A 53,440-nucleotide genomic window follows, 5' to 3' on the forward strand; every position below is an offset into this window, starting at 1 on the left:
AAACTGGGTCCCTTCCGGATGTTGAATTTTCCTATCTCTTGGCTGCATTTTGGGGTTGCTAATAGAGCATTGTGGAAATTAGAGGGTGAAAGTCATGGTGCTTTGGAAGCAGGGTTGGTTAAATTAGAAGTATACAAACAAGCGTATAACACCTATTGTTGTAATTACACTAAATGAACAAATAAGACACAGAAAGAGTGAAGTAATCTTTTTATGTACATAAAGTAATGTTGAAACCCCTGTATAGTTTTTGTAATTGATAATTGTGCTACAACTCCTCCTCATTCTTACTTATTTGAAGGACTGAATGTTCAGTTAGAACATTATCTCCTGTGGCAGCAGGAATAAAGGATTAAAGAAAGAAAGTTTAAGCCCTGGCACCCAGGCCCTCCACTCTGTGGCTGGGCTGCACCTCTGTAACTCAGGAGATCTGAGACCATCACGGTCAGTGACACTCAAGTATCAGCTTGAAGCAGGCAGTACGATTGTGGTGGACACCAATCTCCCTTTCCCCTTGGATCATGTTGTGCTGGAGGCTGTTGGTTAACCCATTTAACAAGCAAACAATAGATTTCATATACAGTGGAACCTCTACTTACGAATATCTTAACCTACGAATGTTTCGACTTACGAACGGAGCTCCATCCACCATCTTGGATGTGGTTTAGATAGGATTTTTTCTACTTACGAATTTTTAGATAGGGTTGCTTTGACTTACAAATCTTTTCTCCCAATGCATTCCTATGGGATTCAACTTACAAATTTATTCGACTTACGAATGTGCATTCGGAACGCATTAAATTCGTATGTAGAGGTTCCACTGTAATTTAGCACTGAATGAAATGTATGTATTTTTGTAATATCTACAACTATTCTCTGTGATGCAATCTATGTAATGTAAGATTTCTATGCTATGTGGACTTCTGAACTCCTGACTCCCATCCCCTTTGTCAGGAACTGGCCTGGGGGTGAGAAGAACGCTCCGGATTCCGGCACCTCTTGCCCCATCCTGACGAATGATTTACAACCTGAGGCATGCGAGCTCCCAGGCACGTGTTGCAGAGGATAATTACTCAATTAGCACAGCAGTGAACCCTGAGGTGTGCACAAACTACTTTTATTGCTAAACTACAAAGTACAGAGAGTAGTAAAACATGTCTTCTCGTGTCCGAGAGAAGAGCAGGGGGGGGGAAACCGAAAGCAGTAAGCAGGAAACAGAATACAACAGACTTCCGTCTCCCGTGACTCCAACTGTACATCTGTCTGGAAAGTAAACATGCAGTCTTGTGACTGCCCCAAAGGCTGCACCGTGGGATACAGAAACCCAACACCCTTATCATTCTAACAGCTGTTTAAATCGTTTTAGAAATAGCACGTTTATGTGACCGACTGTTCTCACCTTGAGTTTTCCAGGCATAGGAAGCTATGGGAATGGTATGCTAAGTCTTGGTAGACAAACAAAAATTAAGTGAGTGAAACGTTAATCCTAAGATTCGAAGACACCTGGACACCCAAGATAACGGACAGAAAAAGTGTTTTAGCTCCCTGACCTGTGACCATGTATAACTTCTATGAGCTACCGTGTTTCCCACATTTTAAGCCGTAGTCATAAAGTATGCCATAGCAGGATTTTTAAGTGTTTATGAAATATAAGACATACCCCGAAAATAAGCCATACCTCCGCGGAGCGAGACCAAGCGCCCCAGCCACCCAGTGGGACCCAGCACGCCAGCCACGGTAGGAGGTGGAGGAGGCTTGCTGGGTCGGCACCCAGCAGCGTGTGCAGAGCGCCCCGAGCCTCTGCAAACCGGCAGAGAGGCCTCTGTGTCTATGGCGGGCTACGAAGGGTAGAACAGCTGCGGAGGAATCCAGGATGACGGTGCTGAGCGTTCACCACCTCTTTCTCCCCCCGGCCTGCGTCCTCCGCTCCTTCCCTCACCCCACACCCCAGTCTTCCATCTGTGCAGGCAGCATCTCCCTCACCCATCCCACACCCCAGTCTTCTTTCCGTGCAGGCTGCATCACCCATCCCCTCCTCTTCTCCCTAAAAAAAGCTCAACAACTTTGAGCCAAACCCCTAAAAACGGGGGTAGATCACTGCCAGATTTTAATTCTGAAAGTAGATCAGTCTCTTGGGAGTTGGCCACGCCTGACTTACAGTAATAATAATAAAAAAATACACCCACCGAAAATAAGCCACCCTGTGTTTTTTTTTAGGAAAAAAAGTTTTAAGACGGTGTCTTTAAAAATGGGAAACACGGGTAATGCCTCTACATTCCTTTCAAAGCTATTTTAAAATCAACTCCTGATTTGGACGCTATAGCAATAGCTTATCTCAAAATAAACTGGGTCCCTTCCGGACGTTGAGTTTTTCTATCTCTTTGTTGCCTTTTTCTTTGAAGTGTTATTCCCTCCCCTGGACATGAACCGTAGAAAATATGTACAGTGGTACCTCTACTTACGAATAACTACTTATGAATGTTTCGACTTATGAATGGAGCTCCGTCCGCCATATTGGATGCGGTTTAGATAGGATTTTTTCTACTTACGAATTTTTAGATAGGGTTGCTTCGACTTACGGATTTTTTCTCCCAATGCATTCCTATGGGATTCGACTTACAATTTTTTTCTATTTACGAATGTGCGTTCGGAACGCATTAAATTCGTAAGTAGAGGTACCACTGTACTAGAAGCATCGACAATCGGGGAACTCTTATCTGCAAGTGCTCCAATTGGAGAACAGCCTTTAGCAAAGGTGTCATGGACTTTGAAGGTGCTCAAACTCATGACGAAAGGGGGAAGTGTGCTAAGAGGAAGGCACATTTGGTAAACCCTTACTACAACCAACTCCCGCCTGGAAACCTATGTCCCCACCACCGGCGTAGCTAGCCACTACCCGGGGCGGCAGGGTGCACCAGAATCCCAGGGCCTGAGCCCTGTTCTGCCCCTGCACCCTGCAGACCCCAAGTCATTACGTCACTCCCAGGAGAGACACATGGCTTAGTTGTGGTAAGTGGCACTCCCTGCAGTGTGACGCTCAGTTCCCCTCGCCCCCTAGCTACATCTCGGGTCCCCACTGTAGAAGGACATGTGGCTCCAGAATTGGCCTCCACAGTCACCTATGGACACACCGTTAAGACTGTGTTCATGGAAGATAAACATATTCGGCTATGAGGGATCACTAAAGGAGGAGGAGGAAGCAAATTCTTACCATGTATCATTAAGCCTGAAATGAACTGTTTTTAAAGAGGTAGTCAGATTTCCCTCACCCAGTTCCTCCCTGGGCAATACATTTTCTAAAGTGGCTCCTAGATTCTGGAATGAACTTTCACAAAGTAGCCCAAAACTTTTCCTCTCAGAGGCGAGCTCTTGATTTTGTAGATATGTGGGGATTCCCGAATCCTGAGGTTTTCCTCTGAAAGTATTGACCTTTTGTAGGTCTGCTGGTTGTGGTCAGGGACAGAAATTGCCTACAGTTGACCTGTACTGGTTGTCAGGCTGAAGTGTGACTGACAGCAGAGTCAGAGTCTGGCCATTCAGTCCCCCATAAATTTCACCAGAGGGATGGAGCCTCGCTCTGATTGGCCAACAGCACTTTTGGAGGGAAAACAAAAGGGGCCATTTCTGAGGGAGTTTAATTTGAGAGAAGATGGAGAGGGATTTTTGGGAGTTGGGGGGGGGGAATAGGATTTGTCTGAGGGAGAACCTGTTCTGATTTGAGTTGAACACCCACTGTGAGGAGACTGTCAATGGCAAAAGTCCCTCCCATCTTGGATAGGGAGACCCGGTAGGGGGTCTGGGGCAGGAGAAGCAGATCCTGGGGGGATTCAGGCTCCCCCTGGGTCTCCTTCCAGTCTGGAGGGGGCAGTTCCTATAGGGAGAGAAGACCCCCCCAGCCAGTCACAAGGGGGGAGGGGGTCCTCTGGGTCTGTTAGACCAAATTGGAATTACCTCAAGAGTGGGGGGCTGAGGAAAAGTGCCCCTCCGAACCACCTCTCATAAGTAAATAGCAGAAATTGAAGTATAACAACTGGTATTTGAGTAAAGAGAGGCTAAGTAACACTGCGCTTAAGCCTCAGGCACGTTATAGTTATAGTTTAAGTAAATAAGTTGACTTCTGCACAGGAAAACGCATTTCCTAACCCACTTTCTTTCACGAACTTCTTTTTGTTAATAAAACTTCCCTTGTTGTTTGTTTCACTCACTACAAGATGAACTGTGGTAAGTGGGCCTCCCATGCAAGTCCTGGAAAAATCCTCAGTGCAAGATCCCATCCGAGCACAGGGAGGGGCTGCTCTTCCCCTTCGTAGCTCTATGGGGTTGACGTCTCCAGGCAGGCAGGGGGGAGGAGCGTTAGAGGGGGGGGCTCTGCTCTTTCTATTGCAGGAAAAGACTTCGGAAGAGCGAGCAATGGAGGCGGATGGGCCGAGAGGAGAAAGAGGTAAAGATGCAGCGATGGGGAAGGGAGGAGGTGAAATGGGGAGGGGGGAGAAAGGGACAAGTCCTTGCAGGGTTTCTGCTTTGAAGCACCCCGGCCCCGCACATTAGCTCCTGGGGGGGGGGAGGGAATCAATGGAAGGGCGAGAGAGAGGCCTGGATAGAGACCCCCCTTCCTTCCTTCCTTCCTTCCTTCCTTCCTTCCTTCCTTCCTTCCTTCCTTCCTTCCTTCCTTCCTTCCTTCCTTCCTTCCTTCCTTCCTTCCTTCCTTCCTTCCTTCCTTCCTTCTCTCCCCCCCCCCCCTGCTCGCCTTGTGAGGCCCCTCCGGAGGGAGAGGTGTGGGCGCTCGGGGTGAGCGGTGCCAAGGGGGGGTTTCTGAGCGGAGGGCAGGAAAAGTTGGGGGGGGGCTGAGGGATCAATGGAAGCATCTCCGGGGGAGGGGAGCCCTGCCAAACAGAGAGAGAGAGGGGCACGTGGCCTTTGGGAAGAGATTTCTCCATCTTGTGCGCTGGCGGGCGGGCGAATCTCCGGGGGGGGGGCTGCCTTAGCTTTCCCCTTCCTGCCTAGAAATCTGCCTCTGAGAGAGGGATAGGAAGGGATCCCTGAACAGGGGGATCCCATTTCCCCACCCACTTCTTTCCGGGAAGCGGAATCCCCTCCCCCTTAGGTGCTCTGACAAGACGCTGGGGGCTCCAGACGGAGGACTCTTTTTTCTACCAAGTCCAGCCATTGGAGAGAAAAGGTAGGGAGATCCTGGGAGGAAACACCTTCCTTAAGTTACCGGAAACTCCCCCCCCCTCAGGCTTTGAGTTTCACGTTAGTGCAGGAAGGGGGTCCCCATGTGGGTGGTCCTTCCACCTCTGTACTGACAGGAGGTCAGACTTTCAAGAGACAGGTAAGTAGCCCTGTTGGTCTGACGTAGTCGAAAAAAATAAAAGAATTCCTTCCAGTAGCACCTTACAGACCAACTAAGTTTTTATTTTGGTATGAGCTTTTGTGTGCATGGTCCTTGCCCACCTCTGTACTGGCAGGAGGTTAAAGTTTCAAGAGGGTAGCCCTGGTACATAGGATGCTTAGTGTTTAGTCTTATTATAAGTTATTGTAAGTTTAAGTTGAGCCTGCTGCAACTGGATTTCTTATGGACAGTACCAATACTCATGTATTGGATTTGTGACCGTTATGCTGATTGCCGTCAGTAGCAGAAAAACACTGCTGGATGAAAATGAAATGTCCCTGGTCTATTTTCTGGGAATCTGGCAACGTGATTAAGTTTTTACTCTGCTAACTAAAAGTTGGAGATCTGCTCTGGTTCAATATTGGGTAAAATAAATGACAGGGACCCTTAGGAGCTCGCCAGAGTAAAATGTCCCACTGTGGGGCCACTGAATTCCTTTATCCTAAGAAGTTGTCTTCCTTTTTCTTCCTGTTCTGTTGTTTTTCTTGCTATACAGTTACCTGCTTAAGCACAAACTGAACTGGCAAGGTCTTGCCCATCTCAAAAGTTTTACTTCCTTCCAGGGGAGAGGGGGTGTTGACAACTCACACGGGACTCCCCTTCCTCCCTGCAGAGAAGGAACCTACCACGGTAAGTAGCAATGTTCATTTCCCAGTCTGGTGGGCTTCAAGGGTAAAGGACCCAAGATCATGATAGGCAATGCCCATCACTGGAGGGTTTACATGTAGGCATCTGAATAACAATAATAATTCATTTATATGCTGCACATCTGACTGGGTTGCAGGATGAGGATTGCCAGTATAACAAGCAAGGTGGGTCAACTTGCCAATCTTACAAACTGTGATTTTGTCCACCTGTAACTTTTCTTGTGCTGATAATTGTGGTACATCATCGGTACAATTTCTGAAGTAAACCTGCAAAATCTACAAAGAGACAGGTTAATGGGGAAATGAGCTTTCTTGCCTACATCATTGGACTGCTGCCCACAAAAACAAGAGTCATCATATCTTTATTGGACTTTAATTTGCTGCCAGATACTTTTGGCTTTGCTTCTAAAGATTTCTGAATACTTTAACAATCACATAGGACATCAATAGCACTTCTGTTTCATTTATTCCACTTAGGAGAGACTCTGATACACCAGTCTGAGCTCATCTCCATTGAAACAGAAAAATACAGAGACGTTGTCCTGGACCCATTGAGAGGTCTGTACTTCCACTTTTCTGTGAGACTGTATCTTTGTGTGTCTCATTTCAGTGTGTAGGAACATAGAAAGAGCCTTTCCAGATTTGTAGGATATTAAGGAATATTTTTATTTCCCTCATAATTCACTGACTACTTGGGTCCAACACTATTTCCCCAAACTGGCCTCTCAGCAAAGTTCACACACGCAGCAGCATTCAGAGCGCAGGAAACTAAAGCACGAAGAAGAGGTAGAAATCCACATGACATTCCAGGCTTCAAGTAGAATGGTTTACTACTGTCAAATTACATCTGAATGCTTGAAAATATTTCGCTCTCAGTCCTGAAACAGTCACAATCCAGGTGGAAAGTGTGAGTCATTAAAGTCACAGTGCACAGACTCCCCTCTTAATTTCAGTTTCACTTTTTCAATTTCCATGGAAACAGTGCAGGCCAAATGACTTTATTTCTTTGACCTCGCAGGTGGTGGGCAACTCCCTTAAACTCTCCTCATGCAGATAATTAACATAGATAGTTGTTTTCTGAGAACAACTGACCTAGTTTTTATGCCAGTCCCCAACACAGGAGGACCCCTCTTTTCCAGCATCCTGTTCTCAGAGTGAGCAGCCCAGGAGAAACTCACCAGCAGGGCCTGAGGGCAAAAGCTCCCTCCCCACCCGTGATTCCCATCCCCTGAGATTCAGATGAATAATTCCTCTGAAGGTGGATGGAGAAGAACGCTGGTAGCTGGGAAGTAACTGATTATTCTCATACTATATATGTGGTCATTAGAAACCTACTATATTATATGTTTCTCAAAAGTCTAAGTCTATAAGCAATCCATCCAGCCCTTGTGATTGCAGTCATATTGTCAATCCATCTGAAAGCAGCCCTGTTTAGGGAAGTTTTTAATGTTTGATGTTTTGTCATGTTTTTAAAATTCTGTTAGGAGCTGCCCAGAGTGGCTGGGGTATGAATAATTCATCAGTATCAGTCTCTTGGCCACATTTAGGAAACGCATAATCCACTTTTTGTAATCCAGTTGACAGCTTCCATACAATTGGTATATAATTCCAAATGATATTTTCCTCTGAAAGTCTTGACCGTTAGAATTCAGCTTTTTCAGGGTCACACATATTCCCTTTGTCACCAACCCCAAAGTGGAAAGGAAAATGAGAGAGTCCTGGACAGAGAATTTCCACTGGGATAGTTCTGTATCACAAGACAGGCATGAGATCAAATGGCCCATTCTCCGGCCACACTTCCTCAGGGAGACATAAAGAGCAGAGCGGAGAACCTAGGCAATGTTTTAAAAAATAAGATAAAAAAATTCCTTCAGTAGCACCTTAAAGACCAACTTAGTTTTTATTTTGGTATGAGCTTTCGTGTGCATGCACACTTCATCAGATACCTGTAACTAGAACTATGGAAGGCACCACATTGAGCCGCATGATCTGATGAAGTGTGCATGCACACAAAAGCTCATACCAAAATAAAAACTTAGTTGGTCTTTAAGGTGCTACTGAAGGAATTTTTTTATTTTGTTTCGACTCAGACCAACACGGCTACCTACCTGTAACTAAAAAAATAAGGTTAGGCTTGCTTTCTGCTGAAGTTCATTTTTCTTCAGAGTTTAGCTGCAGTTCATCCATTATCAGCTTTGCATTCTTGTTATACAGAAAGCGCAACTAGATATTACGTTGCGCCAATAATCTAATCTAATCTAATCTAAACGTGCCATTTAGATCCTAGCTTTCATATATCAGTTTACATGCCCCCATGTATTTCCCTGTATAATATGCCCCTGTGTATTTTTTGAGCCCAAAATTAAGAAATAAATATTTTCAACATTCTGTGTATAAAACGACCCCCAATTTAAAACTTTTTTGGGGTGGGAAATATAGTCTTATACACGGAAAAATTAACCCAAGTCTCACACAGAAAGGGGGGAACCTCACCTGGGAGCCTTCCTTTCTTCTTGCAGCTCCAAACCATGGGAGATCGTCCCTTTCCTGCCTCTTACACAGGGTCCTTCACAAATCATTCAACACCTTCAGGTGTGGACCCAGCCCACAAAAACATAAGTAATAATATGTTCATTACCCTTTAACTTGCGCTAATAATTGTGGTACATAGAGGGTGCTGTGAAAATGCTTTTGGGATTTATATATCAATTATATATTGAAATGATCTTTATAACTTCTGGTTTTGGTAGAGTGAGTTAAAACCTGCAATACAATCCATTGGCATAAATTGAGAATAGATGCATGCACTTTGCCAGTATAGTGGGCTTCAAGGGTAAAGGACCCAAGATCATGGTAGACAATGCCCATTGCTGGAGGGTTTACATGTAGGCATCTGAATAACAAATATCATTTCAGTTATAGAAAATAAAGTGAGAAAATATAAGTGAGAGAGAAGAGAAAAAAGTGCAAGAATTACTAATCTTATTCTCGTACTGCATATATAGTTATTAGAAACCTACTATATTCTCTGTGAACTCATTACGAACATAAGTATATTTATCCAAACAAAGTCTATGTCTTTAAGCAATCCATTCATCTTTTGGTTACAGGTAGGTAGCCGTGTTGGTCTGGATCGAAGTAAAATAAAAAAATTCCTTCAGTAGCACCTTAAAGACCAACTAAGTTTTTATATTGGTATGAGCTTTCGTGTGCATGCACACTTCTTCAGATACAGTGAAATGGAAGTTTCCAGGCACTTATGTAGAGAAGGGGTGGGGAGGGGTGGGGATGGGGAGGGGGGAATCACTCAGAAGGGTGGTGGAAATGGGTGATTGACTGACTGATAGCTGTGGGTGGGAAAGCTCTGGGAGGAAGACCTTTCATTGCCTACAGACAGCCACCCAATCTTAAACAACTCCTCACCCACAATAATACAACCACCAGACTTAACATGGACACTGGTACCAGAGCCTGCAATAAACCCAGATGCCAACTTTGCTGCCACATACACCCAGACAACACCATTACTGGCCCCAACAACATCCAACATACCATCTCAGGACTATTTAATTGCTCATCCTCTAACATTGTGTATGCCATCAAATGCCAACAGTGCCCTTCAGCTCTCTATATTGGACAAACAGGCCAAACCCTACGCCAAAGGATAAATGGACATAAATCTGACATCAGGAACCAGAAGACAGAAAAACCAGTAGGAGAACACTTCAATCTCCCAGGACATTCTATACAAGATCTCAAAGTAGCTGTCTTACTACAAAAGAATTTCAGAAATAGACTGGAAAGAGAAGTTGCTGAATTGCAACTTATCACCAAGCTCAAAACCATGGAGGGACCTGGTTTGAACAGAGATATCGGGTTCTTATCTCATTATACATGATAAGCGATCTTCAGCCATCTCAGCCCTTGCTTTTTCATGCAAATCCATTTGCAGTCGTTTGCGGTCATCAACAGCTATCAGTCAGTCAATCACCCATTTCCACCACCCTTCTGAGTGATCCCCCCTCCCCATCCCCACCCCTCCCCACCCCTTCTCTACATAAGTGCCTGGAAACTTCCATTTCACTGTATCTGAAGAAGTGTGCATGCACACGAAAGCTCATACCAATATAAAAACTTAGTTGGTCTTTAAGGTGCTACTGAAGGAATTTTTTTATTTTACATTCATCTTTTGTGAGTGTTGACATTTCATCAGTTCATCTGAAGGCAGCCCTATTTAGGGAAGTTTTTAATGTTTGATGTTTTATTGTGTTCTTAATATTCTGTTTGGGAGCCACCCAGAATGGCTGGGGAATTCCAGCCAGATGGGCGGGGTAGAAGAACAACAACAAAAACAACAACAACTATTATTATTAATTAAAGGGGAACTTATCCGTATATAATTCCAAAGGATATTTTCCTCTGAAAGTCTTTACCATTAGAATTCACCTTTTCAGTGTCACACATATTCCTTTAGCCTCCCACCCCAAAGGAGAAAGGAAAGTGAGAGAGTCCTGGACAGAGCAGAGGGAAAAATCTAGGAGATGTTTAATTAAAAAGTTCATTTTTCTTCTTCTTTTAAACGCTAACAAAAAAATTTCCCTCCACTGGCAAACAGGAAACAGAGAAGGCATTCGGAATTCTGAGAGGCCACCTGCAATTTCACTGGGAATAATGAAGAGAATATGAAAATGTGTGTAATATGCTTCAGCTGGTGTATGCACTTAGTTAACATCAATGTTTCAAGCCGTAGAGAAAACATTTGAAACTATGAAGTGCAGAAAGAGCTTGAACTGGAGTGAAACTCCTAAGAAACATCAACAAACTCGCACAGGAGAGAAGTCATTTAAATGTATGCAGTGTGGAAAGAGCTTCAATCAGAGAGGAGCCCTTACAATACATCAACGAACTCACACAGGGGAGAAACCATTTAAATGTTTGGAATGTGGAAAGAGCTTCAGTCAAAGTGGACACTATAAAATACATCAGCGAACTCACACAGGGGAGAAACCATTTAAATGTTGGGAGTGTGGAAAGAGCTTCAGTCAAAGTGGACACTATAAAATACATCAGCAAACTCACACAGGGGATAAATCCTTTAAATGTTGGGAGTGTGGAAAGAGCTTCAGTCAAAGTGGACACTATAAAATGCATCAACGAACTCACACAGGGGAGAAACCATTTAAATGTATGGAGTGTGGAAAGAGCTTTGGTCATAGTGAAACCCTTAAAATGCATCATCGAACTCACACAGGGGAGAAACCATTTAAATGTATGCACTGTGGAAAGAGCTTCAATATAAAGGGAAACCTTAAATTACATCAACGCACTCACACAGGAGAGAAACCACATAAATGTATAGTGTGTGAAAAGAGCTTCACTTCAACCAAAAATCTTAGGCTACACCAAAGACATCACACAGGGGAAAAACCATTTAAATGTATGGAGTGTGGAAAGAGTTTCAGTCAAAGTGGAACCCTTAAAATGCATCATCGAACTCACACAAGGGAGAAACCATTTAAATGTATGGAGTGTGGAAAGAGCTTCGGTCATAATGAAACCCTTAAAATGCATCATCGAACTCATACAGGGGAGAAACCATTTAAGTGTATTGAGTGTGGGAAGAGCTTTTGTTATAGTGTAAGCCTTAGAGTACATCAACGAACTCACACAGGGGAGAAACCATTTAAATGTATGGATTGTGGAAAAAGCTTCAGTGAATGCGGTAAGCTTAGACTACATCAACGAACTCATACAGGGGAGAAACCATTTAAATGTATGGAATGTGGAAAGAGCTTCAGTGATAATGGGAACCTCAAAAGCCATCAGCGAACTCATACAGGGGAGAAACCATTTAGATGTATGGAATGTGGAAAGAGATTCAGTCAAAGCGGACACTATAAAATACACCAGCGAACTCACACAGGGGATAAACCATTTGAATGTATGGAGTGTGGAAAGAATTTCCGTAATAATGGGAACCTCAGAAGCCATCAGCGAACTCACACAGGGGAGAAGCCATTTAAATGTATGGAGTGTGGAAAGAGCTTCAGTCAAGGTGGACATTTTAAAATGCATCAGCGAACTCATACAGGGGAGAAACCCTATAAATGTAAGGAGTGTGGAATGAGCTTCATTAATAATCAGTACCTCAGAAGCCATCAGCGAACTCACACAGGGGAGAAACCATTTAAATGTATGGAGTGTGGAAAGAGCTTCAGTCAAAGTGGAAGCCTTAGAAAGCATCAGCGAACTCACACAGGGGAACAACCATTTAAATGTATGGAGTGTGGAAAGAGCTTCACTGAGAATGGAAGCCTCAGAAGCCACCAGCGAACTCATACAGGGGAGAAACCGTTTAAATGTTTGGAGTGTGGAAAGAACTTCCGTAATAATGGGAACCTCAGAAACCATCAGCGAACTCATACAGGGGAGAAGCCATTTAACTGTATGGAGTGTGGAAAGAGCTTCGGTCAAAGTGGAACCCTTAGAATACATCAGCGTACTCACACAGGGAAGAAATCGTTTAAATGAATTGGGTGTGGAAAGCGCTTCAGTCAGTGGACATTTTAAAATACACACGAACTCATTTATAGAGAGTTGGAAGAGCTGCAGTGAATTTGGACATTTTAAAATACATCAGCGAATACACTCATGGGAGGAGGAAATTAAATGTGTGGGTTGTGTGTGCTAAGAGCTTCCCTAAGAACGTGCATGCACACGAAAGCTCATACCTATGACAAACTTAGTTGGTCTCTAAGGTGCTGCTGGAAGGAAATTTTTTATTTTGTTTCGACTACGTCAGACCAACACGGCTAGCTACCTGTAACTAGAACAGTGGATTCACGCAGGGGAGAAACAATTTACATTTATTGAGTACTAGCTGGCCCGGTCACGCGTTGCTGTGCCTGACTCAGGGTCCTTGTTTCCCGGGAAAGGGTGAGGATGTGTCCCTTCCCCCTTGGGCTATGTGCGCCCCCCCATTGTTGTGCCTCATCCCTGTGATACCTCCCATCCTGTTGCGACCCATGAGGTATCCCGTCCCCTCCTCCCCCTACCCCCGGGTCATCCCTGTGACTCCCCCCACCCTGGCTCAACCCATGACCTATCCAGCCCCCACCCAGGGCTCCACTCAGCCTAGTCTGTAAAGTCTGTAGGCCTCGGCTCAGCCTAGTATGTAAATGCGAGCCAAGGCCTCCGCCCTGTATTGCCATACCTTAGCCCCCACCCTTGGGAAAGGCACTGTGAACTTCTGGGTTCTATTTCCCAGCATCCCCGGCTGTCTGAGTTTTGTGTTCGGAAGCAGTGGGTTTTACCTGCTTTCCTGCCATAGGTGTGACATCTATCTACGCATATTCGCATGTGATGTGTCCAAATTTGAACGCAATCGGTCAAGCAGTTTCGGAGAAAAGTGGAGTCTAACCCACATGCCCAGTTTGCATTTATATATACTGTATATAGATGAAAAGAACTTCAGTGAGATTGAAAACCTCTCAAAAGAATAGTGAACTCGCATGTGAATAAACCATTTTAATGCATGGAGTGTGGAAGGAGCTTGAGTTGGAGGGAAGATCATAATATACATCAACCATTAAATCCATAGAGTATATGTTATTTTCTGGTGTCTGCATGTAAAGTTTTACGCATGTTTTAAAGTAATGAAGGTAATGTCTCACAATAGTAAATGAAATATAATAGGTCATGGACTGTTTGAAGTTTGCAGAGAGCGTGAATCTGCAATGCTGGTGGGAATGTTGATGCTCTTTGAGTCGGCTGAAGTTGGGTCTTCAGTTGAGAGATTTGGAAATGTTGGTGTTTTGGGATTGCTAATAGAGCATTGCGGAAATTAAGAGGGTGAAAGTCATTATGCTTTGGAAGCAGGGTTGGTTAAATTAGTAGTATACAACCGTATAATCGTATAACACCTACTGTTGTAATTACACTAAATGAACAAATAAGACACAGAAAGAGTGAAACAATCTTCTTATGTACATAAAGTAATGTTGAAACCCCTGCATAGTTTTAGGAATTGATAGTTGTGCTACAACTCCTCATTCTTGCTTATTTGAAGGACTGAATGTTCAGCTAGAACATTATCTCCTGTGGCAGCAGGAATAAAGGATTAAAGAAAGAAAGTTTGAGCCCTGGCACCCAGGCCCTCCTCTCTGTGGCTGGGCTGCACCTCTGTACCTCAGGAGATCTGAGACCGTCACGGTCAGTGACACTCAAGTAGCAGCTTGAAGCAGGCAGTACGATTGTGGTGGACACGAATCTCCCTTTCCCATTGGATCATGTGCTGGAGGCTGTTGATTAACCCATTTAACAAGCAAACAGTAGATTTAATATAATTCTGCATTGAATGAAATGTATGTATTTTTTGTAATATCTGCAACTACTCTCTGTGATGGAATCTAACATATGTAATGTAAGAATTTCTATGCTATGTGAACTTCCCGACTCCCATCCCCTTATCATTCTAACAACTGTTTAAATCATTTTAGAAATAGCACCTTTATGTGACCAACTGTTCTCACCTTGAGTTTTCCAGGCGTAGGAAGCTATGGGAATGGTATGCTAAGGATTGGCAGACAGACAAAAAGCGAGTGAAACGTTAATCCTATGATTCCAAGACACCTGGACACCCAAGACACCTGTGACCTTGCCTCTCATGTATAACTTCTATGAGCTAATGCCTGTACATTTCTATCAAAGCTATTTTAAAAAGAACTGCTGGCTTGGAGTCACTGATGCTATAGCAACAGCTTATCTCAAAATAAACTGGGTCCCTTCCGGACGTTGAGCTTTTCTATCCCTTTGTTGCCTTTTTCTTTTAGTGTTATTCCCTCCCCTGGACATGAACCTTAGAAAATATGTACTAGAAGCACTGACAATCGGGGAACTCTGACCTGCGAGTGCTCCAATTGGAGAACAGCCTTTAGCAAAGGTGTCATGGACTTTGAAGGCTCTCAAACTGATGATGAAAGGGGGTAGTGTGCTAAGAGGCAGGCACATTTAGTCAACCCTCACCACAACCAACTCCTGCCTGGAAACCTATGTCCCCACCAGCAGCGTAGGTAGCCACTACCCGGGGCAGCAGGGCAGGGTGCACCAGAATCCCAGTTCCTGAGCCCTCTTCTGCCCCTGCACCCAGCAGACGCCTGCTTATTTTTCGGGCAGCGCAGAGCCTGCATGCGCCCAAGTCACCACGTCACTCCCAGGAGAGACACATGGCTCTGGCACAGTTAAGTGGTACTCCCTGCAGTGTGGCACTCAGTTCCCCCCACCCCCGAGCTACTTCTCAGGTCCTCACTGTGGAAGGACGTATGGCTCCAGAATTGGCCTCCACAATCACCTATGGATACACCGTTAAGACCGTGTTCATGGAAGACAAACATATATTCGGCTATGAGGGATCACCAAAGAAGGAGGAGGAGGAAGCAAATTCTTACCATGTATCATAAAGCCTGAAATGAACTGTTTTTAAAGATGTTTTTAAAGATTTCCCTCGCCCAGTTCCTTCCTGGGTAATGCCTTCTCCAAAGTGATTCCTAGTTTCTGGAATGAACTTTCACAAGTTAGCCCAACACACTTTTCCTCTCAGAGGCAAGCTCTTGATTTTGCCACCTCTGCTCTTATAACTGCTGAAAGTATTGACCTTTAGTAGGTCTGGTGGTTGTGGTCAGTACAGCTGACCTGTACTGGTTGTTGTCAGGCTGAAGTGTGACTGACAGCAGAGCCAGAGTCTGGCCATTCAGTCCCCCAGAAATTCCAGCAGAGGGATGGAGCCTCTCTCTGATTGGCCAACAGCACTTTTGGAGGGAAAACAAAAGGGGCCATTTCTGAGGGAGAGAGTTTGATTTGAGAGAAGATGGAGAGGGATTTTGGGGAGTTGGGGGGGGGAATAGGATTTGTCTGACGGAGAACTGGTTCTGGTTTGAGTTGAACACCCACCCTGAGGAGACTGTTCATACTGAAAGGAAAGACCCTCCCAGCTTGGAGAGGGAGACCCGCTTGGGGGTCTGGGGAAGGTCTACTGACAGGGGTGTCCTGGGAGGGCTGACTCTGAGGCAGGAGAAGCAGATCCTGGGGGGATTCAGGCTCCCCCTGGGTCTCCTTCCAGTCCGGAGGGAGCAGTTCTTCTAGGGAGGGAAGCCCCCCAAGCAGGGTGGATAAAAATAAATTATTATTATTTTAATCAAATAAGTTGAATTTTTTAAAAAATTTAAATCAGATTTTTTTTAATAAAATGCCTTTTGAGGAAAATATATTACCATCCAAAGGTTATTCCATCATGAAATAAAGATTAGTTTTTTTCATTATCCTATATAATAATGTCCAAGTTGTCCCTGCGTCCAAGCTGTCCCGTTTGTCCCTGGGGTACTGCGCATGTACCCCAGAGACACAGGGATTGGACGGAGGGACAACGGCCAACCGCCGCTCCGCCAACCGCCGCTCCGAAGCCCAGTCTCATGCTGGAGGTGCACGGCGAGGCGGCGGGGGAAAGAAGCGCTCCCCCCGGCAGCCTTGCCGCGCACCTCCGGCATGGGACGGCGCTTCCTCGGCGAGGGAAGCTGGCTTTGGCTTGGCGGCGGCGGGAAGAAGAGGAGGAATTCCTCCTCTTTTTCCCGCCGCCGCCAAGCCAGTCCCCAAGCCGAAGTGCGGCGCGGCGGGGGCTTTTCGCCGTTTGCCTTCCCGGAGCGAAGGGGGAGGCAAACGGCGAAAAGCACCCGTCGCGCCGCACTTCGGCTCGGGGACTGGCTTGGCGTGCGTGGCGAGGCGGTGGGGGGGGAGAAGCGCTCCTCCCCCCCCCCGCCGCCTCGGCACGCAGCGCCGGCATGGGACGGAGTTTCGGAGAAGGTCTCCGAAGCCCCGTCTCATGCGGGAGGTGCGCAGCGGGGGGGGCGGGAGAAGTGCTTCTCCCCCCCCCACCGCCTCGCCACGCACCTCCCGCATGAGACGGGGCTTCGGAGACCTCCGAAGCTCGGTCCCATGCCGGCGCTGCAGGACAGCAGCGTTCTAGCGCCCGTTTTTAAACGGGCTGAATTCCACTAGTGTAGAATAAGGTTTTATATGTTTAATTTTTTGGGTAAATAAATTCCATTAATCCATTCACAATGTCATGCTCTTCCAGAGGTTTTTGTAAAATTATTGGGCAGTTTCTCTGCCTACATTACCACAGATGCTTGGTTTACTTTTGCAGTTCTCAAAACTGAATTTGACTCAGCAGAGATCACATGCCTCTTCTTCACAGCAAAAATGTTATAACATGAGCAGAGTTGAGAAAAAGACCTTAATCCTATTGTTCTACAAACCTATGAAAACAGAATCAACCCCTTCACTGCTAAGTTTCAAGAAGTTCAGTGAATAGAATAGAAACAATGTTTTTCTGATTTTTTTGAGTGGACAGTATTTAAGTTTTTCATGTTTAGGCTGGGCTGACAGTCTATGTTTCTTAAAATATACCGGTATATATTTTGTTTTTGTTTAGCCAAATTAGTTAACAAACATGGATGTTTGTTTAAGCAAATAACATAGGCTGTAATGTTATTGTTTCAGTTGAATAAATCTATTTAAATTGTTATTATTAAGGTAATGATTATTTTTCTCCTTCCTAAGTACAACAAAAAAGTTGTCCAAATATGAATGATTAACCTATTAAACTGGGGGTAAAAAACTAATATGAAAAGTAGTTATTCTAAAAATCTTCATCTACTTGCATAGTAAAGGTAGGTAGCTGTTTTGGTCTGAGTCGAAGCAAAATAAAAAAATTCCTTCAGTAGCACCTTAAAGACCAATGGTGTGAGCTTTCGTGTGCATGCACACTTCTTCAGATACACTTGAAACCTTGAAATACACTTGAAATTTCATGAGGCTTTTTCATTCATCTGGCTCAGGCAGGACATTTGCAACCTTTCCGTTCCAACCAAACCAAAGTGTATCTGACGAAGTGTGCATGCACACGAAAGCTCATACCAAAATAAAAACTTAGTTGGTCTTTAAGGTGCTACTGGAGGAATTTTTTTATTTTGCATATTAAAATTATACCAGCAAGAATTAGTCTTTATGTAGAAAACTATGATTTAAATCAGTTTGATTTTAAATCAAATCCGCCCTTCCCCCCCAAGCCAATTACAAGGGGGGAAGGGATCCCCTGGGTCTGCTATGCCATTTTGGAATTACCTCAGGAGTGGGGTTGCTGAGAGAGAGGGGGGGCCTGAGGAAAAATGCCCCTCACTCATGAACCAGGGCGGCATTGATAGGGGAAGTAAGATGTGTTGTATTATTTAACTGAACCACCTCTCATAAGTAAGTAGCAGAAATTGAAGTATAACAACTGATATTTGAAACAAAATAAACAAATTCCTTCCAGCAGCACCTTAGAGACCAACTAAGTTCGTCATTAGTATGAGCTTTCATGTGCATGAACACTTCTTCAGATTGGTATTTGAGTAAAGAGAGGCTAAGTAACACTGCGCTTAAGCCTCAGGCAGGTTATATTTATAGTTTAAGTAAATAAGTTGACTTCTGCACAGGAAAACGCATTTCCTGACCCACTTTCCTTCACAAACTTCTTTTTGTTAATGAAACTTCCCTTTTGTTTGTTTCACTCACTACAAGATAAACTAAAAAAATTCCTTCAGTAGCACCTTAAAGACCAACTAAGTTTATATTTTGGTATGAGCTTTTGTGTGCATGCACACTTCTTCAGATACAGACCAACACGGCTACCTACCTGTTACAAGATACTGTGGTAAGTGGGTGAGATGTTTTGTTTTTTTAGTTCGCGTACTGGGAGGGTCCCTGAGCATCCAGTATATAGGAAGAACTGAATAGGGATGAACTGCCCCCCCTCTCAGTCCTAAAGGAGGTGGGGGGCACCCCCCACCCCCACTCGACCCAGGCGCCTCCCATGCAAGTCCTGGGGAAATCCTCAGTGCAAGTTCTCATCCGAGCACACGAAGGGGCTGCTCTTCCCCTTCGTAGCTCTATGGGCTTGACGTTTCCAGGCAGGCGGGGGGAAAGGAGGAGCTTTAGAAGGGGGGGCTCTGCTCTTCCTATTGCAGGAAAAGACTTCGGAAGAGCGAGCAAGGGAGGCGGATGGGCCGAGAGGTCAAAGAGGTAAAGATGCAGCGATGGGGAAGGGAGGGGGTGGAATGGGGAGGGGGGAGAAAGGGACAAGGCCTTGCAGGGTTTCTGCTTTGAAGCACCCACGCCCCGCACATTAGTTCGGGGGGGGGTAGGGAATCAATGGACGGGCGAGAGGCCTGGATAGAGACCTCCCTCCCCCCCCTGCTCGCCTTGTGAGGCCCCTCCGGAGGGATAGGTGGGGGCGCTCGGGGTGAGCAGTGCCAAGGGGGGTTTCTAGGCGCAGGGGAGGCGGAGGGAGGAGGGCAGGAAAAGTGGGGGGGGGCTGAGGGATCAATGGAAGCATTTCCTGGGGAGGGGAGCCCTGCCAAACACACACAGAGAGAGAGGCACGTGGCCTTTTGGAATAGATTTCTCCATCTTGGGCGCTGGCGGGAGGGGGAATCTCCGGGGGGCTGCCTTAGCTTTCCCCTTCCTGCCTAGAAATCTGCCTCTGAGAAAGGGACAGGAAGGGATCCCTGAACAGGGGGATCCCATTTCCCCACCCACTTCTTTCCGGGAAGCGGAATCCCCTCCCCCTTAGGTGCTCTGACAAGACGCTGGGGGCTCCAGACGGATGACTCTTCTTTCTACCAAGTCCAGCCATTGGAGAGAAAAGGTAGGGAGATCCTGGGAGGAAACCCCTTTTTCCGGAAACCCCCCCCTCAGGCTTTGAGTTTCACGTTAGTGCAGGAAGGGGGTCCCCATGTGGGTGGTCCTTCCACCTCTGTACTGACAGGAGGTCAAACTTTCAAGAGACTGGTAGGTAGCCCTGTTGGTCTGACGTAGTCGAAAAAAATAAAAGAATTCCTTCCAGTAGCACCTTACAGACCAACTAAGTTTTTATTTTGGTATGAGCTTTTGTGTGCATGGTCCTTGCCCACCTCTGTACTGGCAGGAGGTTAAAGTTTCCAGAGGGTAGCCCTGGTACATAGGATGCTTAGTGTTTAGTCTTATTATAAGTTATTGTAAGTTTATTTTGAGCCTGCTGCAACTGGATTTCTTATGGACAGTACCAATACTCAATGTATTGGATTTGTGACCCTTATGCTGATTTGCCTTCAGTAGCAGTAAAGCTCTGCTGGATGAAAAAGAAATGTCTCTGGTCTATTTTCTGGGAATCCCGCAACGTGCTTTAAGTTTTTACTCAGATAACTATACGTTGGAGATCTGTTCTGGTTCAATATTGGGTAGAATATATGACACTTACAGGGACCCATAGGAGCTACCCAGAGTAAAATGCCCAACTGTGGGACCACTTAATTCCTTTATCCTAAGAAGTTGTCTCCCTTTTTCTTCCTGTTCTGTTGTTTATTTCTTGCTATACAGTTACCTGCTTAAGCACAGACTGAACTGGCAAGGGGGTCGTCTTGCCCATCTCAAAAGTTTGACTTCGGGGCCCCCCTTCCTCCCTGCAGAGAAGGAACCTATCACGGTAAGTAGCAATGTTCACTTTCCACTGCACGACTGATCATGGATGCTGTTGTACAGCAGTCTAAAAATATGGGTGGAGGGTGCTATGGAAATGCTTTTGAGATTCATGGATCATTGATCTATTGAAAGCATCACTACTACTTTTTGTTTTTGGTAGAGTGAGTTACAAGCTGTGATACAATGCATCAGCAACAGAAGATAAGAGATGTATGCACTTTCCCAGTCTGGTGGGCATCAAGGGTAAAGGACCCAAGATCATGATAGACAATGCCCATCGCTGGAGGGTTTACGTGTAGGCATCTGAATAACAATAATAGTTCATTTATATGCCGCCCATCTGACTGGGTTGCAGGACGAGGATTGCCAGTATTACAAGCAACTTGCCCATCTTACAAACTGTGATTTTGTCCACCTGTAACTTTTCTTGTGCAAATAATTGTGGTACATCCTTGGTACAGTTTCTGAAGTAAACCTGCAAAATCTACAAAGAGACTCACAGGTTAATGGTGAAATGAGCTTTATTGTCTACATCAATCGGAATGCTGCCCACAAAAACAAGAGTGATCATATCTTTATGGGACTTTAATTGGCTGCCAAATACTTTTGGCTTTGTTTCTAAAGATGAATATTTCTGAATACTTTAACAATCACATAGAACATCAATAGCACTTCTGTTTTATTTATTCCACTTAGGAGAGACTCTGATACACCAGTCTGAGCTCATCTCCATTGAAACAGAAAAATACAGAGACGTTGTCCTGGACCAATTGAGAGGTCTGTACTTCCACTTTTCTGTGAGACTGTATCTTTGTGTGTCTCATTTCAGTGTGTAGGAACATAGAAAGAGCCTTTCCAGATTTGTAGGATATTAAGGAATATTGTTACAGTGGTACCTCTGTTTAAGTACACAATTGGTTCCAGAAGTCTGTACTTAACCTGAAGCGAACTTTCCCATTGAAAGTAATGGAAAGTTGATTGATCTGTTCCAGACAGGTCCATGGAGTACTTAAGCTGAAAGTACTCCAACCGAAGCATACTTAAACCGAGGTATGACTGTATTTCCCTCTTAATTCACTGACTACTTGGGTCCAATACTATTTCCCCAAACTGGCCTCTTAGCAAAGTTCACACACGCATCAGCATTCAGAGCGCAGGAAACTGAAGCATGAAGAAGAGGTAGAAATCCACATGACATTCCAGGCTTCAAGTAGAATGGTTTACTACTGTCAAATTACATCTGAATGCTTGAAAATCTTTCGCTCTCAATCCTGAAACACTCACAATCCAGGTGGAAAGTGTGAGTCATTAAAGTCGCAGTGCACAGACTCCCCTCTTAAATTCAGTTTCACTTTTTCAATTTCCATAGAAACAGTGCAGGCCAAATGACTTTATTTCTTTGACCTCGCAGGTGGTGGGCAACTCCCCAAAACTCTCCTCATGCAGATAATTAACATAGTTGTTTTCTGAGAACAACTGACCTAGTTTTTATGCCAGTCCCCAACGCAGGAGGACCCCTCTTTTCCAGCATCCTATTCTCAGAGTTACCAGCCCAGGAGAAACTCACCAGCAGGGCCTGAGGGCAAAAGCTCCCTCCCCACCCGTGATTCCCATCCCCTGGGATTCAGATGAATAATACCTCTGAAGGTAGATGGAGAAGAATGCAGGTAGCTGGGAAGTAACTGACTGAAATCATTTCAGTTATAGGAAATTAAGTGATAAAAGGGAGAGAAATGGGAAATGTGCAAAAAAATACCATAATATTATTCTCATACTATATATATGGTCATTAGAAACCTGTTATATTCTCTATGAAAAGGGACGCGGGTGGCGCTGTGGTCTAAACCAGTGTTTCTCAACCTTTTTTGGGCCAAGGCACACTTGTTCCATGAAAAAAATCACGAGGCACACCACCATTAAAAAAGTTAAAAAATTTAACTCTGTGCCACCCTATATTGACTATATAATTATGACTGTAAGAAACACTTGCCAATTGCTGTGTTGGTTGCAATCTCCTGTAATAAGGCTTCACAAGCCGCTGATTTCTCTGCCAGCACAATCCTTTGCTCAGCAAGTTTCAGGTTGAGCTCATCCAGCCAGCTTCTTTAAGTTTGTCTAAATTTTAGTTTAGTTTGTCTAAATTTTGCCGCGGCGGGTCAGTGTTGTTTATTGGCGGCCGCCAGGCACGTGACAATGCAAATCGCCCTTCTCGTCACCGCACGTCCCGGCACACCAGCCAGCGTCTCGCGGCACACTAGTGTGCCGCAGAACAGCGGTTGAGAAACGCTGGTTTAGTCGTTTAGTCGTGTCCGTTATATAATTATATAATTATCTTGAAATAAATTAATGTTCTTTGAAGTTAACCAAATTCCCAAATATTTAATTTTTTTGACCACCTCTATATTTGTTTGTTCTTGAATCTTTTCTATCGTTCCTTTGTCCTTGTTTTTAGCTAACATTTTGGTCTTTTTTCTCTTTAGTTTAAAACCTGCAATTTGTCCATATTCTTCAATTTCCTCTAGTACTATCTTAGCACTGTCTAGTGGTTCTTCTATTGTCAGTACCAAGTCATCGGCAAAGGCTTTCACTTTATGTTCCTTTCTTCCGACCGTAATTCCTTTAATTCCTTCTGTCTTCCTGATTGTCTTTAGAAGGACTTCGAGTACCGATATATATAATAATGGTGACAATGGGCACCCTTGTTGTCTTGTACCTTTAGCAATTTCAATGTTTTCGGTCAAGATGTTATTCAGTATAAGTTTCGTTTTTTGCTCCAAATATATCGCTTTTATACTTCTTATAAACCTTTGTCCTAAACCCATTACCTCCAGATTTTTCATCATAAATTCCCAAGATATATTATCAAAGACCTCCTGTGCATCTACAAAAATCAGTGTTGCTTGCTTTTCATTCCTGGCTGTTAAATATTTGATAATGTTTACAACATTTCTTATGTTACCCTTCATCTGTCTGCCAGGAAGAAAACCTGCTTGATCTTCATGGATTGCCTCATTCAATACCATCTTTAACCTATTTGCTAGAATGCTAGCAAATATTTTGTAGTCATTATTTAGTAATGAAATCTGCCTATAATTTTTAACCTGCAATAAATCTGAATCAGGTTTAGGTACCAATGCAATATATGCTTCTCTCCACATCTCCGGCACTTTTCCTTCTCTTGATATACCATTCATTACTTCTTTAAAAGGTACCAGTAGGGTGTGACTCAGTTTTTTGTAATATTTTGCCATGAATCCATCCGGTCCCGGTGCCTTCCCACTTTTTAGATTTTTAATTGCTTTCAAAAAAAAATCTTCTATTCGTTCAATCAGTCTTATCTTTTGGAATCTGTTGCACCTCCTTATTTTTAAATATTGTTCAATTTTTCCTATGGTTTCTTTTCCAGTTTTTTTAATACAATTGTCTATAAAAATTTTACAAAGCTTTTCCTGATCTCTGTCGGGTTTTCTATTTCTTTTTTCTTCCACTCTAATTTTATTGATTGTATTCTGAAATTTCCTTTCCTAATTTGCCATGCCAACCATTTTCCTGTTTTGTTAGCATGTTCAAAAACAATCTGCCTCATCATTTAAATTTTCCATTCCTGGTTAAAAATCAATGAGAATTGACTTTGTAGCATTTTAATATTTTGACTTATCTTTACATCATTTGGTTTTTTTTGGTTAGCTTTTTCTCATTCTCTATTATTGGATTTAATAGCTCCATTTTTTCTTCTCTCAACTTTTTCTTTATACTATTCTGTTGAATGAAAAACCCTCTCATCACTGCCTTACTTGCATCCTATATTATGCTTTTTTTGTTTCTTGGTTTCTATTAATTATAAAGTAATCAATCAATGTCTTCTTTGCTTTCTCTTCTATCTCTTGATCGTCAAGTAAATGTTCATTTAATCTCCATCGGAAGTTTTTTGATGTTTTATCGTGTTTTTAAAATTCTGTTAAGAGCTGCCCAGACTGGCTTCTTTGGCCACATTTAGTAAACATAATCCATTTTGTTATCCAGTTGACAGCTTCCATACAATTGGTTTATAATTCTAAAGGATATTTACCTCTGAAAATTTTAACCGTTAGAATTCAGCTTTTTCAGTGTCACACATATTCGCTTAGCCACCCCATTCCAAAGGAGAAGGAAAGTGAGAGAGTCCTGGACAGAGAATTTCCACTGAGATAGTTCTGTATCACAAAACAGGCATGAGATCAGGTGGCCCATTCCCTGGCCATACTTCCTCAGGGAGACATAGAGAGCAGAAGGGAGAATCTAGGAGATGCTTTGGAAAAAAGGCGGTGGTGTTAATTAGACTCACTTTGTGTTAAGTTCCTTTTCCCTCTTCCTTGAAACCCTAAAAGGATTTTCTTTCCCCCCAAAGGAGAAGGCGATCTGAATTCTGAGGAGACAATGATAATGTGCTTCTGTCAGTGTGAACACTGAGTTTACAATAATGAACTCAACAGAAGAGAAACCATCTAAAGCTATGGAGTGCAAAAAGAGCTTAAACTGGAGCAAAACTCTTAGGAAACATCAACAAACTCCCAAGGGACAGAAACCAGTTAAATGTATGGAGTGTGGTAAGAGCTTCAGTGCAAATGAAAACCTTAGACTGCACCAAAGAACTCACACTGGGGAGAAACCATATAAATGTGTAGATTGTGGAAAGAGCTTCAGTCAAAGTGGAAATTATAGAACACATAAAAAAACTCACACAGGGGAGAAACCATTTAAATGTATGGAATGTGGAAAGAGCTTTGGTCGTAGGGATACCCTTACAATACATCAGCGAACTCACACAGGGAAGAAACCATTTAAATGTATGGAATGTGGAAAGAGCTTCAGTCAAAATGGAAACCTTAGATCACATCAGAAAACTCACACGGAGAATACATTTAAATGCATGGAATGTGGAAAGAGCTTCAATCAAAGTGGAAGCCTTAGATTACATCAGAAAACTCACACAGGGGAGAACCCATATAACTGTATAGAGTGTGGAAAGAGCTTCAGTCAAAGTGGAAATTATAGAACACACCTAAGAACTCACACAGGGGAGAAACCATTTAAATGTATAGAGTGTGGAAAGAGCTTTGGTCACAGTGGAACCCTTAGAACACATCAACGAATTCACACAGGGGATAAACCATTTAAATGTATGGAATGTGGAAAGAGCTTCACTTCAGCCAAAAACCTTAGACTGCACAAAATAACTCACACAAGGGAGAACCCATATAACTGTATAGAGTGTGGAAAGAGCTTCAGTCAAAGTGGAAATTATAGAAGTCACCAAAGAACTCACACAGGGGAGAAACCATTTAAATGTACAGAGTGTGGAAAGAGCTTCAGGAATAGTGGAAACCTTAGACTGCACCAAAGAACACACACAGGGGAGAACCCATATAACTGTTTAGAGTGTGGAAAGAGCTTCAGTCAAAGTGGAAATTATAAAAGACACCTAAGAACTCACACAGGGGAGAAACCATTTAAATGTATGGAGTGTGGAAAGAGCTTTACCCGTAGTGGAACCCTTACATTACATCAGCGAACTCACACAGGGAAGAAACCATTTAAATGTATGGAATGTGGAAAGAGCTTCACTTCAACCGAAAGCCTTAGACTGCACCTAGGAACTCACACAGGGGAGAAACCATTTAAATGTATGGAGTGTGGAAAGAGTTTCAGTCATAGTGGAACCTTTGCAAGCCATCTACGGACCCACACAAAGGAGAAACTATTTAAATGTATGGAGTGTGGAAAGCGCTTCCGTCAAAGAGTACACCTTAAGAATCACCAGCGAACTCACACTAGAGAATAGCCATTTAAATCTATGGAGTGTGGAAAGAGTCTCGGTCAAAGTGGACATTTTAAAGATACCAGAGAACATTCATAGCAGGAAAAAAAAGCATTTATATGTGAGGATTGTGTGTGCGAACAGCTTACTGATAGTGGAGCACATAGAAAACATCAATAGACGTACACCAGCGAGAAATCATTTAAATATATGGAGTATGGATAGAGCTTCAGTCAAGAGTGAAACAATAGTGAACTTGCATGGGAAGAAACCATTTAAATGCATGGAGTGTGGAAGGAGCTTCAATTTTACTGCAGATCTTAATATACATTAGATGCATAGTATATGTGAAGTTCTGGTGCCTGCATGTAAATTTTTAGCCATGTATTCAAGTAATGAAGGTAATGTCTCACAATTATAAATGCAATATAAAATGTCATGAACTGTAAACCTGAAATGCTGGTGGTGAATGTTGTTTGGTGCTCTTTGAGTCAACTGAAGTTCGGTCTTTAGTAGAGAGAGTTGGAAATGTTGGTGTTTTGGTATTGCTAATAGAGCTTTGAGGAAAACAGAGGGTTAAAGTTGTGATGCTTTGTAAGCAGGGTTGGTTAAATTGATAGTACAGGGACAGGCGTATAACACCCATGGTTCTAATTACACTAAATGAACAATGAAGACACAGAAAGAGTGAGGCTATCTTCTTATGTGCATAAAGACCTGTAGTTTTTATAATTGACCTGTAGTTTTTATAATTGATAAATTAATTGTGGAGAGAGAGAAACATGGCCTTTGATGGGTAATTCTGCTTTGGGTGCTGTCCATAACTTCTCCAGGACGCAGGTGGCACTGTGGTCTGAACCACTGAGCCTAGGGCTTGCCGATCGGAAGGTCGGCGGTTCGAATCCCCGCAATGGGGTGAGCTCCCGTTGTTCAGTCCCAGCTCCTGCCAACCTAGCAGTTCAAAAGCACTTCAAAGTGCAAGTAGATAAATAGGTACCGCTCCGGCGGGAAGGTAAATGGCGTTTCCGTGCACTGCTCTGGTTCGCCAGAAGCGGCTTAATCATGCTGGCCACCTGACCCGGAAGCTATCTGGAGACAAAGGCCAGCTCCCTCGGCCTATAGAGCAACCCCAGAGTCATCCGCGACTGGACCTAACGGTCAGGGGTACCTTTACCTTTACCTTTAATAACTTCTCCAGAGGGGCTCCGGGGTATCCTTTGCTACTTTCTCCTTCCCCAGAGTCTGTGGTTCCTCCATGTCCTAGAGAAGAATCCATTAAAAAGGCTTGGAGGGGAAGAGTGTTCTAGACCAGTTGCTGCAGCCTTGTTCGCTATGGGGGGAGGGGCTGGATCTGCCTTCTCTATCTGCCCCCAACTCTTGCAACCCGAGACTGAACTGGTGTGTCTGTTATAAAATTAAAAACATTCCTTCCAGTAGCACCTTAGAGACCAACTAAATTTGATATTGGTATGAGCTTTCATGTGCATGCACACTTCTTCAGATATCTTAGTTGGTCCCTAAGGTGCTACTGGAAGGAATTATTTTTTATTTTTTGTTTTGTTTTCACTACGGCAGACCAACACGGCAATCTACCTGTTGTAAAATTACCGTAGTTAACCTATTTAGCATATGATAGAATTCATATAACTTAACAGTGAATGAAACATATGTACCTTTGTTATACCTTCATTTTACTTTCTGTGATGGAAGCTACGTGGACTTCTCAACCCTGACTCCCACCTGCTTATCTTTCAAACTATGTTTAAAAAGTTTAGAAATAGAAAATTTATGTGACTCTTCTTCCCTTGAGTGTTCTTCCCAGGTGTTGGGAGCTATTGGAATGGTAAGCTAAGGACTTTCTAAAGGTCTGGTTGTGGCAATAAATGAGTGAAATGTAAATCCTAACGAAATAAAAAAAAATCCTTCAGTAGCACCTTAAAGACCAACTAAGTTTTTATTTTGGTACTAGTGTATTTCAGCCCATTCAATAACGGGCGCTAGAACATCCTGGAGTTCGGAGAAGCGCTTGCGCAGCGCTTCTCCAAACCCTGGGACCTGTCCTTGCTGTCGGCGCTGCTTTCTCCTCCTCCGTTCCTGTCCCCCAGCCGCCGACAGGAAGGAGACATCCCGGGGTTCGGAGAAGCGCTGCGCAAGGGCTTCTCCGAACTCCAGGATGTTCTAGCGCCCGTTATTGAATGGGCTGAAATACACTAGTACCAAAATAAAAACTTAGTTGGTCTTTAAGGTGCTACTGAAGGAATTTTTTTATTTGCGCAGCGCTTCTCCGAACCCTGGGACCTGTCCTTGCTGTCGGCGGCAGGGGGACAGGAACGGAGGAGGAGAAAGCCGCTGACAGGAAGGACGCGGGACACAAACGCCTACCTCGCCGCCGCTGCTTCGCGGCCTCCCGCCACTCCTCTCAAGGGCCAGGGAGGGTTGTGAGGAGGAGGCCTCCGCCGGCCTCCACACTCGCTTCCCTGACGTGCCCTGCAGTGAGGCGGTGTCCGGCCGGGAGCGGCGGTTGGAGGAGGCAGAGGGGGGGAGAGTGCGCGCGTGCAGTCTCTTCGTCCAATCCCTGTGTCCCTGGGGCACATGCGCAGTAACCCAGGGACACACGGGAAAACTGGACGCAGAGACACAGGGACTTTATTATATAGGATGAGCTTTCGCTGTTAACGACTGTTAATGACTGCAATTGGTCTTGCAGGGAAAAGCAAGGGCTGAGGTGCAAAAGAAAGCTTGATTATGCATAATGAGACAAGAATCCTATGTCTCTGTTCATCCCAGGCCCACCACCCTCTGAATATACATAAGGGTCTGGCTATTCTGTTTCAGTGTATCTGACGAAGTGTGCATGCACATGAAAGCTCATACCAAAATAAAAACTTAGTTGGTCTTTAAGGTGCTACTGAAGGAATGTTTTTTTATTTTGCTTCGACTCAGACCAACATGGCTACCTACCTGTATGTAAATCCTAAGGCAGCAAGACACCAGGATACCCAAAATAACGGACAGAAGAACAGTTTTAGCTCCCTGAGCTGTGACTTTCCCATACATATATAACTTCTATTAGCTAATGTCTGTACCTTTCTTTAAAAACCCTCTCAAATTTGTACTAAAATGAACCTCTGGTTTGGAGTTGCAATAGATTATCTCTCAATAAACTGGGTCTGTTCCAGACGTTTAATTTTCCTATCTCTTGCCTGCATTTTTCTTGAGGTCTTATTCCTTTTCTTGGCCCTGAGCCGTTGAGGGGTGGTTTGGAAGGAAATTATTACCCCATATCTTAAAGCATGAAATAAACTATTTTGAAAGGGATAAGGGAGTGTCAGATTTCCCTCACTCCCTTTCCATCCTGGGAACGGCCTTGTCTGAAGTGGTTCCTGTTTCCTGGTTCTCTTCCTCTCACAGGCAAACTCCTGTTTTCCCCACCTCTGCTCTTAGAACTGCTATATTGTGAAACCCAAGGCGATGTAGATACATGGAGATTACAGATTCATGAAGTTTTCCTTACAAAGTATTGACCTTTAGTAGGTCTGGTGGTTGTGATGAGGGACAGAAATTGCCTACAGCTGACCTGTACTGGTTGTTGTCAGGCAGAAGTGTGACTGACGGCAGAGCCAGAGTCTGGCAATTTCAGTCCCCCAGAAATTCCACCAGAGGGATGGAGCCTCTCTCTGATTGGACAACAGCACTTTTGGAGGGAAAACAAAAGGGGCCATTTCTGAGGGAGAGAGTTTGATTTGAGAGAAGATGGAGAGGGATTTTTGGGAGTTGGGGGGGGGGTAGGATTTGCCTGAGGGAGAACTGGTTCTGGTTTGAGTTGAACACCCACCCTGAGGAGACTGTTCATACTGAAAGGAAAGACCCTCCCAGCTTGGATAGGGAGACCCGGTTGGGGGTCTGGGGAAGGTCTACTGACAGGGGTGTCCTGGGAGGGCTGACTCTGAGGCAGGAGAAGCAGATCCTGGGGGGATTCAGGCTCTCCCCCCCCCGGGTCTCCTTCCAGTCCGGAGGGGGCAGTTCTTCTAGGGAGAGAAGACACCCCACCCCCCAAACCAGTCACGAGGGGGAAGGGGATCCCCTGGGTCTGTTACGCCATCTTGGAATTACCTCAGCAGTGGGGTTGCTTAGCTGGGGAAAAGCATAACAACTTTTTTCTCTCTTTTTTAGTGAAGAGAGTTTAAGAGAAACTGTGACTGTAATCCTGTGTTTAAGCCTGAGACCACTTATAGTTTAAGAAAATAAGTTGACTTCTACCCGGCAGAACACATTTCCTGACCCACTTTCTTTCAAAAACTTATTTTTATTAATAAAACTCTCCTTGTTGTTTGTTCGACTTCTGCCCAAGACGACATTCACTCACTACAAGATAAACTGTGGTAAATTGTATAGATTTTTGTAGTTTGCTTATAGTGAGATGTGCACACTATATTTAATAGGGGGCAGTTAGCGGGTGACTGGTGCTTAATCAGAGTTGGAAGGGACCCCCGAGGGCCATCAAGTCCAACCCCCTGCAATGCATGAATCTTTTTGCCCAATAATAATATTAATAATATTAATAATAATAATAATTTTTGTGGGACTTGAACTCACAACCCTGAGATTAGGAGTCTCGAGCTCTGCCAACTGAGCTATCCCAGGACAATTGAGCGGTTGGGTTCGCTATAGTTTAGACCAGGCATCCCCAAACTGTGGCACTCCATATGTTTTGGCCTACAACTCCCATGATTCCCAGCTAACAGGACCAGTGGTTGGGGAAGATGGGAATTGTAGTCCAAAACATCTGGAGGGCCACAGTTTTGGGGGTGCCTGGTTTAGACTCATTTTCACTCTTTGGAAAGCCAGTAACCATTGGTTCCTACTGTCTTGGCTTCTTGCAGTCCTAGGCTGTCAAGCAGTTCAATAACCTCCAGCTTTTGGGTTAGAAGATCAGATGCATCTTCTCTCTCTACTTGGGCACCTAGATAGTGGGAAACATATTTGAGTTGTTCCTTTACTTCGACTTCAAGTCATCCAGAAATGCCAAAACATAAGGACAATGTCAATTTTTTCATTCGGGGAACAATCACTTGTTTGTGTGACTTGAACTGACCTGAACATATGGGAATGTCCAAATTCAGGAATAATATATTGGGAGGAGGAAGAGGAGGGAAAGAAGGTGTTGGGGACGCCTTTAATTGGAGTGGTCAAAGGAATCCTGGAGCAGAATAGATGCTCAGAAATAAGCACTTTCCTCCCCCCCCCCCCCCCGGGACCACTTTTTAATCCTGATTTCCCTGCAGAAACCTCCCCACAGTCAATGGAGCATGGGTGTATGTGTGCGCACGCAATTTCCCTAGGGGACCCAAAGAGCAGGAGGCAAAAGGCAGCGCTGCCACATCCGGTTCCCATCGAAGCACAGGGAGGGGGCTCCTCTGCCATTGTGCAGTATTTTCTTTTTGAAACAGGAGCTTCCTTCACGATTAAACAATTTAAATGGCAAGTTCAAAAGTTAAGCACTTTGGAGCATTGCCAAATGAAAGAAATGTGATGCTGATATTGTGATGCCAACACACTTTATTTATCCCTTCCTGTAATATTGAAGGAAAATGTAGTCAATCCACTTTGAATTGAATCCTACATGCCTGTACATGTCTAGAAGGAAGTCCCACTTTAAAGGTAAAGGACCCCTGGCAGTTAAGTCCAGTCGAGAACGACTCTGGGGTTGCGGCGCTCATCTTGCTTTACTGGCTGAGAGAGCCGACGACGTTTGTTCGCAAAGTGGAAAGTTTCAAATACCCTGCGTTGGATTAAGGCTTGAAAATGAACAAAGGTGAGGCTTCAGATCTTCTGACTTCAGTCTTCAAAAGTGATATTCAAGATGCAATATCCAAACATACCCAGAGTTTTGAAAATCCTCCATACAATGCCAGTTTCAGTTGCCCCAAATGAAAGGAGCTTTAGCAAACTAAATCTGGTAACTGTGTGGTGGGATTTAATCCAGTATAACAGGGGTACCCAAACTAAGGCCTGGGGGCCGGGAATCAGCATATTTTTACATGAGTAGAAGGTGTCCTTTTATTTAAAATGCATCTCTGGGTTATTTTTGGTGCATAGGAATTCGTTCATTTTTCCCCAAAATATAGTCCAGCCCCCTACAAGGTCTGAGGGAAAGTGGACCGGCCCCCTGCTGAGAAAAGTTTGCTGACCCCTGCAGTAGAATCTGGTCATGTGTCTGGGCGGCAGTGAAACCTAGAATCATAGAGACCACAAGGGCCATCCAGTCCAACCCCCTGCTGAGCAGGAAACACCATCAAAGCATTCTTGACATATGAACCTCTGGTTTGGAGTTGCAATAGATTATTGCAACAGATATACCCAGTAGAGTAGATATAGGCTGTCTCCAGAGTAATTAACCTTGAAATTCAGATAACACACACAGCCTGTAAACACCAGCTGTGCTTTGAGAATCTTAGAGGCAACTTAAAGACCCAGAATGTTCTAGAAACTTCTGGTAGATTCTGCACCCATAAAAGGTACCCCTTGACAAATATCACAAGGAGGTGGAAGATGTCTTATTGCTGGTGGGCCATCTAATAGCTAGTTCACATAGACCATGCTTAAAGCATAGAAGGAAGAAGCAGGTAAACTTAACAAGCAGAGATACAAGGGGCCGGTGGGGTGGGGCCAGAGGGAGAGTGTGTGCTGAGGGGGGGCTGTCTGTGGATGCACATGTGCGCACAGACCTACGCACTCATACACACAAGTGGGGTGGGGTTAGGGCTTCCTAATAAAAAGTTGAAAATTAAAGGCTCTCTCGATGGCCATGGCGGCAGAGGCTGGTAAATGGTTTTGGGGGGGGGGCAGCTCCACTGTGTTACCTGCTCAGCTCTGGAGGCCTCCGGACGTCTGAGCTCTACTGGTTCGCTGCTGGGGTGATCCCAGTCCTGGTGGAGCCAAGGTCATTGGGGAAGGGGTAGGGGGAGGCTTCGTACAGCCCTCTCAATCTTTGCGTTGGGCAGCCCTGGCTCCCACTTGACCAGCCAGAGAGCCCTGTTGGTACTGGTGGTCCCTACGAGCTCAGCACAGCCGCGATGCTCGCCATCTTTCATAGCCGGAATTCCATAGCCCTACCCTTCTTATTCCCTATCTGTTATCCTTTCAAAACAGCAAAAATATACGGCCACTCAAGACAGTCAAATGCCTTGAAGGCATCGAACGTGATAGAAGTCCCAGGCTGACAGAAGGCCTTAGCATTTCTAATTACATTGAGCAGCCATTTAATGGAATCTGAGATCTGCCTTCCCGGTAAGCAACCTGCCTGGTCTGGATGAACATATAGAATCATAGAGTTGGAAGAGACCACAAGGGCCATCCAGTCCAATCCCCTGCCAAGCAGGAAACACCATCAAAGCATTCTTGACATATGCCTGTCAAGCCTCTGCTTAAAGACCTCCAAAGAAGGAGACTCCACCACAATCCTTGGTAGCAAATCCCACTGCCAAACAGCTCTTACTGTCAGGAAGTTGTTCCTAATGTTTAGGTGGAATCTTCTTTCTTGTAGTTTGAATCCATTGCTCCATGTCCGCTTCTCTGGAGCAGCAGAAAACAACCTTTCTCCCTCCTCTACATGACATCCTTTTATATATTTGAACATGGCTATCATATCACCCCTTAGCCTTCTCTTCTCCAGGCTAAACATACCCAGCTCCCTAAGCCGTTCCTCATAAGGCATCATTTCCAGGCCTTTGACCATTTTGGTTGCCCTCTTCTGGACACGTTCCAGCTTGTCAGTATCCTTCTTGAACTGTGGTGCCCAGAACAGGTGAGGTCTGACCAGAGCAGAATACAGTGGTACTATTACTTCCCTTGATCTAGACGCTATACTCCTATTGATACAGCCCAGAATTGCATTGGCTTTTTAGATGCTGCACCACACTGTTGACTCATGTCAAGTTTGTGGTCTACCAAGACTCCTAGATCCTTTTCACATGTACTGCTCTCAAGCCAGGTGAAGTGATGAAGTGATTCCTCTATTAAATCGCACCATAATAAGCATTGTAAACATTTTTCTGGTCCTGGCTTAGGAGTGATATGGGACACTTAAAACTCCATTTTTTTTCTGGGTCCTTCCCTGCTTTTGGGGATTATCACCATTCTGGTCCAGGATTCAGGGACCATATCACCATCTAGTACCCCATTAAAAAGGGTGGGACTAGGATCTCCTTAAAACACTTATAAAAATCTGTCTGGATAAGGGGACTCCACTGATGAGAGTTTGGACACAGACTGAAACAATAGTAAGAATAAATAATGCCCCTCAGGATCTCTCTCCTGGCGTTTTGAACACCATTCGTGGGAAAAGGTAAAGGTCCCCTGGAGGGTTAAGTCCAGTCAAAATAAACTATGGGGTGCAGTGCTCATCTCAACTTTCAGGCTGAAGGAGCCAGTGTTTGCCCACAGACAACTTTTCCGAGTCATGTAGCCAGCATGACTAAGCTGCTTCTGGGGCAACGGAACACCATGACGGAAACCAGAGCACACGGAAACACCATTTGCCTTCCCGCCACAGTGGTACCTATTTATCTACTTGCACTGGTATGCTTTCAAACTGCCAGGTTGTCAGGAGCTGGGACAGAGGAATGGGAGCTCACCATGCAGCAACAGTGGGGCCCCTCCCCTCCTCCCCTGATGGGTTGCGTACATGCAGCCTGAAACTACGGAAGTCATAGCTGCTCTTCACTTTTCAAGCTCCTCCTGGTTCTACAAGAGAGTGGGGCAGAGGAAGGTGGAGAATCTACTGACCTGTTTTTCAGCTGGACTGTCCCTTCTTCCTCCATTACGTCCTGCTTTAAGGGTAGAGTGACACCCCATAAATCACTCAAGGCAACACATTCAGCAGCTTTAAACTAAGCATCCTTTATGAGACTGAGTTGGTGCTATCAAAATGGCAAAATGTGTAGCCCATCTTCCCTTTTAAGAGGAGAATTTGGTAATATGAATCCAAAATGTTTGGTTATCTTCACATTTGTCAGAGACAAAATTTCTCTTTTGGATCAAAGGGAAATTTGATTCGTAGGACATTTGTATACGGGGAAATAAACCGAAGAGGTGGTCAGATTGTGAACTTTATTTATAATAAAAGATCGGGCAAGAAAACAGGTTAAATTGATTACAAAATAAAGCAGAGCACTGTAGCTCTGCACCTGGACTAATCACAGCCTACCCACAAACAATATAGTTATTCCTACTGTAATCTTTTTTTCTCTTTCTTTCTTTGGCAATCACTCGTAGCCGAGTAAGATTGTGTTCCATAAACACAGTTTTAACAATGAATCCGTGACTGTGGAGGCAAATTCTGGATCCACATGTCCTTCCACAGTGAGGACATTGGTTTCCGGGCGGGAGTTGATCACGGTGTGGATTTGCCAAGTGTGCCTTCCTCTTAGCACGTTTCTACGTCCTGAGTTCGAGTGTCTTCAAAGCCCATGACACCTTTGGTAAAGGCTGTTTTCCAACTGGAGCGCTCGCAAGCTAGTGTACTAAAGTGTAGCCCAATGTGTAGTTTCTGGCTGGTATGGAAGATGCAGTGCAGACCCAGTGATGAAGGGGGCTGAGGGGAAAGCTCATATTTTAAGGTCTGGGGTCACCTTCTCTCTGGGAGGACTGGCCTGTGGCTCTTTCTGTACATGTATAATCAGTTATATCACATTTCCCAGAATGGGGAGACCATTTAATATTCTACTTAGTGACTAAGCTTTGTCTTCACTGCTTCTCCACCTCTGGGATTCACACCTGTTTCTATGCAGGTGTGCAATAAAGTTTCTACTCTGGCTGAAGATCATTCCACATTCCATACATTTAAATGGTTTCTGCCCAGTATGGGTTCTTAGGTGTAATGTAGGTGCCGGGCCGAACATTAGGCAGAAAGGGGAGACCGCCTTGGGCAATTAAAAGTTGCAGTGCTAGCAATTCCTTCTTTTTCTTAGGGAAGATGAAACCTTACATCATAATGCATTTTCAGATGGTTGTTTCTACACTCTAATTTCTTCCCTGTTTTGGTTCCTCCCTGTGCAGTGATGGCTTCAGTCGCTAGCGAAGAGCTGCTCACATTCCATCTATTTTGTTAGTTTTTCTCTCTGTGTGAATAATATTGCGTGAAGTTAGGTTTGCTGCAACCATTGCAGCTCTTTTCATATTCCATTTACTTGGAGGGTTTCTCCTCTGTGTGGGTTCCCGGATGCAGTCAAGTCAGCATTCTCACTGAAGCTCTTTGCACACTCCATGCATCTTAATGGTTTCTCGCCAATGTTGATTCTTTGATGTAAAGTAACTGTAGTCCACTGAATGTTCTTTCCACACTCCATACATTTTAATGGTTTCTCTCCAGAGTGGGTTCTCTGATGTAAAGTAAGTGCGCTCCTACAACTGAAGCTTTTCCCACACTCTACGCATTTAAATGGTTTCTCCCCAGTATGGGCTCTCTGATGTATATTAAGTGTAGTCCTTCGACTGAAGCTCTTTCCGCACTCCATACACTTAAAAGGTTTCTCCCCGGTGTGCATTCTTTGATGTGCAGTAAGGCTTCCGCTATGCCTGAAGGCCTTTCCACACTCCATGCATTTAAATGGTTTCTCACCAGTGTGGCCTCTTTGATGCACAATAAGTGTACTCTTACGACTGAAGCTCTTTCCACACTCCATGCAATCATATGGTTTCTCCCCGGTGTGGGTTCTTTGATGTAAAGTAAGGGCACTTCTACAACGGAAGTTCTTTCCACACTCCATACATTCTAATGGTTTCTCCCCAGTGTCTGTTTTATGATGTTCTATAAAGCTTCTGTTTTCAAACTCCATACATTTAAAGGGCTTCTCCCTGCTGTGTCTTCTTTGGTGTACAGTAAGTGTACTCTGTCGACTGAAACTCTTTCCACACTGCAAACATTTAAATGGTTTCTCCCCAGTGTGCGTTCTTTGATGTACAATAAGTGTAGTACTCCGGCTGAAGCTCTTTCCACACTCCATACACTTATATGGTTTATCCCCAATGTGGGCTTTTTGATGTAAAGTAAGGTAGTAATTGACACTGAAACTCTTTCCACAAACCATACATTTAAATGGTTTCTCTGTTGTGTGGGTTATTTGATGTGCAGTAAGCCTGCCACTCTGTTTGAAGCTCTTTCCACACTCCATACATTTAAATGGTTTCTCTCCAGTGTGGGCTCTTTGATGTAAAATAAGTGTAGTTCTCCAACGAAAGCTCTTTCCACATTCCATACATTTAAATGGTTTCTCTCCACTGTGCATTCTTTGATGCAAAGTAAGGTAGTAATTGAAACTGAAACTCTTTCCACACACCATGCATTTAAATGGTTTCTCTGCTGTGTGGGTTCTTTGATGTGCAGTAAGGCTTCCACTTTGGCTGAAGCTCTTTCCGCACTCTGTACATTTAAATGGCTTCTCCCCAGTGTGGGTTCTTTGATGCACAATAAGGATGCTACTCGCACGAAAGCTCTTTCCACACTCCATGCACTTATGCAGTTTTTCCCTAGTGCGGGCTCCCTGATGGAAAGTGAGATCATGATTGAGTCCAAAACTCTTTCCAAACACCACAGATTTACATGGTTTCACCCCTGTGTGCGTTCTTTCATGCGCAGTAAGGTTTCCGCTCTGGCTGAAGCTCTTTCCACACTCCATACAATTAAATGGTTTCTCCCCCGTGTGGGTTCTTAGATGTAAAGTAAGTTTGCTCCTACGACTGAAGCTCTTTCCACACTCCATGCATTTAAATGGTTTCTCCTCTGTGTAGTTTTCTTGATGCAAAGTAAGCTGGCAATTGGGGCTTAAACTATTTCCAAACACCATGGATTTAAACGGTTTCTCTTGAGTGTGGGTTCTTTGATGTTTAGTAAGGTTTCCACTCTGGCTGAAGCTTTTTCCACACTCCGTACATTTAAATGGTTTCTCCCCAGTGTGCTTTCTTTGATGTACAGTAAGGAAACTACTGGTACAGAAGCTCTTTCCACACTCCATGCATGTATGTGGTTTCTCCCCAGTGTGCGTTCTTTGATGTAAAGTAAGATGGTGATTGAGACTGAAGCTCTTCCCACACACCATACATGCAAATGGTTTCTCCCCTGTGTGGGTTCTTTGATGTGCGGTCAGGTTCCCACTCTGTCTGAAACTCTTTCCACACTGCATGCATTTAAATGGCTTCTCCGCTGTGTGGGTTTTTCTGTGCTTCATAAGGTTACCAGCACTACTTAACCTCTTTCCACACTCAATGCATTGAAATGCTTTCTCCCCTGTTTGGGTTCTCTGATGTAAACTGAAGCTTCCACTCTGACTGGAGCTCTTTCCACGCTCCACACTGCTGCTCGCAGAGGATTCTTCATGTGATTTCAGGTCGACATGGACATCCATGTCCAGAGGAGTGGAGGATTTCCTTTCCCCCTTTTTCAACATGGTTCCTACATGCTTTTGGGGTGGTCGCTGATTTACAAATTTCTCTTTTGCTGTATCACACTCCGCATTTTCTGATGACCCCACAGATGGCTCTCCATGGTTCTCGCTCTTCTGCCCATTACCTGTTTTGAGCGAGAAAAAGAAAATGCCATTCATATTGCAAGGCAGAAGCAGAGACCCTCATTACACATTGAACTCAGTTCTTTGCTTATACCTTTTTTCAAGCTTGTCCCCCTCCCTCTCTCTCCCTGTCCAGCTGAACCTGAAGTTAATTTCTGAATGTGCTACAGTCTCAACGTCCCTTTCTGCTCCACCTCCCACCTGCTGTGACTGAGCGGAGCTGTGTCTGCTTATCTTTCCCTTTCCCTAGAATCCCGTCCAAAAGAACTTCTATTGGAGGTTACCGCCCACACAGTTTGGCTGCGATTTCTGCTTGTGTGGTGGCACCTCCTTGTAGCAGAGTATTTCCCCGCAGGCAGACGACAAGAACAGTAGTCCTAGTCAAATTCCCCAGTCAAGACCTTCTATATTGCTTGACTTGTTGCACAAGCATTTCAGTTACTAATATATACACACCATTTACATGCCTACTATACCTCTCCATCACTGTATAAACTCAGTGTGTGTGTGTGCTTTCCTCATGTGGAATTGCAGCCTGCAACTTCCTTCATTTGCACTTCCTGCTGACACCAATCATGCCAAGAGCGGCACTCCCACACACTAAAGAAAATTATGGAATCCTCTTTAAAGCTTAAAGGATCTTTTATCTGTTTCTTGAATAATGTTTTCCTAACATCTTCTCCTTCCACCCAAGCGATGAAGTCTGGTTTGGGAAATACTTTCCCAGAGGTCAGTTAATTCTGAGTACAATATGCCCAGGCACTCCTATTGCTACTACTGCCATGGCTCCCTTCCCAAAAGCTGGGAAATGCAAGATCTTAAACCTCCTGCTGGGGGAGACATGTGGACCCAGCAGAATCCACCTGGCACCCGTGAAGAGGATCTCACTGTACACTGAGTTCAATTCAAGGGAACCACAGAGGATATTTTGAATTTAAGGGAATATCTCAGCACATTGGAAGGGAAAACTCAGCCTGCAGGACACCTCTGCTCTTTAGAAGAATAGTACTGCTGGATCAGGCCAAAGGTGTCCCAGACATTGCCAATTTTTTCAGCTTCAGGTATACATGTTCATGCTCTGTGGGGCCAGGGGCAGAAGGGGGTGTAACAACAAATGCAAATGTCACCTTTGGACAGGAGCAGAGTTGCTACACCCCCCTCTCCCTCGTCTATCCAAGCAAGCAAGAAGCACCATCAGATTTCAAGGAACCAAACCAGCCAGGGGAAAAACACTCAAGGAGGATGTGAAGCAGGACATAAAGGCATCAGGCTTCTCCTCCCTCTCTTCCTGGAGCAAAAGCCCCCCCCCCCAACACTGGTACCTGCTGAGCTCTCCCCTTCTTTGGGGTCCTGGAGGAATGGACCTTGTCCTTCTTCCCAACAGGAACTGAGGTCTGATTCTGCCAAGGAAAGAGACATTGTTAGCTACTTTGGGCCACAAAACTCTCAGTCATTTCAAATCGATCCATATCTACGTCGACAAAGGCAAAGAGGAGGGATTACCATATCCAGATCCTATAAAGACACGCAACATGAGCAGGAGAGGGCCTTGTGGTCCCCATTGTCACAAGGGGTGTGTGTGTGAATATATGGATGCTTCTTCGGAGAACAAAGCTGCAAATATTGTAGGGTACATCTGCAAAAATGGGGATCCAAGCGGGCTATTTTTCTTAAATTATTCCTACTTTGTATGAATGAAAGGCACAAACAGCTGCTTGACACCTTCAACGTCTGGCAGTCCAGAGGGATATAAATGTGCCCTTACCTAGAGAGGCCACCATCTCGCCATTCTCCTCCATGACTTCCTTGTGCAGAGCTTTTTGGCCTGGATCCAGCAGAGCCCACTCCTCCTCCGTGAAAAACACAGCCACCTCCTCAAAGGTCAAGAGGGCCTGGAAGGTCACCGGACCCTGGAAGAAGAAGCCAAGACAACTTCTCTTAGATCCCCCTCATCCCTCCCTTTCTGTTTGGCTTCTTGGTTCTCGGCTGCTTTTGGTGGCCCTGGGCAAGATAAAGCAACTAACGAATTCAATCATTAATCATCAATAATACCCAACCAACTCCTACCTGCCCTCCCCCCGATGCTCTTTCCTTACCTGAGGGAGCTGCCTGGCACCTTTTCCCACTGCACCTGTAAGAAGAGATGGTCCAGAGGGTGTCTCTGTGGCCATCAGGCTGCCTGTCGGAGAGAAGGAGAATGAGGAGGCCTGAGGAGCACATTTCAAAGCAGGAAGCAGCTCTCTAGAGAAGCCCTGCAGGGGAGAGACAGGGAATGGGAACGATGCCATCCTTTATACAGAAACTTTCTAATACTATAATACAAATGCCGGCTCCCTCGGCCAGTAAAGCGAGATGAGCGCCGCAACCCCAGAGTCGTCCGCGACTGGACCTAACAGTCAGGGGTACCTTTACCTTTATGCAATGGGGCTCCACAGAAAGCATTACGATCAGTACTTCCGCACTTGCTCCAAAACAGCCATCCAGGAAATCCCCTTTCTGACCTTTTGACACTTTTCTGACCTTGTGCTTTGATGGTGTTTCCTGCTTGGCAGGGGGTTGGACTGGATGGCCCTTGTAGTCTCTTCCAACTCTATGATTCTATGACACATTTATAAATAAAGAAAAGCCCTAAAATATTGACAAGACTCTCTGGTTGGAAAAAAAGCTGACACCTGGAGGGCCCCAGGGTGCAGAGACTCCATCTCAGCTCAAACATGGATTGTAGTTTGGGGGGCAGAGATAGGAAGTTTAGTGACTCATGGCCCTCCAGGGCTTCCTCTAAGAGTGTCGGTGTGTGTGAACTGTTTAATATTGCAACACAGTGAGGTGGAACAGGGTGAGAAATAACCAGGGGGTCAAAATAGGCTGCAGGGCATCCCTCCTGAGCACAGTTTCAAATCCGCCTCTATCTTGATGTAGTACATAGAAAATAATAGCAAGATTGATTATACACACAAGGCAAAAATGCAAACATTTCCGAGCTCTCTCTCTCACCCCCCCCCAAGAGATGTCCAAAATTCAGGAATGATTTACAGAGAGGAGAGACAGAAGGGAAAGAGGGCATTGAGGGCGCAATGTGCTGAGATATTCCCTCAAATTCAAAATATCCTCTGTGGTTCCCTTGAATTGAAGTCAGTGTACAGTGAGATCGCCTAGTGACCAAAGGAGTCCAAGAGTGAACCCTCGGAAGCAGGCAATTGGCAGTAATAACAACAGAAAACCTCGCCGTTCATGGAGAGGAAGTTTCGCAAAGGTTTCAGTGAGGCACACCAAGTCCTCCAACCTTTATCCTTGCAACAAGAGCAGTGCAGCAACCCTCCCCATTTGCCTCCCCCCTCAACTCCCCCTCCAAAAGTATCATTCATTTCTTTTAAATAAGATCTATATATTGAAGTGACTGAAGTACGAATACGGAAAGGTTTTTGGTGAATAGAAGTATCTTGCCATTTTCTCTTTTCTTTCTTTTCTCCTTCTCCTTCTATTTTTTCTATCCTTTCTTTTTTTCTTCTCCCTTTATATATCACATGTCTATTTATCCACTTTCTATTCTTCTTTTTTCACTTCTTAGTCTTTAGCTGTCATATTTTTAGAATTTATTGCGGAAGATATGTATATACGTAAGTCTGCATATAGTATTGTGTACAGTGTTCTGCATTGTATTTTCTCCCCCCCTCTTTTTTTTCTTTTTTGCTTTGTAATATAAATAAATAAATAAGAAGTTCCATTTGCCTCCTTCTCACATCAGCCTCTTTCTTGCTAAGGAAGCTCCCAAAGCCAATACTAATAACAATACTAATAATTTATTTATTTATTTATAATAATAACTTATTCATTTATTTAGATCTAATAACTTATTTATATACCATCCATCTGACTGGGTTCCCCCAGCCACTCTGGGCGGTTTCCAACAAATCAAAACACATGAAAAAAAACTTCCCTGGCATTCTCCATTCCACAAAACCCACACCTCCCCATTTAAAATCCCCTCCCTCTCTGGGAACGCAAACTGCCTGTATTCTCCTGTTCTGGGGCTACAAAAACATCACAGCAACAAACAAACAAAACAAACCTGTCCCATGTTATCTAGTTATCTCCCGCTTGGACTACTGCAATGCGGTCTACATGGGGCTACCTTTGAGGGTGACCCGGAAACTACAACTAATCCAGAATGCGGCAGCGAGACTGGTGACTGGGAGCGGCCACCGAGACCACATAACACTGGTCCTGAAAGACCTACATTGGCTCCCAGTACGTTTCCGAGCGCAATTCAAAGTGTTGGTGCTGACCTTTAAAGCCCTAAATGGCCTCGGTCCAGTATACCTGAAGGAGCGTCTCCACCCCCATCGTTCTGCCCGGACACTGAGATCCAGCGCCAAGGGCCTTCTGGCGGTTCCCTCATTGCGAGAAGCCAAGTTGCAGGGAACCAGGCAGAGGGCCTTCTCGGTGGTGGCGCCTGCCCTGTGGAACGCCCTCCCATCAGATGTCAAAGAGAAAAACAGCTACCAGATTTTTAGAAGGCATCTGAAGGCAGCCCTGTTTAGGGAGGCTTTAAAGTTTAATGTTTAACAGATTGTTTTATTTCATTTTTCTGTTGGAAGCCACCCAGAGTGGCTGGGGAAACCGAGCCAGATGGGCGGGGTATAAGTAATAAATTATTATTACTATTATTATTATGTCCCTTCCTCTCAAACTGTTTCCACTGTACAAGAGCAGCCTCCCTGCCCCCCTCCCTATCGCCTCCCCACCCCCACAGCCTGGAAGGAGCAGTGGCTGAAGGAAGGAAGGAAGGAAAGGGTCATAGGGTGATGAGGGGGTGGCAGGAGGTGGGGGGTTGTACGACAAAGCCGGAGCATCCCTAGCAAGGATGGGGGGGCTGCAACCCTTCCGAGCTCAGTAGGACTTGCTTAATTCTGAGCAAGCATGCGCGGGAGTCCCCAAAGTTTACCCGCTGCTCAGTGTGCAGAGATGCACAAAACATCGTTTGAGAGCGCAGGAGCAAACCCCGAATGAAACATTTGTGATCGATATATAACCATCACATTTTATGCAAGTTGATCATCGTGGGAGGGGGAGTAGCTGTCACCTGGCGACTGTTCAGCGTCCCAGTCAGATTGCACCAAAATGTCTTCGCCTGCTTCCACGTACGGAGATCTTGCAAAAGGCAAGCCCGGAGGGAAAGGGTGGGGGAGCCAATTCCCTGCTTTCGTCTCATTCCCCACGCCGCCACCCCCCCCCCAATAAAACCCTTTCCCTCCTCCTCCCCCAGCTGCGCTGTTTGCAGATGCAAATCCTACCGGCGCCTTTTACTCCTCCTCCTCCTCCTCTCCTCCTCCTCCTCTCCGCGGCTGCTTCTCTTCCGGGAATATGGTTGGAGACCCCACCCAGACTGCCTCCCCCCCCTCCAAAACATCCTGCCTCTCTAGGAAGCGGAGCTCGTTGACCCAGAGGGAGGGGTTGGGTGGCAGGAGATTCCCACTCTTTCTCCTCCCTGCAAGCAGAAATTCCCTTCCCCGCTGCAAACGAACTCTGTAATCCCATTTATTTTGCAAGAAGGTGCAAAATTCAATCCGCGGCAGCGGCAGTAATTTACGACAACCCTAAAGGGTAGTCCAGTGTTGTTATAATGCACCCTTTTAAAAAAAAAGTTGTATGGGGGGCGCAGCTCAGTGGCAGAGCAGCAGCTTTGCATGCAGAAGGTCTCAGATTCAATGCTTTGCATGCAAGAGGAGACACCAGGTTCAATCCTCGACAGGGAAAGAACCACCCCCCTTTGGAGGGGAAAAAAAACTCTAGTGGATGAAGGTTGCAGAGTTTTACTTCCCTCCCCTGTGCATATTTTGCACACAGCCTGACTCGCTTCAGGATCCTGAAATGCAGGCGGAGGCTGCTGTGAACTATAGTTCTATGGGCCTGCGCGTTCAAAGGGGAACCCGAAGTGTCGCCACTCAATGTGTCGGAAGTTTCAAGACAGAGGCGGGGGCAATAGGAGTCCCTCGAGAGGCGGGAGGTTTTAAGGGGGAGGGGTGTGTCGGTGGAGGAAGACGCCCCCTTTTTTATTGCAGGAATGGAAACTGGATTAATGAATTAGGGAGACAAGCGGCCGGAGAGGTAAAGATGCAGCCTGGGGGTGGGGAATGAGAGGGGGAAGGGAAAAGAAGAGGACGAATAGACCACACACACACACACCCCGCACAAGAGCCGTTCCTGGGACCCATCGGCAGGGACCCAGATCCATGCATCCCAGCTGCAAAGTGGGGACTCAACACCTGCAAGGTTTGCATTGCCCTTTGAATCCGCCCCACCACCAGCTCACCCTCCCCCCCCCCACTTTCAAATTCACTATGGGGTGTGCAGCGCGGTGTGGGGTGTGCGATGTCTTCCTACAGAGGAAACGCCCGCAGGGGGATTCCATCGCACAGTCTCTTTGAGGGCCGAGGGATGCTCACCTGCCCTGCTGGGGTCCGAGCCGAGGTCCCAAACCTGGCAGGAGATCCCTAGGGGTCTCCGTGTGTTGCTCCTTGCCGGGTCCTTTTGGCAGGAGAGATGGGAGAGCAGGGAGTCCGTGCAGGGCTTAAAGGAAGCGAGGGAGACCAGGAGAGAGACCCCCGCCTCCCTGCTCCTCTTGCGAGGCCCCTCCCTCCGGATGGAGAGTTTTACGTGCAGTTCGGGGCGCAGGGCGAGGGGTGAGCTGCGCCAAGGGTGTTTCGGGGATGGAGAGAGGAGGACAGAGGAAGTTGGGGGGCTGAGGGAGCCATGGAAGCATTGGGGGGGGGGAGCCAAGGCCAGCATTGCCAGTAGGTGGAAAGGCATTTGGGGAACAGAATTTCCTTTGTTCTTGTATTTGCTTCCCTCCCCCCAATCCACCATAGCTGCCAAGTTATCCCTTTTTTACAGGGATTTTCCCTTATGCTGAATAGGCTTCCTCGCGAGAAAAGGGAAAACTTGGCAGCTATGCAATCCACTCCTCCACCAATTGCATTTTTCCTTTCTGTGATGGGGAGACCATTGAACCAAAAGACCTGAGGGTTACACACACATTAATGCTCAGGGGCCTCCTCCTGTCCCACCCACTTTCTCTTGCTCTTCCTCCCTTACCAGGGTTTTCTTCTCTTCTTTACCTGGACTACCTTACGGGGACCGTTAGGAGCTCCCCAGAATAATATGCCCCACTGTGGGACCACTGAGTTCTTTTATCCTAAGATGTTGTCTCCCTTTCTCTTCCTGTTCTGTTGTTTGTTTCTTGCTATACAGTTGCCTGCTGAAGCACAAAGTGAGCTGGCGGAGGGGGTCCTCTTGCCCATCTCGGGAAGAGGGGAGTGTTGACAACCCACACGGGACCCCCTTCCTCCCTGCAGAGAAGGAACCTATCACGGTAAGAAGCAATGTTCACTTTCCACTGCATGGCTGATTATTAATACTGTTGGGTACCAGCCCAAAAAATATGGGTGGAGGGTGCTATGGAAATGCTTTTGGGTTTATATATCATTTATATATTGAAAGCTTCTTTATTACTTCTTGATGTTGGTAGAGTATGTTACAAGCTGCGATACAATCCATCAGCATCAAAAGATAATAGATGTATGCCCATTCCCAGTCTGGTGGGTTTCAACGGTAAAGGACGCAAAGTCATGATAGACAATCCCTATTGCTGGAGGGTTTGCATGTGGGCATGTGCATATGCAGGCCAAGGATTGCCAGTATCACAGCTGAGGTGTCTGTGAAAGTTGGTGGGTGGAGTTGCAGTTTATAGCAACCCTGTAATTTTCTCAGTCTGAAACATTTCATGAGCAGATTTTGTGGTGCATCCTTGATACCGAGACCAAAATATCCAGTGTGGTGTAGTGGTTAAGAACGGTAGACTCCTAATCTGGAGAACCAGGTTCGTGTCTCTGCTCCTCCACATGCAGCTGCTGGGTGACTTGGACTAGTCACACTTCTTCAAAGTCTCTCAGTCCCACTCACCTCACAGAGTGTTTGTTGGGGATGAAGGGAAAAGGAGATTGTTAGCCGCTTTGAGACTCCTTCAGGTAGTGATAAAGTGGGATATCAAATCCAAACTACTCTTCTTCTTCTTCTTCTTCTTCTTCTTCTTCTTCTTCTTCTTCTTCTTCTTCTCTTCACAAAGACTCACAGGTCAATGGTCACATGAACTTTCGTGTTCTACAGTGCACATCATTGGAATGCAGTTTACAAAGATATAAGCCATAATATGCTTATTTGCCTTTAATGGGCCACTAGATATTTGTTGTCTGTGCTTTTACAGGACATGAATAGCAGCTCATGTTTTATTTATTTCACATAGGAGAGACTCTGATCTGCAAGTCTGAGCTCAACTCCTCCCATTTAACAGAAAAATGCAGAGACTTTGTCCTGGACAAATTGAGAGTTATGTCCTTCCACTTTGCTGTGATACTGTAGCTCTATGTGTCTCATTGCAGTGTGTAGGGGAACATAGAAATATCCCCTCTGGATCAGGATCAGGGCCCCTCTTGTCCAGAATCCTGTTCTCACAGTGACCAGTCAAGGAGAAACCCACCAGCAGGGCCTGAGTGCAAAAGCTCCCTCCCCTCTCGGGATTCCCAGCTGCTGTAATTCAGACGAATAATACCTTCAAAGGTGGAGGGAGAAGATTGCTAGTAGCTGGGAACTGAATGACTGTTACTGAAATGGTAGGGTATTCTGACAGTGTAGACACAACAGAGGAGCCTCAGGAAACAAATGGTGCAGGATTAGGTAATTTGTACGGTTTGTTGGTAAGTATCAGATCATGGAGGGAGGAGGAAATGGAATACAGATATTTAGCATGTTTGGCGAAGGGGAAAGATGGAGAAAGTGCAGCCCTCCAGATGTTGCTGCACTACAACTCCCATCATCCCTGGCCATTGGCACTTGAAGTCCAACCACATCTGGAGGGCCAGAGGTGCTGCATCTTACCATAGAAGTGTTCAGTGTTACTTGGGAGTTGAAAGCAGAACTGAATACTAAGGGTTCTTGAAACAGTTTTCAGGGATTACTATAGATATCATACCCTACAAAATCTAAATTGCCCGCACTAAATGAATGTCTGGATGATATCTGTCTGGCTTACATTCCAGAAGATGTCCTGGCGATACTCCGGAAGGGAGCGTAGCAAACGTTCCGAAGCACAGTCCAGGCTAAGAAATGGTGCCAGGGGGAAATGATCCTGGTTTGAAGATTGATTTCTTCTTCACACACAAGCTTTTAATCTCTTCTAGTGGAAACATCTACTCTTCTAGTGGAAACATCTTCTCATTACAGGGGATTGGAATGCTAAAGTAGGGAATCAAGAGATAAAAGGAACAACTGGCAAGTTTGGCCTGGGAGTTCAAAATGAAGCAGGGCACAGGCTAATAGAGTTCTGTCAAGAGAACAAGCTGGTCATCACAAACACTCTCTTCCAACAACACAAGAGAAGACTCTACACATGGATATCACCAAATGGGCAGCATCGAAATCAGATTGATTATATTCTCTGCAGCCAAAGATGGAGAAGCTCTATACAGTCAGCAAAAACAAGACCTGGAGCTGACTGTAACTCAGATCATCAGCTTCTTATAGCAAAATTCCAGCTTAAACTGAAGAAAGTAGGAAAAACCACTGGGCCAGTAAGATACAATCTGGATCAAATCCCTTATGAATACACAGTGGAAGTGAGGAACAGGTTTAAGGATTTAGATTTGGTGGACAGAGTGCCTGAAGAACTATGGATGGAGGCTCGTAACATTATACAGGAGGCAGCAACGAAAACCATCCCAAGGAAAAGGAAATGCAAGAAAGCAAAATGGCTATCCAACGAGGCCTTACAAATAGCGGAGGAGAGGAGGCAAGCAAAATGCAAGGGAGATAGGGAAAGATACAGGAAACTGAATGCAGATTTCCAAAAAACAGCAAGGAGAGACAAGAGGGTCTTCTTAAATGAGCAATGCAAAGAAATAGAGGAAAACAATAGAATGGGGGAAACCAGAGATCTGTTCAAGAAAATTGGAGATATGAAAGGAGCATTTCGTACAAAGATTACCATAATCAAGGACAAAAGTGGTAAGGACCTAACAGAAGCAGAAGACATCAAGAAGAGGTGGCAAGAATACACAGAGGAATTATACCAGAAAGATATGGAGGTCTCGTACACCCCAGGTAGTGTGGTTGCTGACCTTGAGCCAGACATCTTGGAGAGTGAAGTCAAATGGGCCTTAGAAAGCACTGCTAATAACAAGGCCAGTGGAAGTGATGATATTCCAGCTGAACTATTTAAAATCTTAAAAGATGATGCTGTTAAGGTGCTACACCCAATATGCCAGCAAGTTTGGAAAACTCAGCAATGGCCAGAGGATTGGAGAAGATCAGTCTACATCCCAATTCCAAAGAAGGGCAGTGCCAAAGAATGCTCCAACTACCGCACAATTGTGCTCATTTCACACGCTAGCAAGGTTATGCTTAAAGTTCTACAAGGCAGGCTTAGGCAGTATGTGGATCGAGAACTCCCAGAAGTGCAAGCTGGATTTCGAAAGGGCAGAGGAACCAGAGACCAAATAGCAAACATGCGCTGGATTATGGAGAAAGCTAGAGAGTTCCAGAAAAACGTCTACTTCTGCTTCATTGACTATGCAAAAGCCTTTGACTGTGTCGACCACAGCAAACTATGGCAAGTTCTTAAAGAAATGGGAGTGCCTGATCACCTCATCTGTCTCCTGAGAAATCTCTATGTGGGACAAGAAGCTACAGTTAGAACTGGATATGGAACAACTGATTGGTTCAAAATTGGGAAAGGAGTACGACAAGGTTGTATATTGTCTCCCTGCTTATTTAACTTATATGCAGAATTCATCATGCGAAAGGCTGGACTAGATGAATCCCAAGCCGGAATTAAGATTGCCGGAAGAAATATCAACAACCTCAGATATGCAGATGACACAACCTTGATGGCAGAAAGTGAGGTGGAATTAAAGAACCTTTTAATGAGGGTGAAAGAGGAGAGCGCAAAATATGGTCTGAAGCTCAACATCAAAAAAACCAAGATCATGGCCACTGGTCCCATCACCTCCTGGCAAATAGAAGGGGAAGAAATGGAGGCAGTGAGAGATTTTACTTTCTTGGGCTCCTTGATCACTGCAGATGGTGACAGCAGTCACGAAATTAAAAGACGCCTGCTTCTTGGGAGAAAAGCAATGACAAACCTAGACAGCATCTTAAAAAGCAGAGACATCACCTTGCCGACAAAGGTCCGTATAGTTAAAGCTATGGTTTTCCCAGTAGTGATATATGGAAGTGAGAGCTGGACCATAAAGAAGGCTGATCGCCGAAGAATTGATGCTTTTGAATTATGGTGCTGGAGGAGACTCTTGAGAGTCCCATGGACTGCTAGAAGATCAAACCTCTCCATTCTTAAGGAAATCAGCCCTGAGTGCTCCCTGGAAGGACAGATCGTGAAGCTGAGGCTCCAATACTTTGGCCACCTCATGAGAAGAGAAGAATCCTTGGAAAAGACCTTGATGCTGGGAAAGATGGAGGGCACAAGGAGAAGGGGACGACAGAGGACAAGATGGTTGGACAGTGTTCTCGAAGCTACGAACATGAGTTTGACCAAACTGCGGGAGGCAGTGCAAGACAGGAGTGCCTGGCGTGCTATGGTCCATGGGGTCACGAAGAGTCGGACACGACTAAACGACTAAACAACAACAACAGTGGAAACATCTCTCGTTTGAACCTCCTCCCTCTAAAGTAATATTCATTCATTTCATCCTTACAAGTGATCTTTAATATTAACTATTTTCAGCGCCACACATATTCCCTGTTGGAGCAGAGATGGTACATGAGAGGGACAGGGAATTTCCACTGATATTCCTATATTACAATATGGGCAGAAGGTCAGGCAGAACATTCCCTAACTAGTCTTCCTCAGGGAGACATAGAGGGGGGAGGATCTAGGAGATGTTAAAATAAGAGGTGCTAATTGTGTGTTAAGTTCTCTTTTTCTCTTCCTTGAAACACTTAACAATAATTTCTTTCCTCCCCACTCCCAGAAAGGCAACAGATAAGGCATTCAGAAATCTGAGGGGCCACCTGCAATTTCATTGGGAAAAACAAACAAAATGTTTAGATGAAGAAAATATTTAGACATGTGAAATGTGCTTCGGTCAGTCTGCACGGTTATCACATCAATGAACTCATACAGTGGATAAACCATTTAAAGGCATGGAGTGTGGAAAGAGCTTAAGTGGAACTCTTGCAAAATGTCAAACTCAAACTGAGAAGAAACCATTTCAATGTATGGAGTGTGGAAAGATCTTCAATCATAGTTCGCACCTTACTGTACATCGTCGAACTCACACGGGTGAGAAACCATATAAATGTTCAGAGTGTGGAAAGAGCTTCAGTAATAATGGAGCCTGTAAAAAACACCAACGAATTCACACAGGGAAGAAACCATATAAATGTTTGGAGTGTGGAAGGTGCTTCAATAATAGTGGAAACCTTACTGTACATCAACGAATTCACACAGGGGAGAAACCATTTAAGTGCGCACACTGTGGAAAATGCTTCAGTTGTAGTGGAAAACTTAATTTACATCAACGAACTCATACAGGAGAGAAACCTTTTAAATGCACACAGTGTGAAAAGTGCTTCACTAATAGTGGAAGTCTTAATTCACATATCCAAACTCACACAGGAGAAAAGACATTTGTATGTATGGAGTGTGGAAAGGGCTTCTGTCATAGCGGATCTCTTATAACACATCAGCGAACACACACGGGAGAAAAACCATTTACATGTATGGAGTGTGGGAAAGGCTTCATTCATAGTGGAAATCTTAATTTGCATCTACGGTCTCACACAGGGGAGAAACCATTTAAATGTACAGAGTGTGGAAAGAGCTTCAGGCAAAGTGCACATTTTAGAATACATCAAGTAGCCCACACAGGAGAGAAACCATTTAAATGTATGGAGTGTGGAAAGCGCTTCTGTTATAGTGGAAATCTTGATATACATCTACGAACTCATACAGGGGAGAAACCATTTAAATGTATGGAATGTGGAAAGAGCTTCACTCAAAGTGGACATTTTAGAACACATCAACAAAGCCACACAGGGGAGAAACCATTTAAATGTATGGAGTGTGGAAGGAGCTTCCGTGATAAAGGAAGTCTTACAAAACACCAACAAACTCACATGGGGGAGAAAACTTACAAATGTTTGGAGTGTGGGAAGGGCTTTAGTGAGAGTGGTGCTCTTACAGAACATTGTCAGACTCACACAGGAGAGACCATTTAAATGTATGGAGTGTGGAAAGAGCTTCACTAAGAGTGGAAGCCTTGCAAACCATCAACAAACTCACAGAGGAGAAACCGTTTAAATGGATGGAATGCTGAAAGCTCTTCAGTTATAACTGAATGCTTACGAAACACCCCCTGCCCTCTCATGATGGGGAAACCTTTTAGTTGTATGGAGTGTGGAGAGTATTACCCTCGGATTTCGCTCTTCCCATGACATCACGGACTCCCATAGGGGGAAATCGGTGGTGGAAGAATGGTGTATATTTGATGTATTTGGTGTTTCCATGTAAAGCTATACGTAAATGTGTTAAAATAATGAAAGTATCTCACAACAATAAGTTTAATAATATGCAATGTACTGTGTGAATCTGTTGATGTGAATGATGGTGGGCTGAAGAGAGAGAGAGAGAGAGAGAGAGAGGAAGGAAGGAAGGAAGGAAGGAAGGAAGGAAGGAAGGAAGGAAGGAAGGAAGGAAGGAGAGAGAGGGAGGGAGAGAGAGAGAGAGAGAGAGAGAGATATCCAATCTGCCTCACTGGGCAAAGGATTTGGGGCATAACATTCAGATTGCAGATTGGGAAAGATTATGGAAAACAAATATGAAATTCATGGCATGTTGTACACTGAAAGAAAATTATATGAAAATGATGTACCTGTGGTATTTGATTCCTAGTAAGTAGATAAATAATAGGAGGGACCCAGGTGGTGCTGTGGGTTAAACCACTGAGCCTAGGGCTTGCTGATCAGAAGGTTGGCGGTTCGAATCCCTGCGACAGGGTGAGCTCCCGTTGCTCGGTCCCTGCTCCTGCCAACCTAGCAGTTCAAAAGCACGTCAAAGTGCAAGTAGATAAATAGGTACCACTACAGCGGGAAGGTAAACGGCGTTTCCATGCGCTGCTCTGGTTCGCCAGAAGCAGCTTTGTCATGCTAGCCACATGACCTGGAAGCTATACGCCGGCTCCCTTGGCCAATAACACAAGATGAGCGCGCAACCCCAGAGTCGGTCACGACTGGACCTAATGGTCAGGTGTCCCTTTACCTTTTAAGCTACCAAAAATGTATAGAACAAGTACAAATATGTGCTGGGAGTGTAAAGAAAAAGAAGGCACCTTTTATTATATGTGGTGGTTGTGTAAGGTAATAAAGTCTTTCTGGGAAATGATATATAACGAACAGGGGAAAAAAAGTTTAAAAT

At 44.8% G+C, this 53,440-nt stretch overlaps 3 protein-coding genes and 1 non-coding gene across 6 annotated transcripts; 3 read left to right on the forward strand and 1 right to left on the reverse strand.

The window, feature by feature from the left end:
- Positions 1-4,346: 4,346 nt before the first annotated feature.
- On the forward strand, positions 4,347-15,128 carry LOC118081432 (oocyte zinc finger protein XlCOF6-like). 2 transcript variants are annotated; one of them, XM_060268656.1, is made up of 5 exons: positions 4,353-4,441; positions 5,005-5,179; positions 5,889-6,022; positions 6,517-6,597; positions 10,655-15,128. In XM_060268656.1, exon 5 carries the CDS (start codon positions 10,774-10,776, stop codon positions 12,568-12,570), a length of 1,797 nt encoding a protein of 598 aa, XP_060124639.1. In that variant the 5' UTR covers positions 4,353-4,441; positions 5,005-5,179; positions 5,889-6,022; positions 6,517-6,597; positions 10,655-10,773; the 3' UTR covers positions 12,571-15,128. The 2 variants fall into 2 exon arrangements, with proteins under 2 accessions (XP_060124638.1, XP_060124639.1); XM_060268655.1 differs by lacking the exon at positions 5,005-5,179 and having other exon boundaries at positions 4,347-4,441.
- Positions 15,129-19,106: 3,978 nt separating this feature from the next.
- Positions 19,107-22,740, forward strand: LOC118081305 (uncharacterized). Of its 2 annotated transcripts, none has more exons than XR_009556870.1 (3): positions 19,107-19,155; positions 20,491-20,596; positions 21,289-22,740. It is a non-coding gene; the product is annotated as an uncharacterized LOC118081305 (transcript). The 2 variants fall into 2 exon arrangements; XR_009556869.1 differs by lacking the exon at positions 19,107-19,155 and adding an exon at positions 19,580-19,780.
- A 2,276-nt stretch (positions 22,741-25,016) lies between these two features.
- LOC132591139 (zinc finger protein 709-like) lies at positions 25,017-26,714 on the forward strand. The gene has a single exon (XM_060268749.1). The coding sequence runs from the start codon at positions 25,052-25,054 to the stop codon at positions 26,411-26,413; it is 1,362 nt and encodes a 453-aa protein (XP_060124732.1). The 5' UTR covers positions 25,017-25,051; the 3' UTR covers positions 26,414-26,714.
- Positions 26,715-35,483: 8,769 nt separating this feature from the next.
- On the reverse strand, positions 35,484-44,286 carry LOC118080157 (zinc finger protein 493-like). The gene is made up of 5 exons (XM_060268520.1): positions 44,250-44,286; positions 41,052-41,134; positions 40,721-40,865; positions 40,278-40,355; positions 35,484-38,957 (listed from the first exon to the last, which is right to left on the reverse strand). The coding sequence occupies exons 2-5, from the start codon at positions 41,124-41,126 to the stop codon at positions 36,565-36,567; spliced, it is 2,691 nt and encodes an 896-aa protein (XP_060124503.1). The 5' UTR covers positions 41,127-41,134; positions 44,250-44,286; the 3' UTR covers positions 35,484-36,564.
- Between the last annotated feature and the right edge of the window lie 9,154 nt (positions 44,287-53,440).

The sequence above is a fragment of the Zootoca vivipara genome, chromosome 2, assembly GCF_963506605.1.
Source record: "Zootoca vivipara chromosome 2, rZooViv1.1, whole genome shotgun sequence".
Taxonomy (NCBI): Eukaryota; Metazoa; Chordata; class Lepidosauria; order Squamata; family Lacertidae; genus Zootoca; species Zootoca vivipara.

Coding starts and splice junctions, on each gene's coding strand:
- LOC118081432 (XM_060268655.1), top strand. CDS start 10,774: ATGTTTCAAGCCGTAGAGAAAACATTTGAAACTATGAAGTGCAGAAAG.
- LOC132591139 (XM_060268749.1), top strand. CDS start 25,052: ATGAACTCAACAGAAGAGAAACCATCTAAAGCTATGGAGTGCAAAAAG.
- LOC118080157 (XM_060268520.1), bottom strand. CDS start 41,126: ATGGCCACAGAGACACCCTCTGGACCATCTCTTCTTACAGGTGCAGTG. Junction 40,866..41,051: donor GTGCCAGGCAGCTCCCTCAG/GTAAGGAAAGAG, acceptor TTCTTCTTCCAG/GGTCCGGTGACCTTCCAGGC. Junction 40,356..40,720: donor CGAGATGGTGGCCTCTCTAG/GTAAGGGCACAT, acceptor TTTCCTTGGCAG/AATCAGACCTCAGTTCCTGT.